Source organism: Mustelus asterias, chromosome 3 (assembly GCF_964213995.1).
Source record: "Mustelus asterias chromosome 3, sMusAst1.hap1.1, whole genome shotgun sequence".
Lineage (NCBI taxonomy): Eukaryota > Metazoa > Chordata > Chondrichthyes > Carcharhiniformes > Triakidae > Mustelus > Mustelus asterias.
Window position 1 is genome coordinate 14738019 of NC_135803.1, and position 60770 is coordinate 14798788.

General features: G+C 47.2%; 2 protein-coding genes across 3 annotated transcripts; one reads left to right on the forward strand and one right to left on the reverse strand.

Moving 5' to 3' along the window:
- Window positions 1-16134: 16134 nt before the first annotated feature.
- Window positions 16135-20844, reverse strand: LOC144486857 (uncharacterized). Its single transcript, XM_078204879.1, has 2 exons — window positions 18102-20844; window positions 16135-16812 (listed from the first exon to the last, which is right to left on the reverse strand). The coding sequence occupies exon 1, from the start codon at window positions 19202-19204 to the stop codon at window positions 18332-18334; it is 873 nt and encodes a 290-aa protein (XP_078061005.1). The 5' UTR covers window positions 19205-20844; the 3' UTR covers window positions 16135-16812; window positions 18102-18331.
- Window positions 20845-21497: 653 nt separating this feature from the next.
- LOC144486841 (E3 ubiquitin-protein ligase SIAH1-like) lies at window positions 21498-52136 on the forward strand. Of its 2 annotated transcripts, XM_078204865.1 has the most exons (3): window positions 21498-22341; window positions 24704-24763; window positions 51400-52136. In XM_078204865.1, exons 1-3 carry the CDS (start codon window positions 21862-21864, stop codon window positions 51955-51957), a joined length of 1098 nt encoding a protein of 365 aa, XP_078060991.1. In that variant the 5' UTR covers window positions 21498-21861; the 3' UTR covers window positions 51958-52136. The 2 variants fall into 2 exon arrangements, with proteins under 2 accessions (XP_078060991.1, XP_078060995.1); XM_078204869.1 differs by lacking the exon at window positions 24704-24763 and having other exon boundaries at window positions 21507-22341.
- Window positions 52137-60770: the final 8634 nt, after the last annotated feature.

Here is a 60770-nt window from a genome sequence, read left to right on the forward strand (position 1 = left end):
ACGTCTGATTGACGTCTTGTGTTTTGGGCCAGATCCTGGGTAGCCGTGTATCTAACCGTGTTGGTCGTTAGTTAGACCCTGCCTTTGCACCTTTCAGCTAAAAAAAAAACACTTTGCCCACTAACGCGTGCCTGGATAAAGGCACAGCAAGGGCAAGAGGCAACTAGGCAACCAAGAGGGTATCTCCTCAACCAATCAGATTGAAGGATTGGGAAATAAATATACGGAAGGACTGAGAAGGAGAAAATTACATGAAGGAAGAGATTTCAATGCCAAATCCGTGCAGAAAGAAATATAAATAGTGTCGGAAAGATTGGAGTAAGGGAAAGAGGGAATAAAGAAAAGTAAAGAAAACAAATTATATTTATAATTTGAGATTATTTAAATTTTCCCCAAAAGAATTTAAAACCTGCAGGGGTGAGATTCAACACCTGAGAGTTAATTTTCAGAACCAGCACCTCCCACAGTAATAAACATTTATCATTCTGTTTAAAAGGTTACTTAAGAACAGTTGACAATAAGAAATAGGATCAGGGCGCCTGCCCCTTGAATCACCTCCACCAGTTTATAAATCCATGGCTGATTTTGAACTTCAATTCCACTTTCCCGTCTGATCCCCGTATCCCTCACTTTCTCTTGGAGTCTGACCCCTACCTGTATCAGTCTGATGTGTACTCAAAAAGTGAGCAGCCACTCCCCTCTGAGGTGCAGAATTCCAAAGGTTCTAGAATCTAGACGTTCTACAGTGCAGAAGGAGGGCCATTCAACCCATCGAGTCTGCACCAACTCCCTGACAGAGCATCTTACCCAGGCCCTCTCCCCCTCCCTATTCCTGTAACCCCACACATTTACCATGATTAATCCCTCTAACCTACACATCTTGGGTCCACTAAGGGGCAATTTATCATGGCCAATGCACTTAACCCGCACATGTTTCAGACTGTGGGAGAAAACCGGAGCACCCGGAGGAAACCCACGCAGACGTGGGGAGAATGTGCAAACTCCACACTGGCCCAAGGCCGGAATCGAACCCGGGTCCCTGGCGTTGTGAGGCAGCAGTGCTAACCACAGTGCCACCGCGCCGCTCATTTCTCCTCTTTGCTTTCCTAAATGGCCGACTCTTTATCCTAAGAATCTGACCCCTAGTTCTAGAGTCTGCAACCAATGGAAATCGCCTTTCAGCATCTACGCAGTCGCGTCCTCGCTGAATCAGAATGTTTCAATGAGATCGCCTCTCGTTCTTCTAAACTCCAGCAAACATAGGCCCATTCAATTCAATCTCTTCTCATGGGAAAACTTTGTCATCCACGTAATCTATCTACTGAACCTTCCTTGCACCATCTTCAAGACAAGTATACCTATCCTTAGAAAAGGTCAAAACTTTGCACAGTGCTCTAGATATAATCTGACCAAAGTCCTGTACAATTGCAGCAATGCCCACTTTTGTAGTCCAAATCCTTTGCAATATAGGCCAACATACCACTTGTTGCAATTCATAGAATCATACAGCGCAAAAGATGCCTTTTGGCCCATCGAGTCCACACCGACATATTAGAAACACCTGAACTTCCACCTAATTCCATCTGTCAGCACTTGGCCCATAACCCTGAATGTTATGATGTGCCAAGTTCCCATCCAGATAGTTTATAAAGGCTGGGAGAGAACCCACCTCTACCACCCTCCCAGGCAGCGCATTCCAGACCGTCACCACCCTCCGGGCAAAAAGGTTTTTCCTCACATCCCCCTAAACCTCGTGCCCCCCATCTTGAACGTATGTCCCCTCGTGACTGACCCTTCAACTAAAGGAAACAGCTGCTCCTTATCCACCCTGTCCCCGTATCTCATAATCTTGTACGCCTCGATCAGGCTGCCCCTCAGTCTGTCTGCTCCAACGAAAACAACCCAAGCCTTTCCAACCTCTCTTCATAACTTAATTGTTCCATCCCAGGCAGCATCCTGGTGAATCTTCTCTGCATCCCCTCCAGTGCAATCACATCCTTCTGATAATGTGGCGTCCAGAACTGCACACAGTACTCTAGCTGTGGCCTCACCAAAGTTCTATACAATTCCAATATGACTTCCCTGCTTTTATAAACTATGCCTCGAATGATAAAGGCAAGTGTCCCACCCTTTTCACCACCCTACTAACATGTCCTTCCGCTTTCAGAGATCTGTGGACAAACACGTCAAGATCCATTTGTTCCATAGAACTTCCTAGTGTCCTACCTTTCATTGAGTACTTCCTTATCAAATTACTCCTTACAAAGTGTATCACCTCACACTTTTCAGGGTTAAATTCCATCTGCCACTTATCTGTCCATGTGACCATTCAGTCTATATCTTCTGGTAGCCCAAGAGGTGGTGGTGGTGTGGAATCCTGCCCAGTGAAAAGACAGACCTGGTTTATAATCAAGTAAGATAAATGCAAAAAGCAGGAAGCCATCATTTTCATCTAAGGAGTTGTTCTGCTATAAATTAAGTTTGATACATTAACTTACTCCTTGAGGTTTGTGCTCATTATTGTGTTTGATCCAGGAGTCTGGGGGTGGGATTTTTCAGCCGCGTTCGCCTCAAGGCCTGAAAATCCCGGCCAAGGTCAATGGGCCTTTGCATGGTCTGAGTCCCGCCTGCTACAATTCCCTTGCGAAAATTCCGCCCTGGGTGTTCCCATGCTAACACGTTGAGAGTTGGAGCAGAAACTCCTCTGTACCCTATTTGCCGCTCATAATGGCAACATTAATTTGATTGGCGTCTAAACAATTGAACGTTGAATAGGCCTTGGTGCAATTTGCCCCAAATCTTCCAAATGGATGCCATTTGGAACTCTAGTATGTGACCTGTATCTGTTGAAAAGCTGATTACCCAATGTGGGAAATAAAAATTGGCACTCAACGTTGTCAGGTACTTTTTATTTTATGAAGGTACAGCAAAATCTGAGATGGCATACATGCAGTTCAAGGAGATCCATTATCAGCACAGAATCTGCCCAATCCAATATCATCCCAGTCAAACTTTACCGGCTAAAGTGCTAAAAACTTGGCCAGCCTTGAATCGAGAGTTTTGGCCAACACTTGATTAGCAGAGATTGCAGGTCAAGATTTTCAGCACTCAGTTTGTATGATCTTTAGGGCGGCACAGTGGTTAGCACTGCTGCCTCACAGCGCCAGGGACCAGGGGTTAATTCCTGGCTTGGGTCACTGTCTGTGTGGAGTTTGCACATTCTCCCCGTGTCTGCGTGGGTTTTCCTCCGGGTGCTCTGGTTTCCTCCCACAATCCAAAGATGTGTGGGTTAGGTTCATAGAATCCTTCATGGCAGAAGGAGGTCATTCAGCCCATCGAGTCTGCACCAATCCCAATCCCACCCCCAGGCCCTATCGCTATAACCCCATGCATTTACCCGAGCTTGTCCCCCTGACACTAAGGGGCAATTTAGCATGCCCAATCCACCTAACCCGCATATCTTTGGACTGTAGAAGGAAACCGGAGCACCCGGAGGAAACCCACACAGATGCAGGGAGAACATGCAAACTCCACACAGACAGTGACCCAAGCCGGGAATTTAACCCGGGCCCCTGGCATTGTGAGGCAGCAGTGCTAACTGTGCCGCCTTGATTGGCGATTGGCGAACTGTACACAGTTTTCCAGCCTGATTGGTTGATTGACCATGCTAAATAGCCCCTTAGTGTCAGGGGGATTAGTTAGGGTGTATGGATGGGGTTATGGGGATTGGGCCTGGGTGAGTCGGTGCAGACTTGATGGGCTGAATGGCCTCCTTCTGCATTGTAGGGATTCTATGATTTATCTCCCTTTTGAATTTCAGGAACCTTCCCTCTCCCATAGATGGCAGTAAACAGCCATTGTGTAACGCCTTGCTAAACAGTTGCTGCAGTATTGACAATAAACCTTCCTGCCACAATGCTGCATCACTATTACCAAATTCTGCAGCACTGGGTGGGAAACAAAGGACATTATTATTGTTAAAATCAGGCAAAATTTGGCCAAATTAACATTATTTTCACAAACTGTGTAACCCCCATGAGATCCATGGGGAATCACTGACTGATCTCCCCGTGAGACTCGTTGAGTACGAGTTCCCCTGGTGATAAAGTTCTACCAGTATGTTTACTGTCATTATTTCACAATACTAACCCACCACAAACCTCTGTTGGGCCTCTTAAAGTCATAGAGTCATAAAGGTTTACTGGGTGGAAACAGGTCCTTTGGCCCAACTTGTCCATACCGCCCAGTTTTTACCATTAAGCTAGTACCAATTGCCCGTGTTTGTCCCATATCCCTCTATACCCATCTTACCCATGTAACTGTCTAAATGCTTTTTAAAAGACAAAGTTGTACATCTGGCAGCTTGTACCAGACATTCACCATCATCTGTGTGAAAAAATTGCCCTCTGGACCCTTTTGTATCTCTTCCCTTTCACCTCAAACCTACGCCCTCTCGTTTGAGACTCCTCTACCTTTGGGAAAAGATGTTGACTGTCTAACAGATCTATGCTTCTCTATTTTATAGACTTCTACAAGATCACCCATAAGCCCAGGGAAAAATGGGCTCCAGGGAAAAATGCCCCAGTCTATCCAGCCTCTCCTTATAACTCAAACCATCAAGTCCCAGTAGCATCCTAATAAAACTTTTCTGAACTCTTTCTAGTTTAATAATATCCTTTTTATATTAGGGTGACCAGAACTGTACATAGTATTTCAAGCGTGGCCTTACCAATGTCTTGTACAACTTCAACAAGACGTTCCAACTCCTGTATTCAATGTTCTGACCAATGAAACCAAGCATGCTGAATGCCTTCTTCACCACCCTGTCCACCAGTGACTCCACTTTCAAGGAGCTATGAACCTGTACTCCTAGCTCTCTTTGTTCTATAACTCACCCCAACGCCTTACCATTAACTGAGTAAGTCCTACCCTGGTTCGATCTACCAAAATACATCAACTCGCATTTATTTAAATTAAACTCCATTTGCCATTCATCAGCCCACTGGCTCAACTGATCAGGATCAAGTTGTAATCCTAGATAACCTTCTGCAGTGTCCACTATGCCACCAATCTTGATGTCATCTGCAAATTTACTAACCATGCCTCCTAGATTCTCATCCAAATCATTAATATAAATGACAAATAACAGTGGACCCAGCACCAATCCCTGAGGTACACCACTGGTCACAGGCCTCCAGTTTGAAAAACAACCCTCTAGAATCACCCTCTGTCTTCTGTCCTCAAGCCAATTTATCCAATTGGCTACCTCACTCTGCATCCCGTGAGATTTAACCTTATGCAACAACCTACCATGCGGTACCCTGTCAAAGGCCTTGCTAAAGTCCATACAGACAACGTCGACTTCAATGCCCTCCTTCTTGGTTAGCCCTTCAAAAACTCAAATTCATGAGACATGATTTTCCAATCACAAAGCCATGCTGACTGTTCCTCTTCAAGGAAGACAAGGGGATTCCTCCCATCGCTTCAGCTCAGATCCAACAATGGACACTAGTGATTAGGTGCCTATGAATGTACCTTAGAACATCATCCAGGGAGACATAGAGCCAACGCGGATGCCTTGAGCTGCCTACCGCTACCCATCAGCCTACCATCTCCTCCAAAGATGGATGAAGTTGGCTTGACTCTGAACTTCATGGACACTCTGCCAGGATCCACCAAACAAGTCCAGGCATGGACCCAAAAGAACTCTACATTTGGCAAAACTACATCATGTCATCCTACATGGTGGATCACAAGCCTTATCTCGCTAAATATCAGGAGCTGAGTATAGAAGACATCATCTGTGGGGAGCCCGGGTGGTTTTTCGGCATCCAGGCCCATGACCAATACTTCAAGAATTGCACAATAGCCACCCAGGAATTTCTAAGGTGAAACTGTTCTCACGGCGCTCTGTCTGGTAGCCGGGCAATGACAGTGATGTCCAAAACCCGGTCAAGCGGTGCAAAACTTGCCAGATAGAGAAGGCCCCATCGACATGGGCGCAAGGGGGATGGGAGGGGAGGTGATAATCCCACGAGGCCCGTCGGGAATCACTGACAGATCTCCCCGTAAGGCTCGTTGAGTATGAGTTCCCCTGTCGTGAAGGCCGCCTTGGAGCACTTCAGCGGTCACGGGCATTCGGCCTCTGATATTCGGGTAAGTGTTCTCCAAGGCGGCCTTCACGACACACGACGGCGCAGAGTCGCTGAGCAGAAACTGATAGCCAAGTTCCGCACACATGAGGACGGCCTCAACCGGGATATTGGGTTCATGTCACACTATCTGTAATCCCCACAGCTTGCCTAGACTTGCAGAGTCTCACTGGCTGTCCTGTCTGGAGACAATACACATCTCTTTAGCCTGTCTTGATGCTCTCTCCACTCATGTTGTTTGTATCTTAAAGACTTGATTAGCTGTAAGTATTCGCATTCCAACCATTATTCATGTACATTGAGTTTGTGTCTTTAATGCCCTGTTTGTGAACAGAATTCACACTCACCTGAAGAAGGGGCTTAAGGCTCTGAAAGCTTGTGTGGCTTTTGCTACCAAATAAACCTGTTGGACTTTAACCTGGTGTTGTTAAACTTCTGACTGGGAAGAGTTAATTATCAGGGGGCATAGGTTTATGGTGCAAGAGGCAAGGTTTAAAGGAAATGTACGAGGCAAGTTTTTTACACAGAGGGTGGTGAGTGCCTGGAACTTGCTGCTGGGGATGGTAGTGGAAGCGGATACGGTAGTGACTTTTAAGGGGTGTCTTGACAAATACATGAATAGGATAGGAATAGAGGGATATAATCCCCGGAAGGGTAAGGGGTTTTAGTTCAGTCAGACAGCATGGTCGGTACAGGCTTGGAGGGCCGAAGGGCCTGTTCCTGTGTTGTAATTTTCTTTGTTCTTTGACTTTTCTTCAATAAACAATGCCCCTGACCTTTTTCAAATAAGCCATGATGTGGAGATGCCGGCGTTGGACTGAGGTGGAAACAGTAAGAAGTCTCACAACACAAGGTTAAAGTCCAACAGGTTTATTTGGAATCATGAGCTTTCAGAGCGCTGCTCCTCCATCAGGTGAATCAGGTAAGATGAGGGAGCAGCACTCCGAAAGCTCGTGATTCCAAATAAACCTGTTGGACTTTAACCTGGTGTCGTGAGCCTTCTTACTGAAACTACTCTTTGTGTGAGGCAGTGCTTCCCAGCATCCCCTCTGTGCAGATTAGCTCTCATTTAAAGAGGGAATAGTTTGTCTGTTAAATACCATAATCATCTTAATCAATTAGACCTTCTCTTATAAAAGGGATAGATGCCTCATCTATGCAGTATGGCCTCATAATTTAACCCTTGAAACCCTGGATTGATTCCAGTGCATTTACTCCACGGCCAGTGTACCCATTCGATGATGCAGTGCCCAGACACTGAACAGATCAACTAACGTATCAGCAGAGCTGCGATGTGAATTTATTTCTAAAATGTTATCTTCCTCTTTTCATTTCTGAAAATTACCCTTAGCACCAGGATGTCTGATCCCTAAATCCAGTCGGATACCTCCTGTTAACTCATTCTTTGTGCTTGCCTCTCATCCTCAACCCAACAATTATTGCCCCGTTCTCTTTTTACTCTATCTGTCCCAGCACTGTCACTGTGCTCTAGGTGTACCCGTAACATAATGGATAATAATCAGGTGTCATGTTGTGTATTAATCTTGTTTTCTGATTACGTGCTGACTGTGCATAAACACATAATATATGCATTCACTTGTTCTACTTGTCGCTCACTTACTGTTTTTCAAATAATGTCCACATAGCTGACGTAGCTACAGCTGAAAGATGGGATCTCAGGATGGCAGCATTCACTTTACACTGTGCCATAGCGCCCTTCAATTATGTGCCCAGGTCAAAACAGGTCTTGAAACCGTAACCTTCAAACCTCTAAATTTTTAACAGGACGAGAGATGGCAGATGCAAAAGGGATGTTCCCGATGGTGGGGTTGTCCAGAACCAGAGATCACAGTCTGAGGATATAGGGTAGACTGTTTAGGACAGAGATGAGGAGAAGTTTCTTCACCCAGGGAGTGGTGAGCCTGTAGAATTTGCTACCACAGAACGTAGTTGAGGCCAAAACATTGAAGAAGGTGATGGTGAGCTGCCTTGTTGAACCGCTGCACCCCATGTGGTGTAGGAAATCCCACTGTGCTGTTAGGGAAGGAGATCCGGAATTCTGACCAGCAACGGTGAAGGAATGTAATGTGATGAAGGAAATTTGTATGAGGCATAATCCTACAAACAGCAATACAAAAATATCAATGTAAGAATGATCAAATAATGACTAGAGTTTAGAAGAATGTGAGATGATCAGTTTGAAGTGTGTACAATCCTTAAGGAGTACGACAGGCGAACAGATGCTGGCACCATTTCCCTGGGAGGGGAGTCTAGCACTAGGGGTCACATTCTCAGAATAAGGGGTCAGTGCTTTAGGATTGAGATGCGGAGATATTTCTTCATGTAAAGGGTTCTCTATCCCAACTGTGGGTGCATAGTTCTTGAATGTATTCACAGCAGAGATCAATAGATAGGATGGCACGGTGGCACTGTGCTTGGCACTGTTGCCTCACAGCACCAGGGATCCAGTTCAATTCCAGCCTTGGGTGACTGTGTGGAGTTTGCACGTTCTCCCCGTGCCTGCGTGGGTTTCCTCCGGGTGCTGCAGTTTCCTCCCACAGTCCAAAAATGCACAGGTTAGATGGATTGGCCATGCTAAATTGCCCTTTCATGTCCAAAGCCTGCTTGTGACACTAATAAATAAACATTAACTTAAACTTAAGATGTGCAGGTTAGGTAAATTATCCCTTAGTGTCCAAAGATATGCAGATTAGGTGGATTAACCATGGTAAATGCATGGGTTTAAGGAGGAGAGGGCCTTGGTTGGATGTTCTTTCGGAGAGTTGGTGCAGACTCATTGGGCCAAATGGCCTCTCTCTGCACTGTAGGGACTCTACCTTTGGATACTAAGGGGACCCCAAGAGAAGGTGCAACTGGGGTACAATAACAGCCATGATTTGATTTGAATAGTGGAACAGGCTTGTAAGCTGGATGACCTAAACCTGATCATGTTTCTTATGTTTGGATAATTTATTTCAATGATGTTGGTTAAGAAAAAAAAGAACGACTTACATTTATGTAACACTTTTCATAAACCACTGGATGTTTCACAGCCAATGAAATACACTTTGAAGAGTAGTCGCCATCGTAACATGGAAAGCTGGTAGTTTATTTGCAAACAGCAAACTCCCACAAACAGCACCAGATAATGATGTTTATGATGCTGGTTGAGGGATAAATATTGGCCAGGCTATTGGACAGAACTCCCTGGTTCTTCCACAAAGTAAATGGCAGAACCATAAAGGGTGTAGATACGCAGAGGGACCTGGATGTGCAAGTCCACAGATCCTTGAAGGTGACGCCACAGGTGGAGAAGGTAGTGAATAAGGCATATGGCATGCTTGCCTTTATAGGACGGGGCATAGAGTATAAAAGTTGGGGTCTGATGTTGCAGTTGTATAGAATGTTGGTTCGGCCGCATTTGGAATACTGCGTCCAGTTCTGGTCGCCACACTACCGGAAGGACATGGAGGCTTTAGAGAGAGTGCAGAGGAGGTTTACCAGGATGTTGCCTGGTATGGAAGGGCTTAGCTATGAGGAGAGATTGGGTAAACTGGGGTTGTTCTCACTGAAAAGATGGAGGATGAGGGGTGACCTAATAGAGGTGTATAAAATTATGAAAGGCATAGATAGAGTGAACGGTGGGAAGCTTTTTCCTAGATCGGTGGTGACGTTCACAAGGAGTCATAGGTTCAAGGTGAAGGGGGGGAGGTTTAACTCAGATATCAGAAGAACGTATTTTACACAGAGGGTGGTGGGGGCCTGGAATGCGCTGCCGGGCAAGGTGGTGGAGGCGGACACACTGGGAACGTTTAAGACTTATCTAGATAGCCACATGAATGGAGTGGGAATGGAGGGATACAAAAGAATGGTCTAGTTTGGACCAGGGAGCGGCGCGGGCTTGGAGGGCCGAAGGGCCTGTTCCTGTGCTGTATTGTTCTTTGTTCTTTGTTCTTAAAGTAGTCCCATCGGATTTTCTACATCAATCCAAGCTGGCAGATGAGGCCTCAGTTTAATGGTGCATCCAGAAAACCGTACCTCTGACGGTGTGGAACCCCTCTGTGCCTCACTAGAATGTTAGCCTGGATTACTGTGCTCAGGTTCCAAAGTAGGGTTTGAATCCAGACCCCTGTGATTCAGAGGCCAGACTGCTACCAACTGAACCATTGATGGCTGATAGTTGACCAAGGATAAATATAATTGAATATCATACCATGGTGTCTTTCAAAATAGCACAAAGAGGATCTTCTGCAGATGGGACCTTGATTTAATATCTCAAAGTCAGCAGCTCCAACCTGGAAATTTACCTGGATGTTGCCTGGTATGGAGGGCATTAGCTATGAGGAGAGGTTGGAGAAACTTGTCTTGTTCTCACTGGAACAACGAAGTTTGAGGGGTGACCTGATAGAAGTCTACAAGATTATGAGAGGCATGGACAGAGTGGATAGTCAGAAGCTTTTTCCCAGGGTGGAAGAGTCAATTACTAGGGGACATAGGTTTAAGTGTGAGGGGCAAGGTTTAAAGGAGATGTACGAGGCAGAGTTTTAAAAAGAAAGCAGTGGGTGCCTGGAACTCGCTACCGGGGAGGTAATGGAAGCAGATACGGTAGTGACTTTTAAGGGGTGTCTTGACAAATACATGAATAGGATGGGAATAAAGGGATATGGTCCCCAGAAGGGTAGGGGGTTTTAGTTCAGTCGGGCAGCATGGTCGGTGCAGGCTTGGAGGGCCAAAGGGCTTGTTCCTGTGCTGTAATTTCCTTTGTTCTTTGTTCTTTGAAATGCTAGTCTACATTTAGTACTTGGGCATCTGGAGCGTGGTTTGAAACCACAACCACTTGATCAGAAATAGGAATGCTAGCACAGCCGGCACTCCTTAAGAGTAGCTTAATGAGAAAGGCCTGCTAATATTTACAGAACAGATTCCCTGAGCAAGGGGAAGATTCTCTCAAATAGCAACAGTGACTAGCCACCTTCCTGGGGGAGGGATATTAAAATGAAAGATGTGTTTCCTCGCAAAATGAAGGCTGGACAAGAATGCCAACAGAAGTTAGAATTTTTTTAATAGAAGTGGACAATTTATTTCACACACAAGTACATAATTTCCCTTGACTTGGAAAAGCTGGTCACACATGACATGGAATGTTATGGTACTCACTTGGATATAGTTCAGTGCACAACTTCCGTACCTTAAACAATGCACAAAAATGCCAGCCTATTTTTCAAATGGATGATGTTGAATATATATCACTCTTTAATTACACCAGTTACATTTTAACACAACCTGTACATATATTCTCCCTCCTCAAACACTTTTTATATCACTGCATCAGATTTAGCTGGAAGTTAGGATTGGGGGGAGGCTTTATTAAGGAGCTAGTTAAACTGTTTGTGATCAATACATTGAACAACAGACCCTCAGAAACCAGAGAAAGCCTATTAACATTCTCTGTAAAGTTGCACCATCGTGTCCTTAATCATGGCCAACTGATGAATCTAAAAACAAGGCTGCCTACACAAGGTGGCTATAGGAATGCTCTTGTTCTCCGGTTACATTATGGGGAGGCTATTTAACTACTATTTCCTCTCTGGGCAAGTTAAGCCTGGACACAATCTGCCAGACTCCCAGCATTCTTCAAACTGGCCATCCACTAAATGAAGGAATGGAACAATTTGCATTTACATAGCACCCTTCACAACCTCAAGACCTCCCCGGTTACTTTATAGTCAATGAAGCACTTTTGAAGTGAGTTGTAAGAAATGCAGCAGCTAATTTGCAACGTGAGAATAACCTGGTAGGAGGTTGTGTGGGTCAGTGGGAGTGCCTCTGCCTCTGAACATTTTTTGTTCTGAACATCCCGGTTTGGGTTTATGTCACACTATCAGTAACCCCCACAGCTTGCCTCCTGGACTTGCAGAATCTCACTGGCTGTCCTGTCTGGAGACAATACACATCTCTTTAACCTGTGCTTAATGCTCCCTCCACTCACATTGTCTGTATCTTTAAGACCTGGTTGGCTGTAGAGATTCGCATTCTAATCAGTATTCTGTAACTTGATTTTGTGTCTCTGTGCCCTGTTTGAGAGCAGATTTCCACTCCATCTGATGAAGGAGCAGCGCTCCGAAAGCTAATGGCATTTGCTACCAAATAAACCTGTTGGACTTTAACCTGGTGTTGTTAAAACTCTCACTCTATTTACCCCAGTCCAACGCCGGCATCTCCACTTCAAGACCCACTCCAGGACTTAATGGCCCTGGAAGTAATGTCGATAATGTAACCAAACGGTTCGAGTGTCACACTATAAATCCTTCCAATATGTCCATGTCAGCTGGTGAAAGCAGAAGAGTCTTTTAGTCAGGCATGCTTGATGAAGAATGGTTGCCCCCAAGTTGTAGCCTCAGGTGAAGGCTAAGTGAACTGTCCCAGGAACATCCAGCTATGAAAACAGATATAAAGCAGATGCTTTGTCTACTTTGTACACCATTCGGTGTGAAAAGAAGAAAGACCAGAAAACATTTTATTTTAATTATACCGGTTGAGGAATAAATATTAGCTAGGACATTATGGAGGATTCCCATTTGGCTGAAAGGTCTGCAGAGATTTAGCTTTTAATAAATATGCTGAAAGATCTGATTTAATTTTATTTGATTTTATTTATTATTGTCACATGTATTGGGATACAGTGAACAGTATTGTTTCTTGAGCGCGATACAGACAAAGCATATCGCTCATAGAGAAGGAAAGGAGAGAGTGCAGAATGTAGTGACACAGTCATAGCTGGGGTGTAGAGAAAGATCAACTTAGTGCGAGGTAGGTCCATTCAAAAGTCTGACAGCAGCAGGGAAGAAGCTGTTCTGGTGTCGGTTGGTACGTGACCTCAGACTTTTGTATCTTTTTCCCAATGGAAGAAGGTGGAAGAGAGAATGTCCGGGGTGCGTTGGGTCCTTAATTATGCTGGCTGCTTTGCCGAGACAGCAGGAAGTGTAGACAGAATCAACAGATGGGAGGCTCATTTGCATGATGGACTGGGCTTCGTTCACGATGTTTTGTAGTTTCTTCAATCAAGCAAACCTGATTATTTGGTTAAAGTTGTTTTTTAACTGAGCAGGGGTTTCTTGTGGCCAAGCGGGCCTGGAACTTATCAAAGGACACAAGCGCCGGAACTCTACCACCTCACCCTCCATGGAATCGGAGTGGGCAAGGGTCCGACAATGGAAATATCCATCGACCTCGGGTGGGAATTTCCGGTCTCGCTCGAGTGGGGCTGTAAAATCCTGCCCAAGGTGCCAGATGTAACAGCTTGTTCTTGGCAGGGAGGCCTTCTTTACAGACCTTTGGAGTCAGTGTTCCTTATGTGGACATTAGAATGTAAACAGTATGTACATAAGGTCTGATATGATGGGGTCCGGAGTGACCAATACCCCTACTCTGGCTCTATTCGACTGGACTAATCGAACTATGCAATTGGGGTCCTGATCAATTCATTGGCTGGTTACCAAGGAACTTTTGGAGTTTTAACTCTGCTTTCACAAAGAGTTTGTTCAGAAAGGCAGTGTGAAGAACCCAGGGACCAAGCTCACCAGGAGAGACAATGTCTGGAAGGAGAAGAGAAGAAAGAATTGATTCTATGTGACAATAAAATCCTGGCCAGGTTTTAATCGCAAGTGGGAATCAACCTTAAGTTAAGGAAAGTAACAGATAGTGAGTATTTGGTTTATGCATTGCAAGTATTTACTGTTGTTTAAGTAGCTGCAGAATAAAGGAAATTGTGTTTAAGTATTTAAAGTCGACTTTGTGTCTTTATTCGCTGCAGAGCTTAAAACGCATGTGTTTGTAGAACACCTTGCTGTGCCTTGAATGAGTGAGGTGGGATCTTATACATCTGAAAGACCATGTTGAGTTTTGGTTTAACATCGCATCCAAAAGACTGCACCTCCAACAGTGCAGCACTCCCTTAGTGCTGCACTGAAACATCGATCTAGATTTTGATATTCTGAGATAGCGTCCCCTGGTTCATTTGACCAGGTAGAGTTCCAAATTCCATGGCTGCTCCACGGTTAAAATGGTGTTCTTCTGTTTCCCAAATATCACCTGTCTTCGTCCCTACCTTACCTGTACCTATCACTACCGTTCTTATAAGTCTCCACTAACTTCCTATCTTCCTGTATATTACTTTCAAAATCAATATCATTATTGATAACTCACCTGCTCCAGTATTATGATGTGACTGGCACCAGCTCTGATTTACGATGCAATTATTCCAATTCCGGCATACTTGCCGGAATTTTACTGTCTCGCCCACCTTGTAAGATCCTGCCCGAGGCCAGAGGAGAATGCCATCTTGCGAGCCTCGCCCGCCCCAGAATCGGGGTGGGCGAGGCGGTATAATTCCGTCCACTGTGTCATCTCCTTTTTACCATTGGTGGGACCTATCACATCCCTAGAGCTATTTCGCTTAACCCCCATCCCCTCAAATCTACCCACCTACATGGACATGTTGTCAAGCAAGACTTAAATTTATATAGCGCCTTTCGCAACACCAGACATCACAAAGCGCTTAACGGCCAGTGAAATACTTTTTAAAGGGAAGTCACTGTTGTAACATAGGAAACTCTTTTTGAAGTATAACTTTATTTATTAGTGTCACATGTAGGTTTACATTAACACTGTAATGAAATTACTGTGAAAATCAGTTCTGGTCGCCTCATTACAGGAAGGATGTGGAAAAGATTGAAAGGGTGCAGAGGAGATTTACAAGGATGTTGCCTGGATTGAGTGGCATGCCTTATGAGGATAGGCTGAGGGAGCTCGGTCTTTTCTCCTTGGAGAGACATAGGATGAGAGGAGACCTAATAGAGGTATATAAGATGTTGAGAGGCATAGATCGGGTGGACTCTCAGAGACTTTTTCCCAGGGTGGAAATGGCTGCTACGAGAGGACACAGGTTTAAGGTGCTGGGGGGTAGGTACAGGGGAAATGTTAGGGGGAAGTTTTTCACACAGAGGGTGGTGGGCGAGTGGAATCGGCTGCCGTCAGTGGTGGTGGAGGCAAACTCAATAGGGTCTTTTAAGAGACTCCTGGATGAGTACATGGGACTTAATAGGATGGAGGGTTATAGGTAGGCCTAAAAGGTAGGGATATGTTCGGCACAACTTGTGGGACCGAAGGGCCTGTTTTGTACTGTAGTTTTCTATGTTTCTATGCCCTAGTCACCACACTCCGGTGACTGTTTGGGTACACTAAGGGAGAATTTAGCATGGCACCATTTTACCTGAGTGTCAAGATGGTGGGTCCAGCACCTTTAGTAAAGGACAGAGTTCGACCCTCCCTCCCTCACTGTCCACGTGACTCCGATTTACCTGAAACCTCACAATGTGCAGGTGGAGATGCCACCTGTTGTTCTCCAGCCTAATGACACTAATAAATAAACTTTAAACTTTAGGTAGGAGTTCAGGTGTTTCTAATGTGTCGGCGCAGAGTCGATGGGCCAAAGGGCCTCTTCTGCACAGTATGATTCTAAGATTGGTTCTGTCTGGGAGGGGTAAGGTGAAGTGTGGGAGGACCACAAACTGGCCTCAGGGGCTCCTTCTTGGACTCATACTCACTTGTTGGTGCTGCTACAGTGGACAAGGTCCAGGTTAATTACACAGGACTCAATGTCCAGGAAGCAAGAGCAACACAGTGGTAACAGCCCGGCCAAAGGGTAGAAGTTTGGACATCTCTTCCAGTTGGTGCTGGATCAATTGTTAAGTTTTATTCTGAATTTGATAGATTTTTTGCTCACAAAAAGGGACTTGGGGGGAGGGGGTGAGGGGAGGTGAAGTTAGCAGAGACCAGGACTGTGCTGAATGGTTTGAACATGGGGCAAACTCCTAGTCCGCTAACAACTGTTTCTACCTTCCCTGTGTGATGCACAATTGATTATGCAAAGACTCGATGTTGCAAAATAACAGGCTTTTATTTACGAAAGAGTTGGAGCACACTCGAACCAATAGCTAATCCAAACTGAGGCAAAAGGGGCGGAGAACAGTCACCTTTATACCCAGAGAAGGACGGAGTCCCGGATTGAGGCAGCAGGGGCGTGTCCAGGCATATCACACAAACAGACAATACTACAGTGGTTCACCACATCCACCCCCTGTTCAAAACAAAGTTCGGCGGGGGCAAGGTGGTGGAACGACAGTCACAGAGTTACAAGTTCAGTCTCTCCGGGGACTTGATCTGCCGCTGCGACCGCCGCAGTGTCGGCCGTGGTGCCGGTTCAGGAGGCCGCGGTGGTGAGTCAGACGCCAGTCTGTAATCGGTGAAGCCGTCCGTAGCGCCTTCAGACTGCCGGGTGTGTGGAGGCGGCTCCTGGGGCTCAGGCGTGCCGTACACGGGGGCTAGATGAGCGTGCTGCGACACTGGTGCATCATGGGCAACGTTGGGAGCTGGGGGTGAGGGGCGGTGGGACGTAGTACCCGCGGGTGCCAGGTCGCGAATGGAGACCGTGTCCTCCCGCCCGTCATGATATGCCACATAGGCGTATTGGGGGTTGGCGTGGAGGAGTTGGACCGTTTCGACCAGGGAGTCCGATTTATGGGTCCGCACGTGCTTCCGGAGCAGGACAGGGCCAGGGGACGTCAGCCACGACGGTAGTGAGGTCCCCGAGGAGGACTTCCTGGGGAAAACAAACATTCGTTCATGAGGGGTGGCGTTGGTAGCCGTGACCTAGTTGAGTGTAGCGCATCAGGGAGGACCTCTTGCCAGCGGTAGACTGGAAAACCCTTAGACCGGAGAGCTAATAAAATGGCCTTCCAGACTGTCGCGTTCTCCCTCTCCACCCACTAGTACGAGAAGAAGCCCAGTGCATCGCCGCAGTGCTTTGAGGGTGGTGGGGAGGGGAAGTTCCAGGAGGGGACGCATGCGGTCGGGATCGGGGCCGATGACCCCGTTCTCCACAACACAACCAAGGATGGCGAGGCGGCGCGTACGGAATGCGCACTTCTCCTTATTATAGGTCAGATTGAGGAGTGCCGCAGTGTGGAGGAATTTTTGGAGGTTGGCGTCGTGGTCCTGCTGATCATGGCCATAGATGGTGACGTTATCCAGGTACGGGAAGGTGGCCCGCAGCCCGTTCTGGTCCAACATTCGGTCCATCTCACGCTGGAAAACCGAAACCCCGTTGGTGACGCCAAAGGGGACCCCCGAAGGAAGTGATAGAGATGGCCATCCGCCTCGAAGACAGTGTATTGGCGGTCTTCCGGGCGGATAGGGAGCTGGTGGTATGCAGACTTCAAGTCAGTGGTGGAGAACACCCGATATTGTGCAATCTGATTGACCATGTCAGAGATGCGGGGAAGGGGATACGCGCCCAGCTGCGTGTATCGGTTCATGGTCTGACTGTAGTCAATGACCATGCGATGTTTCTCCCCAGTCTTAACAACCACCACTTGGGCTCTCCAGGGACTGGTACAAGCCTCAATGATCCCCTCCCCCAGGAGGCATCGCACCTCGGACTTGATGAACGCTCTATCTCCAGCGCTGTACCGTCTGCTTTTGGTGGCAATGGGCTTGCAGTCAGGGGGGAGGTGTTCAAAGAGCGAGGGAGGGGCGACTTTAAGGGTCGCGAGACCACAGGTGGTGCGCGGTGGCTGGTCTAATAGCTGCGGATTGCCCATTATATACCATGGTGACGCTCCCAAGGTGACACAGGAAATCTAGCCCCAGTAGTACGGCAGTGCAGAGTTGTGGCAGTACAAGGAGCCTGCACTTCTCGTACACCGTGCCCCGTACAGTCAGAGTTGCCACACAGTAGCCGAGGACATTCACCAACTGGGACGTCGAAGCCATGGAGATTGATTGCTGCATTGGCAGTACTGGCAGTGCGTAGCGACTCACCGTGTTAGGGTGGATAAAACTCTCCGTACTCCCACTGTCAAATAAACAGTTTGTAGTGTGGCCGTTTACCTTGATGTCCATCATAGACCAGGCGAGTTGGTGAGGCCTGGACTGGTCCAACGCGACCGAGGCCACCGTCGTATTAGGCGAGGAGCCGCACGCGGTGGATGGTTCCCAAAATGGCGGCCCGCGTGGCTCGCACGTGGCTGACATCATCCAAGATGGCGGCCCCCGTGGGTCGCACGCGGCTGATGGCGCCCAAGATGGCGGCCCCCATGGTTCGCATGCGGCCGATGGTGTCAGCATGGCGGCTCTCGCGGATCGCACGCAGACGATGGCGTCGAAGACGGTGCCTCCCGCGGATCGCACACAGCGCTGCTGGGCCTGGAGGCCGATTTTGCCCTGCAGACTTTCAAGTAATGGCCCTTCTTACCACAGCCGGAGCAGATCGCGTCTTTCGCCGGGCAGCGTCGTCGTGGGTGCTTCTCCAGGCTGCAGTAGTAGCACCTCGGGCCTCCGGAGACTGCTGCAGTGGTCAGTTCGGTGTCAGGACAAGGCATGGCGTAGGTTTGCGGCCTTCCCGGGTACAGAGATGGCGGCGGACGCGGTGTCCACGGTGCGCCCTCATGGTCGGGGGTGTAGGCCTCGAGATTCCAAAAAGCCACCTCCAGCGAGCCGGCAAGCGCCACAGTCTTCTGCAGGTCCAGCCCACCTTGTTCCAGCAGGCGCTGCCGGATATCGGTCGACCTGATGCCCGCAACAAAGGCATCTCTGATCAGGACGTCGGCGTTTTGGGCGGCTGAAACGGCCTTGCAGCTGCAGGCTCTGCCGAGTGCACGCAGTTCGCGCAGGAATTGCTCAGTCGATTCCCCCGGCTGCTGTCTGCGAGTGGCCAGCAGATGTCTGGTGTAGACCTCATTCGGCTGCCGGTTGTACTGGCCATTTAGGAGATCGATTGCCTCCTGGTAAGTTTCCGCGTCTCGGATCATCGCGAAGATGTGAGCGCTGACGCGGGCGTGGAGCACGTGTAGTTTGTCGATGTCGGTTACGACGACGGCGGAGGAGGAGGCGATGAAGGTCTCGAAGCAGCGCAGCCAGTGATCAAAACAGTTTGAGGCCCCAACAGCCTGGGGGTCCAAGTCAAGTTTATCAGGTTTTAAGAGTTGCTCCATCCCAAAAACTTTCGTAAATAAAATTGATGCACCATTGATTACGCAAAGACTCGTTGTTGCGAAATAACAGGCTTTTATTTACGAAAGAGTTGGAGCACGCCCGAACCGATAGCTAATCCGAACTGAGGCAAAAGGGGCGGAGAGCAGTCGCCTTTATACCCAGAGAAAGGCGGAGCCCCGGATTGAGGCAGCAGGAGCGTGTCCAGGCATATCACACAAACAGACAATACTACAGTGGTTCACCACACTGTGAAAGTGTTAAAGGGACTGAATACAGATTCCCAGCAGTATCTTCCCTTCAATGGCGGCTTGTTGCCTCTGTGTGTTTGTTTATTAGGAAAGGGGTGAAGGCACTGGAGTGAGTGCAGAAATGATTCGTAAGAATAGTTCCAGTGATGAGGAACTTCAGTCATGAAGATAAATTGGAGAAGTTGGGATTGTTTTCCTTGAAGAACAGAAAGCTGAGAGGGATTTGATAGAGACACTCAAAATCATGAAGGGTCTGTGTATTTTATGGGATTGTTCTGTTTCTGAGTCCTCTGTCTGGTGAATGGTGCCAGGATCCATTCTCCACTGGATGGTGCCAGGGTCCACTCTCCACTGGACGGTGCCAGGATCCACTCTCCACTGGATGGTGCCAGGATCTACTCTCCACTGGATGGTGCCAAGATCCACTCTCCATTGGGTAGTGCCAGGATCCACTCTCCCATGGCAAGCTGTCCCTTAATTTTCTCGGTGAGAGTTGGTCAGGCCCATCTGGACAGAGTCGGTTTTGGAGAAACTATCCGCTAGCGAAAGGATCAAGAAGGGGAGGGCAGAGATTTGAAGTAATCGGGGACATGAGGAAAAAGCTTTTCCAGTCTGGGCAGGGTTTGCAATACACTGCCTGAGAGTGTGATGGAGGCAGGTTCAAGAGAAGCATTGGACAGGGAATTAGACTTGGGTGGCACAGTTGTTATCACAGTGCCAGGAACCCAAGTTTGATTCCAGCCTTGAGTGACTGTGTATGTGAAGTTTGCATGTTCTCCCCGTGTCTGTGTGGGTTTCATCTGGGTGATCCCATTTCCACCCACACTCCAAAGATGTGCATGTTAGGTGGATCAGCCATGCTAAATTGCCCCTTAGTGTCCCAAGATGTATAGGTTAGGGGGATTAGTGGAGTAAATATGTAGGGCTATGGGATAGGGCTTGGGTAGGGTACTGTGTTGGAGAGTCGAGGCAGGCTCAATGGGCCGAATGGCCTCCTTCTGCACTGTAAGGATTTGATGATCTACTGTTAACTGAAGGGGATTTGATTTATTATTGTCACATGTATTGATAGACAGTGAAAAGTATTGTTTCTTGCGTGCCATACAGACAAAGCATACCATTCATAGAGCACATAGGGGAGAAGGAAAGGAGAGGATGCAGAATGTAGTGTTACAGTCATAGCTGGGGTGTAGAGAAAGATCAACTTAATATATGGTAGAAAAAATAAAAGCAAATGACTGTGTATGCTGGAATCTAAAACCAAAAGAGAAAATGCTGGAAAATCTCAGCAGGTCTGGCAGCATCTGTAAGGAGAGAAAAGAGTTGACGTTTCGAGTCCAGATGATCCTTTGTCAAAAAGGGCTTTGACAAAGGGTCATCTGAACTTGAAGCATCAGCTCTTCTCTCGCACAGATGCTGCCAGATCTGCTGAGATTTCCCAGCATTTTTTCTTTTGGTTTAATATATGGGAGGTCCATTTAAAAGTCTGATGGCAGCAGGGAAGAAGCTGTTCTTGAGTCGGTTGATATGTGATCTCAGACTTTTGTATCTTTTTTCCTGGAGGAAAAAGATGGAAGAGAGTAAGAAGAGAATATATGGCGCTGGGGGAATTGCTCATGGGGCGGGGGCGATGGAGAGAGCTGGGGCACAAGCGATGGGCTGAATGGCCTCCTGCACTGTATGGATTCTATGATCTACTGTTATCTGAAAAGGAAGAAGGGAGATCACGACACTGGGGAATTGCTCATGGGGGAGGCAGGACAGACAAGATGGGCTGAAGGGCCTCCTTGTGCACTGGAGGGATTCTATCTGAAAAGGGGAGAATATGGCACTGGGAGAATTGCTCAGTGGGGCGGGGGGAGATGGAGCAGATTGGATGGGCTGAAGGGCGTCCCTGTGCACTGTAGGGATTCTATCTGTCATGGGGAGAATACAGTAAGAGTTTCAACAACACCAGGTTAAAGTCCAACAGCCAATCCACTCCATCTGACAAAGGAGCAGCGCTCCAAAAGCTAATGGCATTTGCTACCAAATAAACCTGTTGGACTTTAACCTGGTGTTGTTAAAACTCTTACTGTGTTCACCCCAGTCCACCGCCGGCATCTCCACATCATGGGGAGAATATGGCATGGGGGGTGAGATGGGGCAGCTAGGATGGGCTGAAGGGTCTCCCTGTGCTCTGTAGCAATTCTTGTGAATGAATGAATGGAGGGGGACTCACGTGACGCAGGGGCTTCCCCCGGGCTGACGTCACGGCGCCGGTGTTGCAAGGTTCTAGAACGCGGTGTTGCGATTTTTTTTGTTTCTAAACATTGAGCTGCGAGCGGAGCGGAGCGGAGCGGGGGCTGGAGGCCGGGCGGAGGGAGCGGGAGACCCAGACCCATGCCCTGTGCTCCTGCTCGCCAGCCATGAGCCACCCTCCCGGAGCGGCTAGCGGCGGGGGCAAAGCCAGCAAGCACCCGGCTCTGTCCCCGGCCCCGAGCGGCCTGGCAGCGGCGGCGGCGGCTTCCTCCTCCTCGGCTGTCCCTGCCGCCGGGGCCGTGGGCGCCTGCGGGACGGCGGCGATCATCGGGGTCGCTTCCCCCCCTCCTCCGCCTCCTCCTCCTCCGCCGCCGCCGCTGCACCATCACCAGGCGGTGGCCGCAGCTGCTGCCGCCGCCGCGGCAGCCGCCGCCGCCGCCGCTCAGGAACTGACCTCCCTCTTCGAGTGCCCCGTCTGCTTCGACTACGTCCTGCCGCCCATCCTGCAATGCCAGGCCGGCCACTTGGTCTGCAACACCTGCCGCCAGAAGCTGACCTGTTGCCCCACTTGCCGGGGCTCCCTCACCCCCAGCATTCGCAATCTGGCCATGGAGAAAGTGGCTTCGGCTGTCCTCTTCCCCTGCAAGGTAAGCCTCCTTTCGCCTCAGACCATGATCCCCCCCCCCCCCCCCCCCGTGTGGCCTCTTGCTTGGAGAACCCTTGGAGAAGATGGTGAGGGTTGGCTTGTGGAATGTCAAACCCCATGTAAACAACAGTGATGCCAAAAGGGGGGCATCACTGTCGTTGCATGGGTTTGACATTCGAACCCTCACCATCACGGTGGCATTGTGGTTAGCACTGCTGCCTCACCGTGCCAGGGAGCCGGGTTCAATTCCCGGCTTGGGTCACTGTCTGTGTGGAGTTTGTACGTTCTCCCCATGTCTGTATGGGTTTTCCTCCCACAGTCCAAAGATGTGCGGGTTAGGTGGATTGGCCATGCTAAATTGATCCTAGTGTCAGGGGGATTAGCAGGGTAAATATGTGGAGTTATGGGAATAGGGCCTGGGTGGGATTGTGGTCAGTGCACAGTCGATGGGCCGAATGGCCTCCTTCTGCACTGTAGGGATTCTATACTATGATTCTATCTTCTCCCTCATTTCAGTAGCTCAGAAGCTATAGGAAGTTGAATGCTTCCTATAAGCAGAAGAATGCTCTCATTCACAAACAAAAGCTATTCACTCTGACTCTTCGTATTGCTGGGTGGCAGGCCTCAAGGAACAGCCTGTGTGTTCATCTCTGGGGTTAAGTATGGAAGCCCCCTTCGCATGGTGTCTGCATTTTGCTTCCTGGGAGTCAGTTACCATTGGATATTAGGCCTACCCTTTGATGGACCATCTGTCCCTGCCCCTTTGCAGTTTGCCTCTAACATCATAGAATCCCTACATTGCCAAAAGAGACCATTTGGCCCATCGGTCTGCAAACTCTCGGAAAGAGCATGCCACCCAGGCCCTCTGCTCCATCCTATCCCTGTAAGCCTGCGCATTTACCATGGCCAATCCACCTAACCTACACATCTTTGGGAGTGTGGGAGGAAACCGGAGCACCCGGAGGAAGCAGACACGGTGAAAATGTGCAAACTCCACACAGACAGTAGCAGAATGGTTCTGATCACTGAGACACAAGTGTTCCATTTATGTACCGTTGACTCCTGACCTGCGGATCTGCTGAATGAATGGCAGAAATATCATGCAGGTAAGAAGGAAGACTTATTCTCAAATCTGGCAATGTTATTAGCTTGGGGGTTAGCATTGGCTGTGTGAAGGTTGTGAGCTGGCAGCTGATAGCAGTGATGTGGAGATGCCGGCATTGGACTGGGGTAAGCACAGTAAGAAGTGTGACATGGGTTCATGTCACACTATCTGTAACCCCCACGACTTGCCTGGGATTGCAAAATCTCACTAACTGTCCTGGCTGGAGACAATTCACATCTCTTTAACCTGTGCTTGGCCCTCTCGCCACTCACATTGTCTGTATCTTTAAGACTTGATTACCTGTAAAGACTCGCATTCCAACCATTATCTTGTAAACTGAGTTTGTGTCTGTGTATGTGTTTGTGAACACAGCTGCCACTCACCTGGTGAAGGAGCCTGAGACTCCGAAAGCTAGTGCTGCCAAATAAACCTGTTGGACTTTAACCTGGTGTTGTGAGACTTCTTACTGAGCTGATAGCAGTACAGTGATATGAATATGGCAGAGGGAGATAGTTGAGCCTGGAGATGGTGCCAAGAAGATTCCTGGTATCCGAGCAGGGATTGGGAATGACTGGAGAGCTTCTTTGAGTATAGAAGGTAGTAGAATGGCACAGTGGTTAGCACTGCTACTTCACAGTGCCAGGGACCCGACTTAGGTCACTGTTTGTGTGGAGTCTGCACATTCTCCCCGTGTCTGCATGGGTTTCCTCCAGGTGCTCCGGTTGCCTCCCACAGTCCGAAAGACATGCTGGCTAGAGGTGCATTGGCCATGCTAAATTCTCCCTCAGTGTACCCGAACAGGCGACTAGGGGATTTTCACAGTAACTTCATTGCAATGTTTATGTAAGCCTACTTGTGACACTAATAAATAAACTTAGTGAATGGTGTTGAAAGGCAAACCTGGGAAAGCATCCATTTCAAAGTAAAGAGTGATCGGGTAATGCTGGTCCCCATTGAAAGTAGCAGGGGAGCAGTGAAGGGCTGAAGTGCTAGAACAGTGGTTTTAACCTTTTATATGGCATATCACACCTCTATTTGAGGCATGTCTCCTATTTTCTTTGTTCCCTTACTGGGAACTTTGTTTTTAACTTGTCTCTCTCGCTTCTCCCCGGGTTTTTGTACCTTTTTGAGTTTTTGCTTTTTGTGCGGGCACGTGTGGGACCTTTGTCTTCAGCTCCAAGTCCACTGGGTCAATGCGCATGGGCCTGACCAACATTAAAAAATCTAAACCGTGCACATGTGGCTTTTTCCCTGTCAGCGCATGCACGGGAAGCCCGAGATTTGTCAGGTCTTGGAAACCACGAAGCTGAGGACGAAGGTGAGTTTCAGTTCAATTACGTGAGTTTTGAATCTTTTTTTCACGGCATACTTGAGTCTTCACGGCACATCAGTGTGCCACTGAACACTGGTTGGGAACCACTACACTAGACAACATGTAGGGTACAGTCTTGTGCTCTGAGTTGCAGATCGAATTTATCATTTAAGAAGTCAACAAGTGCTGTGTTTAGATGCACAAGTTAGTGTTAGCTGTATGGCTTTTCTTGCAGTTTAATAACTTAGAAGTCATTTTGCTTTTAACTAGAACTGTTCTTTTTTTAAAAAAAAAACGTTTCACTAGAATTTCCTAACTCCAATGTGGCACTCAAAGCCACCTTTTTAAGGGGCAGCATGGTGGCACAGTGGTTAGCACTGCTGCCTCACAGCGCCAGGGACCCGGGTTCGATTTCCGGCTTGGGTCACTGTCTGTGTGGAGTTTACACGTTCTCCCCGTGTTTGCGTGGATTTCCTCCGGGTGCTCCGGTTTCCTCCCACAGTCCAAATATGTGCAGGTTAGGTTGATTGGCCATGCTAAATTGACCCTAGTTTCGGGGGGGGGGGGTTAGCAGGGTAAATATGTGGGTTTATGGGGATAGGGTGGAATTGTGGTCGGTGCAGGCTGGATGGGCCGAATAGCCTCCTTCAGCGCTGTAGGGATTCTATGAATCCAATTACTTGTGATCTTTAGTGAGCCTTTGTGCTCCTGAAAAGTGACTGTCGGAGAGCTCAGAATCTACTCTGGCCGTGAGACAGGGTCATTCAGGATCAAAGTCAAAGCTTGGATTTCTGTGCAGATGTGCATTTGGAACCTTGTGTCGTCCATTCACAGTTGAAACATGTTCTGCTGTCTCTTTCTGTAAAGTGGTCTTGGTGGATTGATATTGTGATTTGTTTGTTTGGTCTCTGCAGCATTGACTTTCCAATTAGAAAATTAAGAATCTCAGGGCTGTGGCAACCATGGCTGTTTTTATATAATTGAACTTGCTCCGGGATGTATCCAAGGGCCAGTCATCTGAATAACCGTCTCACCAACATATCACAAGTTGGTACATTCTCTGATGATTGCACATTAAACTTGCGACTCCTCCGATAACGAGGCAGTCCGAGCCCACATGTAGCAAGACCTGGACAGCGTTCAGGCTTGGGCTAACGAGTGCCAAGTAACATTTGTGCCACACAAGTGCCAGGCTCTGGCCATCTCCAACAAGGAAATCTAACCATCTTCCCTTAGTATTCATTGGCATTAACATTGTTAGATTCCCCCCCACCACCACGTCTTTGGGAGCAGTCAACACTGACCAGAAACTGAACAGATCCGGCCATACAAATACTGTGGCTGCAAGAACAGGTCAGAGGCTGATAATTCTGGGACAGTTAATGGACTTATTGACTCTCCAAAGCCCATCCACCATCTGTAACGCACAAGTCAGGAGAGTGATGGAATACTCTCCATTTGCTTGAACACATACAGCTTCTTCAGCATCGATGAAGCTTAACAGCATCCAGGTCAAACCAGCCCACCTGATTAGCAACCCACCCACCACCTTCAACATCCACTCCCTCCACCACTGATGCACAGTGGCAGCAGTATGCAGCGTCTAAAGAATGCACTGCAGCATCTCGCCGAGGATCCTTCAACTACACAGACAGAGGGTGTAGAGGGTTGTTTTTCAAACTAGAGGCCCGTGATCAGCAGTGTGCCTCGTTATTGTCTTTTATATTACCGATTTGGATGAGAATTTAGGAGGCAGGGTTAGTAAGTTTGCAGATGACACCAAGATTGGTGGCATAATGGACAGTGAAGAAGGTTATTTAGGATTGCAACAGGATCTTGATCAATTGGGCAAGTGGGCTGATGAATGGCAGATGGAGTTTAATTTAGATAAATGCAAGGTGATGCATTTTGGTAGATTGAACCAGGGCAGGACTTAGTTAATGGTAGGGTCAGGACTTACTCAGTCAATGGTAGGGCATTGGGGGGGTGGGGGGGAGTTATAGAACAACGAGATCTAAGGGTACAGGTTCATAGCTCCTTGAAAGTGGAGTCACAGGTGGACAGAGTGGTGAAGAAGGCATTCAGCATGCTTGGTTTCATCGGTCAGAACATTGAATACAGGAGTTGGGGCGCCTTGTTGAAGTTGTACAAGACATTGGTAAGGCCACACTTGGAATACTGTGTACAGTTCACCCTATTATAGAAAGGATAGAATGCAGAAAAGATTTACTAGGATGCTACTGGGACTTGATGGTTTGAGTAATGAGGAGAGGGTGGATAAACTGGGACTTTTTTCCCTGGCGTGTAGGAGGCTAAGGGGTGATCTTATAGAGGTCTGTAAAATAATGAGGGGCATAGATGAGGTAAATAGTCAATATCTTTTCCCAAAGGTAGGGGAGTTTAAACTAGAGGGTATAGGTTTAAGGTGATTGGGGAGAGGTACAAAAGGATCCAGAGGGGCAATTCTTTCGCCCAGAGGGTGGAGTGTCTGGAACAAACTGCCAGAGGTAGTAGTAGGGGCGGGTACAATTTTGTCTTTTAAAGGGCATTTGGATAGTTACATGGGTACGATGGAATATGGGCCAAATGCAGGCAATTGGGACTAGCTTAGTGATTTTAAAAAAGGGCGACATGGACAAATTGGGCCAAAGGGCCTGTTTCTATGCTGTAAACCTCTATGACTCTACACTTTCCCAACTCATGCACGCTGCCAGGTGGAGGGAGAAGGGCAGCAGATGCATGAGAAGGCCACCACTCTTCAATTCATACACCATCCTGACTTGGAAATGTGTCATCATTTCTTCATTGTAGCTGAGTCAAAGATCTGGAGCGAGCTCGCTCACAGCACTGGCTCTATCAACACTACGTGAGCTGCAGTGGTTCAAGGTGGCAGCGGCTCAATAGCATGTTCTCGAGGGCAATTAGGAATGGGCAACAAACATTGGCCTGGGCAGCGAACAAGTGAAATACAAGTCCTGGGTTGTTGGGACCTGGTTTTCTCAGTGGTGACAACAGAAATCTGTAATCGGTTAAAAGTTTATTTATTAGTTACAAATAAGGCTTACATTAACACTGCAATGAAGTTACTGTGAAATTCCCCTAGTCACCACAGTCCGGCACCTGTTCGGGTCAATGCACCCTAACCAGCACGTCTTTCGAGTGTTGGAGGAAACCGGAGCACCCGGAGGAAACCCACATAGACACAGGGTGAAAGTGCAAACTCCACGCAGACAGTGACCCAAGCCGGGAATCGAACCTGGGTCCCTAGCGCTGTGATGCAGCAGTGCTGACCACTGTGCCACCGCGCCATGGGGAAGTGGTGAATATTTGAAAGACGGTTCTTCTAAAAGGTTATTGAGAGTCAGAGGATCAGCAGGAGTTTGAGTGACCCTTTTTGGTGTTGTGAAGTTCTGCTTTTGTAACAAGTGAATGTGACTCAATCACGTAAAAAGAAGCAGCTGATGGGGCAGCAGTCCCCGGTCACCTTATTCCCCGGGGAAGGGTTCGTTAGCATTTCATAAGATCCACTGGTGTGAATGGCAGTGGCAATGTGATGGTGCCATTGTTAAGGTGAAAGTTGGCGACACTGTTTGTCCTTCCACTTCTCCGAGTAGCCCTGACAAGGGCTCTGATAGACGACGCCTCTTCACCTGCTTGGCTGGGAGATGATGCAGGGTGGTGTTTGAGCTCACCATTCTGATTTTATTCAAGTGCGGCTATTGGGAGTTGGATGAAAGCAAGGCCTTCCCCTCTTTACAGTATGCAGAGCACTAAAATAAAGCCAGCAATTATGATAAACTTAAATCCATATCTCTCCAAGTGGTCAAGGGTGCATGTCTGTCCATTATCATCGTGAATTTGAAAGATGGAAACGGCCTAGATACTCGATTGTGGAGAGTTCATCAGGGCTGTGGGGAAGACCAGGGGAGTGGAACTGGTTGGATAACTTTTTCAAAAGAGCTGGCAGCAGCACTATGGGCCGAATGGTCTCCTTTTGAGCTGTTTGAGTCTAAAGCTTATTTATTATTGTCACAGGTAGTCTTACATTAACACTGCAATGAAGTTACTGTGAAAATCCCCTAGTCGCCACATTCCAGTGCCTATTCGGATACACTGAGGGAGAATTTAGCACGGCCAATGCACCTAACCAGCACGTCTTTCAGAGTAAACCGGAGCACCCAGAGGAAACCCACGCAGACACGGGGAGAACGTGCAGACTCCGAACAGACGGTGACCCAGGCTGGGAATCGAACCCAGGTCCCTGGCGCTGTGAGGCAGCAGGGCTAATCACTGTGTGCCAATTCTGCGGTTCTAGGATGCATGAGGGAGCCTGTGGAGAGACAGAGTGAGACACCCAAATTGTGATCTGTTGGTCTGCCAGCTTTGCTAACTGTTCCTACACTTAACATGCAGCCAGCAGATCTGCATGGTGCGGCCTCTTAATGCCTCAGGGGTGTTCCTCGTTGCCGCTTGTGTGATCCTCAAACGCAGCTTTCATCGGTTCGAGTGGGAATGCGAAGACCCTGTAGTGACAACATGCATTTTTTAATATTTTGACTCTGTTCCCTTACAATCGAAAGTTCGCAGTGCAGTCAGTCGATGGGATTAATGTGCAAACACCCGACTCTAATGGAAGCGTTCAATGAGGCATTCAGAGTATCCAGCGTTCCTACGCCATGTGAAGAATGCTTTCACGCAAAAATGCAGACTGCGTTACTTTTTAAACCTGCTTTGGCAAGCAAGGATTATCGCAGGATTCTGATGAGGTCAGTGAGTCTTTGTCCAAAGTGATAACATGTTGCAGGCCAGTATCCTGCTATGTTTCCAAGAAACATGCCTAAGCCAGTGTCCTGGTATCTCGGGCAATGATGTACTGAGCTATGTGCATTTATATAGCACCTCTCGGGCTGCAGAATGTCCCAAAGTGCTTTACATCCAGTGAAGATACTTTAGAATTTATTTTAGTGCAGGAAATATGGCTATTGGTCTGCATGTTGCAAGCTCCAATGCACAGTGAGATAATAACCAGTTGGCCTGGTTTCTGTTTTGGCCCTTTACTTGAGGACATTGTACTTCCTCCTAAAAAGGCAGACAAGATCTCAGTTTAACGCCTCATCTGAAAAACAGCTCCTCCGACCGTGCAACACTCCCTCAGTTTTGCACTGGACTGTGTGCTCTGGACAGGCTCTTGAGCCTTCCAACCCAGAGACGGGAGCTTAAGTTTTTTTAACTTTAAGTTTAGGTTTATATTAACACCATCATTACATTAACGACATTATTATGAAGTGCTTCGAAAGGTTAGTCATGACACGAGTCAATTCCAGCCTCCCGGATTACCTGGATCCACTACAGTTCGCCTACCACCGCAACAGGTCCGCAGCAGACACAATCTCCCTCGACCTGCACTCAACCCCTGGAACATCTAGATAACAAAGACACTTATGTATGACTCCTATTTGTTGACTATAGCTCAGCCTTCAACACTATTATTCCTACGCAACTCATCTCCAAACTCCGTGGCCTGAACCTCGGCTCCTCCCTCTGTGACTGGATCCTGAACCTCCTAACTCTCAGACCACAATCAGTAAGGATAGGCAACAGCACCTCCTCCACGATCATCCTCAACACTGGTGCCCTACAAGGCTGTGTTCTCAGTGCCCTACTATACTCCTTATACACCTATGACTGTGTGGCCAAATTCCCCTCCAATTCGATTTTCAAGTTTGCTGACGACACCACCGTAGTGGGTCGGATCTCAAACAATGACGAGACAGGGTACAGGAATGAGATAGAGAATCTGGTGAACTGGTGCAGCGACAATAATCTCTCCCTCAATGTCAACAAAACGAAGGAGATAATCATCGACTTCAGGAAGGAGAACATGCCCCTGTCTACATCAACGGGGATGAAGTGGAAACGGTCGAAAGCTTCAGGTTTTAGGTGTGTAGATCACCAACAACCTGTCCTGGTCCCCTCCATGCCGACACTATGGTTAAGAAAGCTCACCACCGCCTCTACTTTCTCAGGCGACGAAGGAAATTTGGCATGTCAGCTACGACTCTCTCCAACTTTTACAGATGCACCATAGAAAGCATTCTTTCTGGTTGTATCACAGCTTGGTATGGCTCCTGCTCTGCCCAAGACTACAAGAAACTACAAAAGGTCGTGAATGTAGCCCAATCCATCACGCAAACCAGCTTCTCATCCATTGACTCTGTCTACACTTCCCACTGCCTCAGCAAATCAGCTAGCATAATTAAGGACCTCACACATCCTGGACATTCTCTCTTCCACCTTCTTCCATCGAGAAAAAGATACAAAAGTCTGAGGTCACATACGAAACGATTCAAGAACAGCTTCTTCCCTGCTGCTGTCAGACTTTTGAATGGACTTACCTTGCATTAAGTTGATCTTTCTCTACACCCTAGTTGTGACTGTAACACTACATTCTGCACTCTCTCTTTTCCTTCTTTATGAACGGTATGCTTTGTATAGTGCGTAAGAAACAATACTTTTTACTGTATGTTAATACATGTGACAATAATAAATCAAATCACTGCAATGAAGTTACTCTGAAAATCCCCTAGTCACCACACTCCAGCGCCTGTTCGGATACACTGAGGGAGAATTTAGCATGGCCAATGCACCTAACTAGCATGTCCTTTAGACTGTGGGAGAATTGTTCAGCTGACGACAGATCAGAGTGTTGACTGGCACCACAAACACCCACCTGTAACGAATGACTGCCTCACTGCTGACATGTAGCAAGTGGCTACCTACCCACCTGATACCAGCGACCAGCCACTCCTTAGCTACCCCACGCTGCTGGCGTCAGCCCCGGTACAGCTGGTGGCACTCTTGCCTCAGAGTCAGAAGGTGTGGGCTCAAGTTCCTCATTTATTTATTAGTGTTTCGAGCAGGCTTACGTTAACACTGCGATGAAGTTTCTGTGAAAATCCCCTAGTCGCCACACTCCGGCGCTTGTTCGGGTAAACCGAGGGAGAATTTAGCATGGCCAATGAACCTAATCACGTCTTTTGGCCTGTGTGGGGAAACCGGAGCACCCGGAGGAAACCCACGCAGACACTGGGTGGATGTGCAGATTCCGCACAGACGGTGACCCAAGCCGGGAATCAAACCTGGCTCCCTGGCACTCTGAGGCAGCAGTGCTGACCACTGTGCCAACCCAGAGGCTTCTCAAACTCACTGCTGACACCTAAGGCCATTCAAGGTCTGTCCCCAGTCTGTGTGCTGTTGTTAGGTGACTGTAGCTTTGGGGTGCTGTGGTTTGCCTCAGTGTCCCGTGAACACAGTGGGGAAAAATGTAACCTGGGTTATTGTGGTTCAATTGCTGCGCTCCAGCCTGCAAACACCTCCCAGTCTCCTCTGCCCCCAGCCCCCCCCCCCCCCCCCCCCAAATGTTTGGACACCAAGTGAGGGCAGGGTAACGCTTAATTGTTGAATAAATGAGCAACTGGCTGTTGATTCACAAGCGTGGGATAGGCGCTTGGACAAGTGAACAAAATACTGCTGGAAATGTGGAATGAAAACAGAAAATGCTGGAGAGATTAGCAGGTCCGGAACGTCAGCGGACATAGAAACGGCATTAATGTTTGGAGTCCAATGTGACACTGCTATGTTCCGAGGAAGAGACATATTGGACTCAATGTTAACTCTGTTTCTCTGCAGATACTGCCGAGCTTTTCCAACACTTCTCCATTTTGACTATAATGATCACTTGTGTTTTGGTATTGTTAACTTCCATAAGAGAGTTTTTTTTAAAAAGTTAAATCTTAGTCTGATCATTGCAGTGGCTTTTATAAACTGGGTAGAAATATTGATGTGTAGAAGCTGTGGCCAAAATAGCAACAAAATTGAAGTCCTTTTTAAGGAGATTTTTTTTTCAGCAAGTACATTTTCACAATACGTTCATGTAATGAGTTGGCTTGTGGGTCTGCTGGTGATTTTCTTGTCAAGAACTTTGCCCTGTTTATTACAGGAGTGATACCAGAAGAGTTTCCCTTCCTCCTTTTAACTGGGCAGCACAGTGGTTAGCACTGCTGCCCCACAGCACCAGGGGCCTGGGTTCGATTCCCGGCTTGGGTCACTGTCTGTGCGGAGTCTCCACGTGGCTGCGTGGGTTTCCTCCGGGTGCTCCGGTCTCCTCCCACAGTCCGAAAGATGTGCGGGTTCAGTGGATTGGCCATGCTAAATGAGAGGAGATGTATCCAAAAGTTCACCCACTGATTTTATTGGTGATGTGGAGATGGGGGATGCACAAGAGGCCAGAACTGGAGGAACATGCAGTTTTTGGAGGGTGGTCAGGCTGTCTGAGGTCTCACACACAGGCATAGATGAGCTCGTGCAGAGATTTGAACACTGGGGAAGAGAATTTTAAATTTGAGGTGATGGGAAACTGGAAGTCAATTTGGATCAGCAAACACGGGTGGATAACGACACTGATCTTCAGTACTACAAGTGGAAGAGGGAGGTGATGGCCTAGTGGTATTATCGTTAGTCTATTAATCCAGAAACTCGGCTAATATCCTGGTGACCCGGGTTCGAATCCCGCCACGGCAGGTGATGGAATTTGAATTCAAAAAGAAAATCTGTAATTAATCTACTGATGGCCATAAAACCATTGTCGATTGTTGAAAAAACCCATCTGGTTCGCTAATGTCCTTTAGGGAAGGAAATCTGCTGTCCTTGCCTGGCCTGGCCTACATGTGACTCCAGAGCCACAGCAATGTGGTTGACTCTCAACTGCCCTTGGTCAATTAGGGATGGGCAATAAATGCTGGCCCAACCAGCGATGCCCATGGCCCACAAATGAATTTTTAAAAATAGTCAGGATCCATTGGCTTCACTGGGTCCAGTACTCTTTGATACTTAATGTGCGGTGCACTAAATTGGTCAATACTTCCGATAAGGATAAAAAACATTGGGATGGGAAGGCAGAGTAAGATTGCCTGCGCGACACTTTGATAGAGCGATGATACTCTGGATTTGATTTGATTTATTATTGTCACATGTCTTCACATACAGTGAAAAGTATTGTTTCTTGTGCGCTATACAGACAAAGCATACCATTCATAGAGAAGGAAAGGAGAGAGTGCAGAATGTAGTGTTACAGTCATAGCTAGGGTGTAGAGAAAGATCAACTTAATGCATTGTTAGAGAGTTTAAAAGAGTTAGAATGAAGTTTTAGAAGCATAAAACGAGAGTAAAAGATAGAATTAGAAGGTATGCTGGGCACAGCTTGCAAGAAGTCGCCTCGCTCTGGCGCCATCTTGGAAATGAGGTAGTGAAATGAGGAGCGAAGACAGCAGAGCACTGATGCAGTTACCATAGTTACCACACCGATCACAACCTGAGGTTGTCGACCTAGAGTCAACCTGCCGTCATTTACCAAGAGTAAGGTTGTAACCACATGTCCCCTGGGTACTAACTATCTCCAGTGATTTATATTGCCTCACCTTTAGTAGCAGGCCCCAAAACAACAATTTAAACAAAAGCTGTTGGCTGAGGACTGAAAGTGTGTGAATAATTGTATCTTTATTTAACTTAACTCAACCTTTTTCCTTGAGGCTTATGCTTGTTTTTGTGAGTTTTATGTTGAGAAGGTAACGTTTTTTGTTTAAATGCTTTTATTTTGGTGGGTGATGGATTTTTTTTTGCTGATTTTTATCCCTTATTTTTTAAAAGATCCTTAATTATCAAGCGCTGAAGTATCGTGCGCACAATCCTGAGGGCACACTATTGATGTAACCTGTTCAGCAAAACCGGCTGGATGGTACCTGATGTGACTACGAGTGACTAAAGCTGTGTACAACAGTGATGGGGGAGAGTGTTCAACATAAACAGCACCAAAACATGGGTGCTCATCTCTAAACCTCCCATGTTCCCTGAGCACGGTGCACTTCTGTATTATACAATGAACTATAGAACCCCTACGGTGCAGAAGGAGGCCAGGATATACTGGCACTGGAGGGGTTGCAGAGAAGATTCACTAGGTTGATTACGAAGTTGAGAGGGTTGGCTTATGAGGAGATTTTGAGACTATCTTCATTGGAATTCAGAAGAATGAGGAGAGATCTTGTGGAAACATATTATGAAGGGAATAGATAAGATAGAAGCAGGGAGGTTGTTTCCACTGAGGGCATGGCCTCAAAATAAAGGGAAGCACATTTAGGACTAAGTTGAGGAGGAACATTTTCACCCAAAGGGTTGTGAACCTGTGGAATTCCTTGCCCATTTGAGGCTACCTTGTTGAATGTTTTTAAGGTAAGGATAGATAGATTTTTGATCAGTAAAGGAATTAAGGGTTATGGTGAACGAGCGGGTAAGTGGAGCTGAGTCCACAAAAAGATTAGCCATGATCTTATTGAATGGTGGAGCAGGCTCGAGGTCCCAGATGGCCTACTCCTGCTCCTAGTTCTTATGCTCTTATATATTTGGCCCATCGAGTCTGCACCAACCTTCCGAAGGAGCGTCTTACCCCACTTTGGAAAGAGTAACAAGACAAGGGAGTCCTTGATGAATTGCAAGACACTAGGGAGCTCGGAGGAATGGAGGGATCTTGGGTGCTTGCCCACAGATCCCTGAATGCTGCAGGACAGGTTAATAGGGTAGTTGAGAAGACATATGGGAGACTTGCCGTTATCAGTTGTGGTAAGAACAGGGAAGTTATGTTGGAGCTGTACAAAACTTTGGTTAGGCTACAGCTAGAGCACCGTGTGCAGTTCTGGTTGCGACATTATAGGAAGGATGTGATTGCACTGGAAGGAATGCAGAGGAGATTCACTCGGATGCTGCCTGAGATGGGGCATTTGAGTTGTGAAGAGAGGCTGGATAGACTTTGGTTGTTTTCTTTTTAGATGTGGAGATGCCGGCGTTGGACTGGGGTGAACACAGTAAGAAGTCTCACAACACCAGGTTAAAGTCCAACAGGTTTATTTGGTAGCAAATACCATAAGCTTTCGGAGCGCTGCTCCTTCGTCAGATGGACTGGAAATGTGCTCTCAAACAGTGCACAGAGACACAAAATCAAGTTACAGAATACTAATTAGAATGCGAATCCCTAAAACCAGCCAGGTCTTAGAGGTACAGACAATGTGGGTGGAGGGAGCATTAAACACAGGTTAAAGAGATGTGTATTGTCTCCAGACAGGACAGCCCACAAGTCCAGGAGGCAAGCTGTGGGGGTTACTGATAGTGTGACATAAATCCAACATCCCGGTTTAGGCCGTCCTCATGTGTGCGGAACTTGACTATCAGTTTCTGCTCAGCGACTCTGCGCTGTCGTGTGTCGTGAAGGCCGCCTTGGAGAACGCTTACCTGAAGATCCAAGGCTGAATGCCCGTGACTGCTGAAGTGTTCCCCCACAGGAAGAGAACAGTCTTGCCTGGTGATTGTCGAGCGGTGTTCATTCATCTGTTGTCATAGCGTCTGCATGGTTTCCCCAATGTACCATGCCTACGACAACGGATGAATGAACACCGCTCGACAATCACCAGGCAAGACTGTTCTCTTCCTGTGGGGGAGCACTTCAGCAGTCATGGGCATTCAGCCTTGGATCTTCAGGTAAGCGTTCTCCAAGGCGGCCTTCACGACACACGACAGCGCAGAGTCGCTGAGCAGAAACTGATAGTCAAGTTCTGCACACATGAGGACGGCCTAAACCGGGATGTTGGATTTATGTCACACTATCAGTAACCCCCACAGCTTGCCTCCTGGACTTGCAGAATCTCACAAGCTGTTCTGTCTGGAGACAATACACATCTCTTTAACCTGTGTTTAATGTTCCCTCCACCCACATTGTCTGTACCTTTAAGACCTGGCTGGTTTTAGGGATTCGCATTCTAATTAGTATTCTGTAACTTGATTTTGTGTCTCTGTGCACTGTTTGAGAGCACATTTCCAGTCCATCTGACGAAGGAGCAGCGCTCCGAAAGCTTATGGTATTTGCTACCAAATAAACCTGTTGGACTTTAACCTGGTGTTGTGAGACTTCTTACTGTGTTTTCCTTAGAGCAGAGAAGACTGAGAGGGGACATGATTGAGGTGTGAATCATAGAATCCCTACAGTACAGAAGGAGGCCATTTGGCCCATCGAGTCTGCACTGACAACAATCCCACCCAGGCCTTATCACCGAAACCCCACATATTTACCTGCTAATCCCTCTAACCTACACATCCCAGGACACTAAGGGGCAATTTAGCATGGCCAATCAACCTAACCCGCACATCTTTGGACAGTGGGAGGAAACCGGAGCACCCGGAGGAAACCCACGCAGACGCAAGGAGAACATGCAGACTCCACACAGACAGTGACCCAAGCCGGGAATCAAATCCGGGTCCCTGGAGCTGAGAGGCATCAGTGCTAACCACTGTGCCACCGTGCCGCCCAAGGTTACAGAGATATGGATAGGAGGCAGCTATTCCCCTTAGTTGAAGGGTCAATAACGAAGGGGCATAATTTTTAAGAGGAGGGACAGGAGGTTTAGAGGGGACCCAAGGGAGAAATGTTTTCCCCTGTCGGGTGGTGGGAGTCTGGAATGCACTGCCTGGGAGGATAGTAGAGGTGGGAAACCTCACAACCTTTAAAAAGTATGTGGACGAGCATTTGAAATGTTATAACATTCGAGGCTATGGCCTAAGTGCTGGAAAGTGTGTTGAGTGTAGTTTAGTCAGTGCAGACTCAATAGACCAGAGGTACACTTCTGTACAGCATGACTCTTTGACTATCTTCCCAAATCATTATCTGCAGCATGCATCAATCAATGCAGGCCCACGCTAAAATATTTTTAAACTGTGGCTGTGGGAGTGTGACTGCTGTGACAGAACAGACTTAATTTGGCGCATACATGTGCCTTCTGTACTGTACTCCGACATTGTATAGAAGCAAGTCCACCTTTAATCATTTTAAGAGATCACTTGTGTCAACTGTGACCTGGAATGCACTGTCTGTGTGTGTGTGTGTGTGGTGGAGGCAGATTCAATGGAGGCTTTCAACAGAGAATTGGACAATTATCCATGAAGAGAAGATGCTCAGGGTTGCGAGGAAATGGCTGGGGGCAGTGCGACTAGTTAAGTTGCAATTACAGAGAGCCAGCACGGGCCAATGAGCCAAATGGCCTACTTCTCATAGAAATCATAGAAACCCTACGGTGCAGAAGGAGGCCATTCGGCCCATCGAGTCTGCACCGACCACAATCCCACCCAGGCCCTACCCCCACATATTTACCCGCTAATCCCTCTAACCTACGCATCCCAGGACTCTTAAGGGGCAATTTTTAACCTGGCCAATCAACCTAACCCGCACATCTTTGGACTGTGGGAGGAAACCGGAGCACCCGGAGGAAACCCACGCAGACACGAGGAGAATGTGCAAACTCCACACAGACAGTGACCCGAGCCGGGAATCGAACCCGGGACCCTGGAGCTGTGAAGCAGCAGTGCTAACCACTGTGCTACCGTGCCGCCCTAACTCTGTAACTATGCCTTGATTCGATTTTCTAAACTTTGCCTGTTCAACACAGCGCCTGAAGAACTTGATCACCGATTGAATCCTAACTTCAGTCACCACCTTAGAAAGAGGAATGGTGGAAAATAACTCTTTAAAATAAAGTCAACCACTTCATGACAAGATTGCATCACTTTTTGCCCTGTCTTGATTTGCTTGATATTCCGTCAGTCTATCTCGAGGCCTACGGTATTTTAAAAACAGTTGCTCAATACAAAGGTCAGTGGAATGTTTTGATTGTTTCCAAAGCTTATAGAGCACGTCACGTTAACATAAACAATTAACGAACGTGACCTCCAAACTAAGCCTCTGTTAGATGATGAGTCAGAGGCCCAGACAAATGTGCCAGAGACATAAGTTCAGATTCCACCGTTGGTAGCTGAGGCGTTTAAATTCAATTAGCCAATAAATCTGGAATTTAAAAAATGGCATCAGTAATGGTGACCATGAGATTGTTGTAAACAGTGATCTCATTCACACTCGTCCTTCTTAGGCAAGGAAATCTGCCATCCTTGCGTGGTCTGGCCTACATGGAACTCCAGATCCACAGCAATGTGGTTGATTCTTAAAGTGAAATGAATTATCAAAATTGCTATGATGGACTGTACATAGAATCGTACAATGCAGAAGGAGGCCATTCAGCCCATCGAGTCTGCACCGACCACAATCCCACCCAGGCTCTAGCTAGTCCCCCCTGACGCTAAGAGGCAATTTAGCACAGCCAATCCACCGAACCCCCACATTTTTGGACTGTGGGAGGAAACTGGAGCACCCGGAGGAAACCCACGCAGACACGGGGAGAACGTGCAGGCACCACACAGATGGTGACCCAAGCCGGGAATCAAACCCGGGTCCCTGGCGCCGAGAGGCAACAGTGCTAACCACTGTGCCACCGTGCCGCCCTGCAGTAGTTCAAGCAGATGGCTCACCACCACCTTCTTGAGGGCAATTAGGCAAGGGCAGCAAATGTCGATCTTGCCACTGACGCCCACATCCTGTGACTGAATTTTTAAAGACTATCAATGGTTTATGTATATTATCAGCAGTTGCCTTTGAGTTTGAGATAGTTATTCAAATATAGTAAGTACGGTGCGGTTTTCAGTTGGGTCAGTTGTCCTGTTGGTGTTGCTAACCGTGAGTTGGAGATGGGTAGAGCTGTTGAGCCACTATTCGAAGGCCCAGAATCCATCAAGACCCCAACCCCCAGGTTGCAGCCTGTTCCTGCAACAGGCTGGAAATGTGATCACTGTGTTTTATAATGGGTTACTTTAGTAAACTGAGTGGCTGCGAAGGAGCACACACAGGCCAGAACAGCAAGGCAGGGCTTGAGAAGGCCTTGGTTGAACCAGTTGGATTTTTTACAACAATGTAGCAGCTTCTAAGGATGGACCACAAATCACCATGTTTATTGAATCAAGTCGTGCAATTTGCCTGTCTGAATATAACAAGTTGAACAAGTCCTAAAAATAGCCGGCAAATGGGGGCTTAGGAGTGGAGTGGCTCCAATTACAGCCTGACAAATATGATTCATCAGTTTCCATTATAAAGTGACGTAGGATTTTGTGTTGTGTTGCCAGGTTGATGGTAGGGTTTTTCTTTATACTAAAAGGAGTGCACAGCACACACAAGGCCAATATAGACCAGTGGATCTCCCATCAATTTGCCCTTGAAAGGTCGGGACAAAGTGAATTTTCCTCTAAGAATCAGTACAAAGATCATAGAATCCCTACAGTGCAGAAGGAGATCATTCAGCCCATCAAACCTGCACCGAACACAATCCCACCCAGGCCCTATTCCTGTAATCCCACATACTTACTCTGCTAATCCCCCTGACACTAGGGGCAATTTAGCATGGCCAATCAACCCGCACATCTTTGGACTGTGGGAGGAAACCAGAGCACCTGGAGGAAACTCATGCAGACACTGGGAGAACGTGCAAATTCCACACGGACATTGTCCCGAGGCTGGAAGTGAACCCGGGTCCCTGGTTCTGTGAGGCAGCAGTGCTAACCACTATGCCACCTTGCCGAACTGGAGCTTTGACGCTCTGTCTATTGGCCGCAGTCTGTAGGTGCAAGTGTGTATCAGAACGGTGGCGTCAGATAATGAGTGTGTTAGCTATGTAGCAAATTTAGTATCATCTGGTGAAAGACATGAGTCAGCGTCCAGTGCAATTTACCACACAACAACAAGCCACTTGTTCCCACTGGTACATGCCATTGTTTATCCTCCACTTTGGCCACCTGCCAGGCCTCTTCATCAAACCTCATCAACATAACCTTCTATTCACCTCTCCCCTGTGCATTTATCTAGCTTCCCCTTAAATGCATCTGTACTATTGACCTCGACGACTCCATAGGGTAGCAAACTCCACGTTGTAACCACTCTTTAAGCAATGAGTTGTCTCCTGAATTCCTTTGTTGGATTTATTAATGACTAACCCGTATTGATGGTCAGTCAGCTGTGACAACACTCTCGCCTGAGTCAACATGTTGTTGCTTCAAGTTCCGGTTCGGAGGCATGAAGGGGAAAAGAAACCTAGGCTGACACTCGAATGTGGTGCTGAGGCTGAGGGAGTGCTGCACTGTTGGAGATGCCAGCTTTTGGACATGATGTTAAACCTCTCAGAATCTGCTTCCCTCAGTTGGATGTAAAAGATTCCATGGCACTATTTTGAAAAGGAATAGTGCCCTAGTCAATATTTATCCCTCCATTAAAACACAACATCTGGTCATTATCCTAATCCTATCATTGGCCACCTCCTGCTCCTGTGTCCCTGCTATCATTGCATTGCTGTTGGTGAGAGCTTGCGCACAAATTGGCTGTGTCTGTACTCCAAATATAACTCAGTAACTATGTAGAGGTTTTGGGTTTCCTGCGTTTTTAATTTTTCTTTCATGGGACATGGGCGTCGCCGGCTGGGCCAGCATTTGTTGTCCAACCCTAATTGCCCTCGAATTGAAAGGCTCGCTAGGCCGTTTCAGAGGTGGTTAAGAGTCAACTGCATTGCTGTGGGTCTGGAGTCACACATCATTAGATGAGAATCATTGAATCCTTACAGTACAGAAGGAGGCCATTCGGCCCATCGAGTCTGCACTGACAACAATCCCATCCAGGTCCTATCCCCGTAACAGCACATATTTATCCTGCTAATCCCCCAACATTAAGGGAGGATTATCATTGGCCAATCAACATAATGTGGAGATGCCGGCGTTGGACTGGGGTAAACACAGTAAGAAGTTTAACAACACCAGGTTAAAGTCGAACAGGTTTATTTGGTAGCAAAAGCCACACAAGCTTTCGGAGCTCCAAGCCCCTTCTTCAGGTGAGTGGGAATTCTGTTCACAAACAGGGCATATAAAGACACAGACTCAATTTACATGAATAATGGTTGGAATGCGAATACTTACAGCTAATCAAGTCTTTAAGAAACAAACAACGTGAGTGGAGAGAGCATCAAGACAGGCTAAAAAGATGTGTATTGTCTCCAGACAAGACAGCCAGTGAAACTCTGCAGGTCCAGGTGCCTGGAGTGTGTTAAACTTCTTACTCAATCAACATAATCCACACATCTTTGGGCTGTGGGAGGAAACTGGAGCACCCGGAGGAAACCCACGCAGACACGGGGAGAATATGCAAACTCCACACAGACAGTGACCCGAGGTTGGAATTGAACCCGGGTCCCTGGCGCTGTGAGGCAGCAGTGCTAACCACTGTGCCATCATGCTGCCCTAATGCCTTTGCAAATGTCTTTAAAGTTGAGGTACATTTCCCTACATGGGCACATTTTAAAGCATTCGAAAATAGTTGTTTCAAAAATTACTAAGAAACTTCTACAAATATAACCAGCAAATGAACTGTATAGATTTTTTTCAATCCGATTCAGATGGGATCCATGGACACTATCTTCTGCATTCTTTGCAAGTGGGAAATGCTGTTGGGCATTGCCTTGTCAGGAAAGTAACAAGCCCAGAGTCCTACATCTTTGGGCTGTGGGAGGAAACCGGAGCACCCAGAGGAAACCCATGCAGACTCGGGGAGAACGTGCGAACTCCACACAGACAGTGACCCAAAGCCGGGAATCAAACCCGGGTCCCTGGCGCTGTGAGGTAGCAGTGCTAACCACTGTGCCACCGTGCCGTGTAGGCCAAGCCAAGTAAGGATGACAGATTTCCTTCCCTAAAGGACATGAGTGAACCAGATGGTTTCATGGTCACCAAGACTGAAACTAATTCTCAATTCCAGATTTTATTGGTTGAATTTAAATTTTACCAACTGCTGTGGTGGGATTTGGACCCATGTCTCCAAAGCCTTAGCCTTGGGGTTACTGGATTGCTATTTCAGTGACAGTACCACTCTGCAAGTACCATCTCTCTGGGCAAGGTGCTGCATAAATGCAAATTTTTTTCTTTGTTTAAACCTGTTGAATTTTGATTCCCCTGAAAGTGCAATTGTCTTTCTACATCAACCCTATTAACATTCTTTCATGAATTCTGTCGTATTATCTAAAATGGAGGCTGTAAAACATTTTTACTAGTCAAATTACATTCCCATGGATACTCTATTTGGTATTAAAACAGTTTACCAGAAAGTCATTTCTATTTGACCTGAGGTGAAGAACATATCAAACTGGGAGGCCGGGGAAGCTGGCTCATGAATAATGAAAGTTAATTTATCTACTGCACATGGATGAGGTGGCCCAGTGGCATATTGCAAAGAAAGACTTGCATTTCTATCATGATTTTCACGACCTTGGATGTCTCGAGGCGTTTTACACCCAGTGAAGCACTTGTCATCACTGTTATAATGTAAAAAATGTGGACAGCATGGTGGCACAGTGGTTAGCACTGCTGCCTCACAGCGCTAGGGACCGGGTTCAATTCCTGGCTTGGCTCACTGTGTGGAGTTTGCACGTTCTCCCCATGCCTGCCTGGGTTTCCTCCGGCTGCTCTGGTTTCCTCCCACAGTCCGATAGACGTGCTGGTATGGGGAGGCGAAGGCTTCGTGGTATTTTCGCTCGACCATTAATCCAAAAAATGGGGACCCGGATTCGAATCCTGCCACGGCATTCAGTGGAATTTGAATAAAATAAAAAATATCTGGAATTAAGAATCTACTGATGACCATGAAACTATTGTTGATTGTTGGAAAAACCCATCCGATTCACTAATGTCCTTTAGGGAAGGAAATCTGCCATCCTTACCTGGTCTGGCCTACATGTGACTACAGAGCCACAGCAATGTGGTTGACTCTCAACTGCCCTCCAAAAGCAACTAGGGAGGGGCAATAAATGCTGGCCATCCAATGATGCCCATGTCCCACCAATGACTAAGAAAAAAGGTGCATTGGCCATGCTAAATTCTCCCTCAGTGTGCCTGAACAGGCGCCAGAGTGTGGCCATGAAAGGATTTTCATGGTAACTTCATTGCTGTGTTAATGTAAACCTACTCGAAACGCTAATAAATAAATGAGGAACTTGAGCCCACACCTTCTGACTCTGAGGCAAGAGTGCCACCAGCTGTACCGGGCTGACCCCAGCAGCGTGGGGTAGCTAAGGAGTGGCTGGTCGCTGGTATCAGGTGGGTAGGTAGCCACTTGCCATATGTCAGTAGGGGGGCAGTCGTTCGATACAAGTAGGTGTTTGAGTTGTCAGTTAACTATCTGCTTTGTCAACAGTTGGAAAATTCTATATGCACTCCTGCAGCGGTGTGGTTTTACAGTCCTGGAAATGGTTGTGTCAGTGTGCAGCATTTACCCTCCCAGTCTGACTGGTTTATTGAGCTCAGCAGCTTCATATTGTGGCTAACGCCCACATAGCATCGCTCTTCACTGCCACGTGGGCTGTGTCCTGGCATTTCCAGTTCCCCTGCTGCTGTTTTGACATGTGACTCATTGTGAAGCGATAGACCTTCCATTTCCCCAGACACCAGACGCATTTCTCAGTAAAGTGACTTTTTTCAACGTGGGGTTTTTTTTTTGTTGTTGTTCGTGCAAGCTCACTTTCTCTGTCACATCCAGTACGTTACTAATACCTTGTATATCGAGCAGAATGAGTGATGGATTCGGGGCAGTCACATCAAATGTATCCTGAATTCCAACAGCTTGCATAATGCTGTCTCATTTTGCTGCGCTTAAGCCCTCATCCACCCATCAAAATGTACTCGGGGACAGGAGTAACCCACTTCAGGATTGCAGTGTAGTAAGGATAGTTGGAAGTTTTTTCACTCGCGCTCTCTCCTCGCGTTCCTCCACCCCTCCCATTCCACCCAGTGACGAAAGGGGATTTGAATCATTGGAATACTTTGTGTGCAACACCCCTTATTTCATGACTGGACTTCAAGCCTGCTATTACCCTTTGTGCTTAAATTACACTTCCGTGGAATTATATGCCTGGTTTAAAGTTTATTTATTAGCATCACAAGTAGGCTTATATCAACACTGCAATGAAGTTACTGTGAAAATTCCCTAGTCGCTCCGGCACCTGTTCAGGTACACTGAGGGAGAATTTAGCACAGCCAGTGCACCCAACCAGCACGTCTTTCGGACTGAAGGGGGAAACCAGAGCACCCAGAGGAAACCCATGCAGACACAGGGAGAACGTGCAATATCCACACAGACAGTGACCCAAGCCGGGAATTGAACCTGGATCCCTGGTGCTGTAAGGCATTAGTGACACTAATTATAATATTTATTAATTAAAGTTCATTTCGATTATTGTCATCAGCTGCCTGTTGAATTTTTTATATCTGTTCTTCCATGGGATGTGGGCATCGCTGGCAAGGCCAGCACTTATTGCCCATTCCTAAGTGCCCTTGAACTGAGTGGCTTGCTCGGCCATTTCAGAGGGCAGTTGAGAGTCAACGGCATTGCTGTGGCTCTGGAGTCACATGTAAGCCAGACCAGGTAAGGATGGCAGATTTCCTTCCCAGTGACATAGATGTGTGTTTAGGGCAATCAACAATGGTTTCATGGTCACCATTACGGAGACTAGTTGTGTTATCAGTTTGGCAGGGGTGTTTATCTATATTCAAACATACTCTTGCTTGTGCTGGGAAGTCCCCCTGTTACAATCTTGGAAATTCTGAGCGTGACTGTTTGGTGATTGACTAAGCTAAATTAAATGCTGCACCATGTTTAGGGGAAGTGATGGCCTAGTGGTATTAATCCAGAAACTAAGCTAATGTGATGGAGGATGAGGGGAGACTTAATAGAGGTGTATAAAATTATGAAAGGCATAGATAGGGTGAACGGTGGGAAGCTTTTCCCCAGGTCGGTGGTGACGTTCACGAGGGGTCATAGGTTCAAGGTGAAGGGGGGGAGGTTTAACACAGATATCAGGAAGACATATTTTACACAGAGGGTGGTGGGGGCCTGGAATGCGCTGCCAGGCAAGGTGGTGGAGGCGGACACACTGGGAACATTTAAGACTTATCTAGATAGCCATATGAACGGAGTGGGAATGGAGGGATACAAAAGAATGGTCTAGTTTGGACCAGGGAGCGGCACAGGCTTGGAGGGCCGAAGGGCCTGTTCCTGTGCTGTATTGTTCTTTGTTCTGGAGACCCAGGTTCAAATCCTGCCACGGCAAATGGTGAAATTTGAATTCAATAAAAAATATCTGGAATTAAGAATCTACAGATGACCATGAAACCATTGTCAATTGTCAGAAAAACCCATCTGGGTCACTAATGTCCTTAAGGGAAGGAAATCTGCCATCCTTACCTGATCTGGCCTACATGTGACTCCAGAGGCACAGCAATGTGGTTGACTCTCAATTGCCCTTTGGGCAATTAGGGATGGGAAATAAATGCTGGGCAGCCAGCGACACCCATGTCCCATGAAAAAGAAAAAACAAGTGCCTCTGGTCTGATTCTTGCTGAACATTGCATTTAGCCTTATAGTCTCCTAACCGGATCTAAGGCCCAAGGTGAATTGAATGCTATTGGTTGGTATGGCACATTGGGCACTGAGCGCAATGGGCCTGTACTTTCTGGAGTTCAGACAAATAAGAGGTGATCTCATTGGAAGATGAGATTCCGAGGGACTGGTGATTGGCGATTCTGGAACAAGGGGGCAGAATCTCAGAATACGGGGTCGGCCATTTTGGACAGAGATGAGAAATGCCTTCACTTGAGAACCTTTGGCACTTTCTACCCTCTTAAGGGCTGTGGGATGCTTTGTCTTTTGAGTATATTTAAGGTTGAGATCAGTAAGTTTTTGAACACTGAAGTAAATCAAAAGATATGGGGATGGGGCAGGAAAGTGGAGGTGAGATCAAAGATCGGTCAACATCTTATTGAATGGCGGAGCAGGTTTGAGGGTCCATTGGGCTGATTACAGCTCCTAGTTTCTGTAGAAAGGTCAATGTAGACTCGAAACATTAACTCTGTTTCTCTCCCCAGATATTGCCAGACCTGCTGTGTTTATCCAGCATTTTCTGTTCTAACCACGATTCATTTCTTTTATTCTCATCTTGTGGTTTATCAGAACAGAGTAAAATGTTTATTTATTTGTTTAAAAAAAAGTTTATTTATTAGTCTCATGTTAGGCTTACATTAACACTGCAATGAAGTTGCTGTGAAATTCCCTTAGTCACCACAGTCCGGCACCTGTCCGGGTCAATGCACTTCATCAGCAAGTCTTTCAGAATGTGGGAGGAAACCGGAGCACCCAGAGGAAACCCACGCAGTCACGGGGAGAACGTGCAACGTCCGCACAGACAGTGACCCAAGCCGGGAATCGAACCCGGGTCCCTGGCACTGTGAAGCAGCAGTGCTAACCATTGTGCCACCGTGCCGCCCAATTAGGAGATCATCATAGAATCATAGAAACCCTACAGTGCAGAAAGAGGCCATTTGGCCCATTGAGTCTGCATCGACCACAATCCCACCCAGGCCCTACCCCATATCCACCCACTAATCCCTCTAACCTACGCATCTCAGGACACTAAGGGGCAATTTTAGCATAGCCACTCAACCTAACCCGCACATCTTTGGACTGTGGGAGGAAACTGGAGCACCCAGAGGAAACCCACGCAGACATGAGAAGAATGTGCAAACTCCACACAGACAGTGACCCAAGCCGGGAATCGAACCCAGGTCCTGGAGCTGTGAAGCAGCAGTGCTCACCACTGTGCTACCGTGCCACCCAGATTTAATCAAGATGTTCAAATGATGCGTTTTAATAGAGTAAGGATAAATGTTTCCACTGACAGGAAGGTCGGTAACCAGGGGATACCGATTTCAGGTTGGCAAACGAACCAGATTGGAGGTGGGGAGAATGTTTTTCACACACTGACTTGTTACAGTATGGAAGATGCTGCCTAAAAGATGTGCAGGTTAGGTGGATTGGCCATGCTAAATTGCCTCTTAGTGTCAGGGGGTTTAGCAGGGTAAATACGTGGAGTTATGCAGATAGGGCCTGGGCGGGATTGTTTTTGGTGCAGGCTCGATGGGCTGAATGGCCTTCTCCTGCACTGGAGGGATTCTATGATAGAAGCATGATGGGAGCACGTTCGCTAACTTTTGAAAGACCATGCGTACTTCAAAAGGAAGAATCACAGGGCAATGGAGAAACAGAAGGGGCATGGGGACTAATTGGGTAGCACTTGCAAAAAGTTGGCACAGGCACACAGTTCTGAGCAGGTGCCACCCTTCTCTCCTTCTTCGACGCCAGTTGTCGTGTCCTCAGCTGAATCCCAGGCTAGCTCCCAAAGACTGAGATATCAAACTTGTGACTTCCCTGGTCTATGAGCCCCAGTGCCAACTGAGCAATGCCTTTTTCGAGGTTTTTCATGGGATCCAAGTGTCTCTGCTGAAACCGGCATTTATCACCCTGTCCTCATTGATCTTCACCAGCTAACGGTGAGCCAACTTCTTGAACCGCGGCAGCCCGTGTGGTGTCGGTGTGGTGTTATAGGAAGGGAGTTTTCAGATTTTTGACCAATGAAGATGAAAAAAAATGCTGACACAGTTCCAAGTCAGGATGCGGTGTGGCTTGGTGGGGAACTTGCAAGTGGTGTTTTTTCCCCATGCATCTGCTGCCCTTCTAGGCTGCAGATGTGTGGGTTTGGAATATGTTGTTGAAGGAGCCTTGGCAAGTTGCTCCAGTGCATCTTGTATCGGATACGGATTATTGTGTACCGATGGAGGGAGTGAATTTTTTTTAAGTGGTGGATGGGGTGCCAATCCTGGATGGTGTTGAGCTTTGTTGGAGTTGCACTCATCCAGGCAACTGGAGAGTATTCCATCACACTCCTGACTTGTGCCCTGTAGGTTGTAGACAGGCTTTGGGGAGACAGGAAGAAGGTTACTTGCCACAGAATTCCCAGCCTCTAATCTCTTACAGTCATATTTATTTGGCTGGTCCAGTTGAATGTATGGTCAATGGTAACTGCCAAAAGTTTTTTTTTGCATTTTTCCGTCATAATTTGATCCAGTAACATAAGTTAAAGAACATAATTAAAAGTGCTGTAATAAGTCTTCGGAGGCAGAAGTCCCTTCACTACCTTTATTTACAAACTCTAACAGCAGTACACAGAGTGCTCGCAGTCAGCAGTCTACCTCTGGGGGTGTCAGAGGAACTGACACTCCCAGTTAAGTACAAGGCAAAGACTCCCTGATTGGCCCATCAATTGGATCCTTAATTAGGGAGTTCATACTCCAATAGGCCAACCTCAATGGTCTGGTTGAATTCATTACAAGTGCTAGCCATAGTAACTTTATGCGTTATCCATAGAATCCCTACAGTGCAGAAGGAGGCCATTTGGCCCATCAGGTCTACACCGATTCTCTGACAGAGCATCTTACCCAGACTCATTACCCCAGCCTATTCCTGTAACCGCACACATTTACCATGGCTACGCCATCTAACCTAAACATTGGGGATACTAAGGTGCAATTTAGCATGGCCAGTCCAGCTAACCTGCATATCTTTGGACTGTGGGAGGAAACCGGAGCACCCGGAGGAAGCCGACGCAGACACGGGGATTCAGTAATATGATTCAACAGTTTGAATGAAGACTAGACTGCTGTATATTGCAATGCTTTGCCTGTGCTTTTACATGAAGCTACGTAGTCACCCTAAATGTCTTATGTAATGGGTGGCACGGTGGCACAGTTGGCACTGCTACCTCACAGCAACAGGGACCCGGGTTCAATTCTGGCCTCGGGCGATTGTCTGTGTGCAGTCTGCACATTCTCCATGCGTGGGTTTCCTCCAGGTGCTCCAGTTTCCTCTCTCAGTCCGAAGATGTGCGGGTTAGGTGAATTAACCATGCTAAATTGTCCCTTAGTGTCAGGAGATTAGCAGGGTAAATATGTAGGGTTATGGGGACAGGGTCTGGTGGGATTGTTGTTGGTGCAAGCTCGATGGGCTGAATCACTTCCTTCTGCACTGTAGAGATTCTATGATTCCATGTGCAAAGATTTCTTGGGGGTTGGGGGAGGGGGGAGCATCCAGTGGATGGTGGACAAGCAGGTTGATAATTGAGAGACAGTAGAGAAAGGTGTGGGTGAAGTAGAGTTGGTTGGAGATGGGATAATTACAGTTTTTCATCAGATGGTAGCCATTATTACTTAGTAAAAGAAATATTTGGTTCTTTTACAGAAGCTACAGTGAAATACATATTCAGATTATAACAATCCCAATGTGCGATTTTCCCACCAGACTAAGGTAACTGGACTTGAGCAGTCTGTAAACATGTGAAGCCAGTTTGCAAAATGCCTGTCTCTCAGATGGCTAGACTGAGCAAGAGTCCACATTGGAATGGTGTTTTGGATTTATCAATAAATTGACTTGCTAAGAAATTGTCAAGTACTGAATATGCGGTGACCTTTTACTGTGCTGTACTGTGAGAAAAAGGAGCTGCTGTTGCAAACCTCTCTCTTCTCTTCATTTTCTTCTCTTCCTTCTGTCTCTTCCCCAATACAGACCTGAACCCGGATTTAGCGTCCGTTTCCTCCTCCAGCAGCTAAATCCCGGTAGCCTCACTGTGGAGCTGAGGATCAGACTCCAAGGCTTTCTTAGCCGGTATGTCTGAGTGCCAGCCTACTCACCCAGAGTCAGAAGGTGATGGGTTCAAAGTCCGACTCCAGAAACTGGAGTATAAAATCCAGGGCTGAGGCTTCCAATGCAGTGCTGGAGGAGCCCTGCACTGTCAGAGGTACCACTTTTCAAATGAGACATTGAACCGAGGCCCCACCTACTCTCGAGGATGAGAATAAAAGCTCCCACTTCACTCCTCCAGACCATATTTATCCATCAGCCAGGATCACTGAAAGTGGATTTTCTAGTTATTAGCACCTTGCTATGTTTTGCAAATCTTTCAGCACACAATTACTTTTTTTCATTCATTTATAAGATGTGGGCGTTGTTGGCTGGGCCAGCATTTGATTCCCGTCTCTAGTTGCCCTCGAGAAGATGGTCGTGAGCTGTCTTCTTGGACTCGCTGCGATTCTAATATTTGCTGCTGCTTTTCTTAGTGATGACATTTCAAAAATATCATTGGCTGTAAAGTGGGTTCATGAAAGTGCTAGACAAATTCTTTCTTGAGCCCTGCTAGAACAGAATTCCTACAGTGCAGAAAAGTTACTTGGCCCATCGACAATCTCACCCAGGCCCTATCCTCTAAGCTCATGTATTTACCCTGCTAGTCCCCCTGACACTAAACGGTCAATTTAGCATGGACAATTCAGCTAACCCGCACATCTTTGGACTGTGGGAGGAAAGCGGAGCACCTGGAGGAAACCCACACGGATACGGGGAGAATGTGTAATCTCCACACAGACAGTGACCCAAGCCAGGAATCGAACCCAGGTCCCTGGCAGTGTGAAGCAGCAGTGCTAACCACTGTGCCGCCCCATAAGGGGAAGTTTCCTGTTATCAATGAAGTTCCTGTTCTCTTTTATAAAAATATAGGCAGATGCCATTTGAATTTCACCTCAAAACAAAGTCTTACTAACGTGGACAGTGGGTAACGTGCACTGGGCAGTTTTTTAACGTCCCCATTTGAACAATATCTGGTGGAACTGTGTTATTGAAATGGCAGAGCCAATGTTGAATGGAGAGTGTGAGGGTGTTGTTATTAAACATTTGCTGTTTTTCTATCCTCCTTTAGTATGCATCAACTGGATGTCTGCTGACCCTCCATCACACCGAGAAGCCAGACCACGAGGATGCCTGCGAGTACCGCCCATACTCCTGCCCCTGCCCGGGGGCCTCGTGCAAGTGGCAGGGCTCCCTGGAGCAGGTGATGTCGCACCTGGTGCACGTCCACAAGAGCATCACCACCCTCCAAGGGGAGGACATTGTCTTCCTGGCCACGGACATCAACCTGCCCGGGGCGGTGGACTGGGTCATGATGCAGTCCTGCTTCGGGCGGCACTTCATGCTGGTGTTGGAGAAGCAGGAGAAGTACGAGGGCCACCAGCAGTTCTTCGCCATCGTGCTGCTGATTGGCGCCCGCAAGCAGGCGGAGAACTTTGCATACCGGCTGGAGCTGAACGGCAACCGCCGCCGCCTGACGTGGGAGGCCACGCCGCGCTCCATTCACGACGGTGTAGCCACGGCCATTATGAACAGCGACTGCTTGGTCTTTGACGCGGCCATCGCCCACCTCTTTGCGGACAATGGCAACCTGGGAATTAACGTGACCATTTCGACTTGCTGTTCATGATATTTATGCGGCGGCAGTGCTTGGGATTGCCAATGTTGTGATGACTTGTTGCTTATTTTATTTTTCTGTCTGTCTTCTCTAGATTAGACACGGGATCATTGTGAAGCTTTACTGACTGTGCCAATTTATTTAAATTATGTTACCATCATAGCTTTTTTTAAATAAATATATATTTCAGAGCGGTTGCAATACTTAACTTTATTTTCCCAACATGTTTCTAGTGTTCACTGATGTTGAATCATAATCATAGGATCCCAACAGTGGAGAAGGAGGCCATTCGGCCCTTTGAGTCTGCACCGACCACAATCCCACCCAGGTCCTATCCCCATAACTCCATGCATTTACCCTAGCTAGTCCCCCTGACACTGAGGGGCAATTTAGCATGGCCAACCCACCTAACCCGCACATCTGGGGTGGCACGGTAGCACAGTGGTTAGCACTGCTGCTTCACAGCTCCAGCGACCTGGGTTCGATTCCCGGCTTGGGTCACTGTCTGTGTGGAGTTTGCACATTCTCCTCGTGTTTGCGTGGGTTTCCTCCGGGTGCTCCGGTTTCCTCCCACAGTCCAAAAATGTGCGGGTTAGGTTGATTGGCCATGCTAAAAATTGCCCCTTAGTGTCCTGAAATGTGTAGGTTAGAGGGATTAGTGGGTAAACATGTAGGGATATGGGGGTAGGGCCTGGGTGGGATTGTGGTCGGTGCAGACTCGATGGGCCGAATGGCCTCCCTCTGTACTGTAGGGTTTCTATGTATTTCTATGTATCTTTGCACTGTGGGAGGAAACCGGAGCACCCGGAGGAAACCCACGCAGACAAGGGGAGAATGTGCAAACTCCACACAGACAGTGACCCGAGGCCGGAATTGAACCCGGGTCCCTGGTGCTGAGAGGCAGCAGTGCTAACCACTGTGCCACCGTGCTGCCCCTAAAATCAATGTCAGGAGTGGGAATGTTGTCCATAACCTGGTGCTCAGCTTTGACAAAGGGTCATCTGGACTCGAAACGTCAGCTCTTTTCTCTCCTTACAGATGCTGCCAGATCTGCTGAGATTTTCCAGCGTTTTCTCTTGGTTTCGGATCCCAGCATCTGCTGTAATTTGCTTTTATATTATTTTGTTCATAACCTGCCTTTAAATGACGCCTATTGAACTCAGATATTTTCTTTTTTCACTTCCTTTGCTGTTTTATTCATTTGTGGGACATGGGCATCACTGGCTGGCCAGCATTTATTGCCCATCCCCAGTTGCCCGAGGACAGTTGAGAGTCAACCACATTGCTGTGGCTCTGGAAGTCACATGTAGGCCAGACCCGATAAGGACGGCAGAATTCCTTCCCTAAAGGACATTAGTGAACCAGATGGGTTTTTCCGACAATGGTTTCATGGTTATTTCCAGATACTGTTTTATTGAATTCAAATTCGACCATCTGCTGTGGCGGGATTCGAACATGGGTCCCCAGAACATTAGCTGAGTTTCTAGATTAATAGTCTAGTGATAATACCACTAGGCCATCGCCTGGCCTAATGTTGCTGGGAACAGAGTGGCCATTGAAGCCTCTTCAACCAGCTCCACCATTCTGTTAGCTTGTGGCAGATCTGTGGTGGTATGATAGAGTTCCCGTGGGGGAGTCCAAGTTGCCATGGCAACAAGCACTTTTGCATGCATGTTGCAAATCTATGGATCATGGTGATCGAGGCTCCAGTGTTCTTTCCATCATCATGGCTGACCAGGCATCTCTCCCACTCTCTCTGCCTGTCATTGGCGTGGGTTGGAAGGAGCTTGCAGGCTGATAGATCAGCTTGTTTGACCACATTATGAACGCAGCTTCCTTGACCATTGAAAGAGAAAGATTGAGAGAGAGAAAGAAAATCCTGGAGTGGGACTCGAACCCAGAGCTTCTGGCTCAGAGGCAGGGACACAACCCACTGCACCACAGCATCTCCTTGGCTGATTTGTACCTCAACGCTATTTCCCTCTCCATGTCCCTTGACATCCTTACTTGAACCAAGAAAATCACTAGCACCTTGAATTTATATAGCGCCTTTAGAACATAGAACAGTACAGCACAGAACAGGCCCTTCGGCCCACGATGTTGTGCCGAGCTTTATCTGAAACCAAGATCAAGCTATCCCACTCCCTATCATCCTGGTGTGCTCCATGTGCCTATCCAATAACCGCTTAAATGTTCCCAAAGTGTCTGACTCCACTATCACTGCAGGCAGTCCATTCCACACCCCAACCACTCTCTGCTTAAAGAACCTACCTCTGATATCCTTCCTATATCTCCCACCACGAACCCTATAGTTATGCCCCCTTGTAATAGCTCCATCCACACGAGGAAATAGTCTTTGAACATTCACTCTATCCCCTTCATCATTTTATAAACCTCTTAAGTCTCCCCTCAGCCTCCTCCGCTCCAGAGAGAACAGCCCTAGCTCCCTCAACTTTTCTTCATAAGACCTACCCTCCAAACCAGGCAGCATCCTGGTAAATCTCCTCTGCACTCTTTCCAGCGCTTCCACATCCTTCTTATAGTGAGGTGACCAGAACTGCTCACAATATTCCAAATGTGGTCTCACCAAGGTCCTGTACAGTTGCAGCATAACCCCACAGCTCTTAAACTCCAACCCCCTGTTAATAAAAGCTAACACACTATAGGCCTTCTTCACAGCTCTATCCACTTGAGTGGCAACCTTTAGAGATCTGTGGATATGGACCCCAAGATCTCTCAGTTCCTCCACAGTCTTCAGAACCCTACCTTTGACCCTGTAATCCACATTTAAATTGGTCCTACCAAAATGAATCACCTCACAAAGTAAAAATGTCCCAACGGCTCTCCGTAGGAGAGTCTTACACTGAACTATGCAGAGATTCAAAATCAATCTAGATTGTTAAAACTGATAGGATTTTAAGGAGTGACTTAAACTGCTTTTTAAAAAACCTGATTTTTAAAAAGCAGGACATCTAAAGTGGTAATCACTGGATTACTACCGGTGCCATGTGCTAGCGAGTATAGAAATAGGAAAATAGGGCAGATGACTGCGTGGCTCAAGAGTTGGTGCAGGAGGGAGGGTTTTAGATTCCTGGATCACTGGGACAGTTTCTGGGGAAGGTGGGACATGTACAAGCAGGACAGTCTGCATCTGAATCACTGGGGCTAATATCCGCGCATGTAACATAACATAGAAACCCTACAGTGCAGAAGGAGGCCATTCGGCCCATCGAGTCTGCACCGACCACAATCCCACCCAGGCCCTACCCCCACATATTTTACCCGCTAATCCCTCTAACCTACGCATCCCAGGACTCTAAGGGACAATTTTTAACCTGGCCAATCAACCTAACCCGCACATCTTTGAACTGTGGGAGGAAACCGGAGCACCCGGAGGAAACCCACGCAAACACGAGGAGAATGTGCAAACTCCACACAGACAGTGACCCGAGCCGGGAATCGAACCCGGGACCCTGGAGCTGTGAAGCAGCAGTGCTAACCACTGTGCTACCGTGCCGCCCATGTAGGTTTGCTGGTGCTGATGAGAGGAGTTTAAACTAGTTTGGCAGGGGGAGAGGACATAACAGTGTAATAGAGATGCATCATACTATAGTAAAGGAAGCAAGTCAGTGAGTTCAGCTATGTTGAGTGTCAAGGCAAGGTTGGATGGTCTTTAATGCCAGGAGTGTAATAGGTAAGACTGATGAATGAAGAGCGTGGATTGACACCTGGAAGTGTGATATTGTTGCCATCACAGAGACATGGTTGCAGGAAGTGCAGGACTGGCAACTCAACATTTTGGGGATAGGATCTTTAGGCGAGACAGATGAGGGTGTGAAAAGGGGAGGTGATGTTGCACTATTAATTAAGGAGTCGATTACTACAATAAGGAGAGATGATATCTTGGAAGGGTCTTCAAATGAAGCCTTGTGGGTTGAGTCATAGAGTCCTAGAACTTGGGAATATAAAGGGAATAGCCACAATACTGGGAGTGTATTATAGATTCCCAAAGGGTCAGCAGGAAATAGAGGAGCAGGTGTGTAGATAATTCATTGAGGTGTGTAAGAATAATCAGGTAATTATACTAGGAGATTTCAACTTCCCCAACATTAATTGAGATAGTGAGAAGTCTCACAATACCAGGTTAAAGTCCAACAGGTTTATTTGGAATCATGAGCTTTCAGAGCACTGCTCCTTCATCAGGTGAGTCACCTGAAGGAGCAGCGCTCCGAAAGCTCGTGCTACGAAATAAACCTGTTGGACTTTAACCTGGTATTGTGAGACTTCCTACTGTGCCCACCCCAGTCCAACGCCAGCATCTCCTCATCTTAATTCGGATAGTCATGTCTCAATATGTGGAAGGCCCAACAAGGGATGGTGCAGTGTTGAATCTGGTTCTGGGAATGAAACCGGACAAGGGTTCAATGTGGCAGTGGGGGAGCATTTTAATGATAGCAATCACAACACGGTATGGTTCAAATTTGTTCCGGACAAGGAAAAAGTTGGCCTGCAAAAGATGGTTTTGGATGGGGGGGTTGGAGAGAGGCAGATTTTATTAACGTAATGCAGGATTTGGCCAAAGTTGATTGGGAACAGCTCCTTATGGGAAAATCTGCAGTGGGGGATATTCACAAAGGAAATGGGGAGAGTAGTGGTCCAACATGCCCCCTAAAGGAGGAAATGTAGGAGCAATAAGTTCAGGGAACCCTGGATGTCCAGGACAATTCAGGACTGGATAAGGAAGAAGAGAAAGGCTTTTAGCAAGTCCAAAGGAAGCAATTCAGCTGCGGCCCTGGGGAAACATTGAAAGTGCAAGAGGGAACTTATGAAAGCAATTAGAAAAGCAAAAATGGGGCATGAGAAAGGACTTGAGAACAAGATTAGGGAGAATCCTAAGATATTGTACAAATACATTAAATGGAAGAGATTAGCCAGAGAAAGAGTAGGGCCCGTTGGAGATCAAGGGGTAATCTGAGTGTGAAGCCGCAGGACATTGAAGGGTGTTAAATGAATATTTCTCATTGATCTTCACTCGGGAGGGGGAGGAGATGAGCTCAGAATTCAGAAAAGTAGACTGTGAAGACCTTGTACAGTTTGACATAGGAAATTGGAAGGTATTAGAGCCTTTGACAGACTTAAAAACTGACAAATCCCCTGGCCCAGATGTATTGTATCCCAGGCTGCTGTGAGAGGCAAGGCAGGAAATTTGCTCTGACACAAATTTTTAATTCTTCTCTGGCCACAGGGGGAAATGCCGGAGGACGGCTAATGTGGTTCCAATTTTCAAGAAGTGGTAGAGATGAACCAGGGAATTACAGACCGGTGAATCTCGTGTCAGTGGTAGGGAAACTATTGGAGGAAATTCTGAAGGAGAGAACTAGTCTCCACTTGGAAATGCCCAAGCACCAGCAGTCAACGTGTGGGGAATTGTCGATACGAATCTGACTTAAAATGTTGCCATTTAAGTAGTTTGTCATTTCTAAATTTAGAAAAGGAAATGGTGAGAGAAAATTAGACCGGAGATGTAATAAAAATGAGCAAATTATTTTTTCCTTTTTTTTAGAGAAAAACAAAGCATGAGTAGCCATTCGGCCCCTCTATCCTTCTCTGCCACTCAGTGCAATCATGGTTAATCTTTCGACTCAATTCCACATTCTTGCCTGCTCTCCACATCCCTTAGTATCAAAATGCTGTTGACCTCTGTCTTGAATTTACTCTGAACATGCAAAACCCTCTGGGACCCTTTGAAAAAAAATTCTCTTCATCTCAATCTTAAACCGATTACCCTGAAACTCTGCTGAAATATAAATATAGCGAATTGGCATTGTTCTCCACTGTGCTTTAAATACATTATGTTTTAGTGATTGGATCTTACTGATTGTCGCTAGGTAAATATAGAAGCATAGAAAATAGCAGGAGTAGGCTATTCAGCCCTTTGAGCTTGCTCCGCCATTCATTCAGACCATGCAACTTAAGAGCTAGTCCCACCTTCCCCTCCCCCACATATCCTTTGATCACCTTCACCCCAAAAGCTACATCTAACTCCTTCTTGAAAACGTACAATGTGGCCTCAACTACTTACTGTGATAGCGAATTCCACAGGCTTACCACTCTCTGGGTGAAGAAATTTCTCCTCATCTCTGTCCTAAAAGATTTAACCTTAGACTATGACTCCCGGTTCTGAACACCCCCACCATCAGGGACATTCTTCCTGCATCTACCCTGTCTTGTCCTGTTAGGATTTTATAGGTATCTATGAGATTTCCCCTCATTCTTCTGAACTCCAGCGAATATAATCCAAACCGATTCAGTTGCTGCTCATATGTCAGCCCCACCATCCCAGGAATCAGTTTGACGTTGTAATTGCTGGTGTGGAGGAGAGCAGGGCAAGGTTTCCTGTGAACAGGAAAGGTACCTGAGAAATGTGATGATCTGCATCGGGGGGTGGAATGATATTGAGCTGGAGAATGGAGGAGGGGAGGAAGTCCAAGCCTGAACTGGGAGGAGGCTGATAGTAAACAGCAGAATCAACTGGACAGGTAGTGAAAAGAAAATAGGAACAGGGGTAGGCCATTCAGCCCATCGCGTCTACTCCACCATTCAATATGATCATGACTATCGTCCACTTCAATGAGAGGGGAGAGATACAAAAGTGCCCAGAGCAGCAATTATTTTCACACAGAGGGTGGTGAGTGTCTGGAACAAGCTGCCAGAGGTAGCAGTAGAGGCGGGTACAATTTTGTCTTTCAAAAGCGTTTAGATAGTTACATGGGTAAGATGGGTATAGAGGGATATGGGCCAAATGCGGGCAATTGGGGCTAGTTTAAGGATTTTTTTTAAAAAGGGCAGCATAGACAAGTTGGGCCGAAAGGCCTGTTTCCATGCTGTAAACCTCTATGATTCTATGTTCTCGCCCACTCACTAAGTCTGTCCAAATGCTTTTGAAGCGCTTTGCATCTTCCTCACCACACACTCCCATCTAGCTTTGTATCATCCATGAACTTGGAAATATTATGTTTCGTCCCCACATCTAAATCACTGATTATATTGTGAACAGCTAGGGCCTGAATACTGATCTCTGTAATCATAGAAATCATAGAAACCCTACAGTACAGAAAGAGGCCATTTGGCCCATCGAGTCTGCACCGACCACAATCCCACCCAGGCCCTACCCCCATATCCCTCCAGATTTACCCACTAATCCCTCTAACCTACGCATCTCAGGACACTAAGGGGCAATTTAAGCATGGCTAATCAACCTAACCCGCAGATCTTTGGACTGTGGGAGGAAACCGGAGCACCCGGAGGAAACCCACGCAGACACGAGGAGAATGTGCAAACTCCACACAGACAGTGACCCAAGCCGGGAATCGAACCCAGGTCCCTGGAGCTATGAAGCAGCGGTGCTAGCCACTGTGCTACCGTGCCGCCTGTAGTATCCCAGTAACCTCAGCACGAAAATGACCGGTTTATTCCTCTCTGTTTTCTGCCTGTTAACCAATCCTTAGTAAGGAGTCTAACAACATCACAACCAATCCTTAACCCATACCTCCTATCCCATGTGCTTTAATTTTGCTAATCAACCTCCTGCGGGGGTAGTCTTTATCGAACGTCTTCTGAAAATCTAAGTATACTACATCCACCGACTCTCCTTTATCAATTCTGTTAGTGATCACCAACTCACCAACTTTTACAGATGCACCATAGAAAGCATTCTTTCTGGTTGTATCACAGCTTGGTATGGCTCCTGCTCTGCCCAAGACCGCAAGAAACTACAAAGGGTTGTGAATGAGGCCCAGTCCATCACTCAAACCAGCCTCCCATCCATTGACTCTGTCTACACTTCCCGCTGCCTCAGAAAAGGAGCCAACATAATCAAGAATCCCACAAACCCCGGACATACTCTCTTCCACTTTCTTCCGTTGAGAAAAAGATACAAAAGTCTGAGGACACGTACCCACCAACTCAAGAACAGCTTCTTCCCTGGTGCCATCAGACTTTTGAATGGACCTACCTCGCATTAAATTGATTTTTCTCTACACCCTAGCTGTGACTGTAACACTGCATTCTGCACTCTATCTGTGAGGCAGCAGTGCTAACCACTGTGCCACCATGAAAAAGCTGATGCTATTGTGACCAAGAGAGGGAGGCAGAGAAGTTGAAGAATCCACAAACAGCTACATAATCAGGTTCAGATTAATTTAACAATGAGAGGTAGCAACAGGGATTAGCAGTACTGATCCACAATTTCTCTGAAAGGGGTGAAATGAAAGCTTTTTTATCACAGTCTCTGCCTACACAAGTGACAGATACCTTCTCAGCTGCATTCTTGTTTTCATTAACTACAGTGTGGATCAGGGCTGATTTTGTTTTGTATTATTGACATTTTGGGGCAGTTTTGATGCATTTGGTTATTTTTAAGTTGACATGATTAGGGCATAAATAAATACTCACTGATGTGATGTATGAAACATGACAACCTCTTTACAGAACGCACATGGCAAGATCCATTTTAGTAACAAAAACAGAAAATGCTGGAAAATCTCAGCAGGTCTGACATATTCTCTCCCAGTAAGACGTCTCACAACACCAGGTTAAAGTCCAACAGGTTTATTTGGTAGCACAGGCTACTAGCTTTTGGAGCACTGCTCCTTCATCAGGTGAGTGGGAGTTCTGTTCACAAGCAGGGCATATAAAGACACAAACTCAATTTACAAAATAATGGTTGGAATGCGAGTCTTTACAGGCAATCAAGTCTTAAAGGTACAGACAATGTGAGTGGAGAGAGGGTTAAGCACAGGCTTAAGGGTTAAGCGCTCTGAAAG

Excerpts from the sequence above, each read along its gene's own strand:
- LOC144486841 (XM_078204865.1), top strand. The coding sequence starts at position 21,862 with ATGAGCCACCCTCCCGGAGCGGCTAGCGGCGGGGGCAAAGCCAGCAAG. Across the intron at positions 22,342-24,703 it reads CTGTCCTCTTCCCCTGCAAG|CGCATGCACGGGAAGCCCGA; the intron begins GTAAGCCTCCTT and ends TTTCCCTGTCAG. Across the intron at positions 24,764-51,399 it reads CCACGAAGCTGAGGACGAAG|TATGCATCAACTGGATGTCT; the intron begins GTGAGTTTCAGT and ends ATCCTCCTTTAG.
- LOC144486857 (XM_078204879.1), bottom strand. The coding sequence starts at position 19,204 with ATGGAGCAACTCTTAAAACCTGATAAACTTGACTTGGACCCCCAGGCT.